At 56.8% G+C, this 67,657-nt stretch overlaps 3 protein-coding genes and 3 long non-coding RNA genes across 12 annotated transcripts; 1 reads left to right on the top strand and 5 right to left on the bottom strand.

Annotated features, from left to right (window-relative positions):
- Positions 1-7,510: 7,510 nt before the first annotated feature.
- ZNF444 (zinc finger protein 444) lies at positions 7,511-15,964 on the bottom strand. 3 transcript variants are annotated; one of them, XM_025269761.3, is made up of 5 exons: positions 15,804-15,957; positions 14,296-14,301; positions 11,191-11,527; positions 9,366-9,450; positions 7,511-8,549 (listed from the first exon to the last, which is right to left on the bottom strand). In XM_025269761.3, the coding sequence occupies exons 1-5, from the start codon at positions 15,851-15,853 to the stop codon at positions 7,978-7,980; spliced, it is 1,050 nt and encodes a 349-aa protein (XP_025125546.2). In that variant the 5' UTR covers positions 15,854-15,957; the 3' UTR covers positions 7,511-7,977. The 3 variants fall into 3 exon arrangements, with proteins under 3 accessions (XP_025125546.2, XP_044787004.1, XP_025125545.2); XM_044931069.2 differs by lacking the exon at positions 15,804-15,957 and adding an exon at positions 14,762-15,290; XM_025269760.3 differs by lacking the exon at positions 14,296-14,301 and having other exon boundaries at positions 15,804-15,964.
- An 8,696-nt stretch (positions 15,965-24,660) lies between these two features.
- Positions 24,661-25,882, bottom strand: LOC112580169. Of its 2 annotated transcripts, none has more exons than XR_006545937.2 (3): positions 25,815-25,882; positions 25,035-25,156; positions 24,661-24,716 (listed from the first exon to the last, which is right to left on the bottom strand). It is a non-coding gene; the product is annotated as an uncharacterized LOC112580169 (long non-coding RNA). The 2 variants fall into 2 exon arrangements; XR_003104427.3 differs by having other exon boundaries at positions 25,708-25,828.
- A 4,079-nt stretch (positions 25,883-29,961) lies between these two features.
- On the top strand, positions 29,962-45,913 carry ZNF787 (zinc finger protein 787). Of its 3 annotated transcripts, none has more exons than XM_025269758.3 (3): positions 29,962-30,115; positions 37,489-37,576; positions 44,226-45,913. In XM_025269758.3, the coding sequence occupies exons 2-3, from the start codon at positions 37,498-37,500 to the stop codon at positions 45,299-45,301; spliced, it is 1,155 nt and encodes a 384-aa protein (XP_025125543.1). In that variant the 5' UTR covers positions 29,962-30,115; positions 37,489-37,497; the 3' UTR covers positions 45,302-45,913. The 3 variants fall into 3 exon arrangements, with proteins under 3 accessions (XP_025125543.1, XP_025125542.1, XP_006041864.2); XM_006041802.3 differs by lacking the exon at positions 29,962-30,115 and adding an exon at positions 30,353-30,654; XM_025269757.3 differs by lacking the exon at positions 37,489-37,576 and having other exon boundaries at positions 29,979-30,115.
- LOC112580354 lies at positions 34,328-36,119 on the bottom strand. Its single transcript, XR_003104754.2, has 3 exons — positions 35,977-36,119; positions 35,483-35,615; positions 34,328-34,461 (listed from the first exon to the last, which is right to left on the bottom strand). It is a non-coding gene; the product is annotated as an uncharacterized LOC112580354 (long non-coding RNA).
- LOC123330189 lies at positions 41,469-42,131 on the bottom strand. The gene is made up of 2 exons (XR_006545936.1): positions 41,862-42,131; positions 41,469-41,608 (listed from the first exon to the last, which is right to left on the bottom strand). It is a non-coding gene; the product is annotated as an uncharacterized LOC123330189 (long non-coding RNA).
- A 3,669-nt stretch (positions 45,914-49,582) lies between the features above and the next one.
- On the bottom strand, positions 49,583-66,390 carry NLRP5 (NLR family pyrin domain containing 5). Of its 2 annotated transcripts, XM_045163363.1 has the most exons (12): positions 66,095-66,387; positions 64,281-64,636; positions 61,872-61,949; positions 59,322-60,930; positions 57,413-57,580; positions 56,062-56,229; positions 54,372-54,542; positions 53,809-53,979; positions 52,541-52,711; positions 52,189-52,356; positions 50,486-50,656; positions 49,583-49,962 (listed from the first exon to the last, which is right to left on the bottom strand). In XM_045163363.1, the coding sequence occupies exons 2-12, from the start codon at positions 64,567-64,569 to the stop codon at positions 49,830-49,832; spliced, it is 3,297 nt and encodes a 1,098-aa protein (XP_045019298.1). In that variant the 5' UTR covers positions 64,570-64,636; positions 66,095-66,387; the 3' UTR covers positions 49,583-49,829. The 2 variants fall into 2 exon arrangements, with proteins under 2 accessions (XP_045019298.1, XP_045019299.1); XM_045163364.1 differs by lacking the exon at positions 52,189-52,356 and having other exon boundaries at positions 49,822-49,962; positions 66,095-66,390.
- Positions 66,391-67,657: the final 1,267 nt, after the last annotated feature.

Below are 67,657 nucleotides of genomic sequence, written 5' to 3'. Positions count from 1 at the left end.
ACCTCCCGTTATGAGCTACGAAATCTAAAAAGAGAAGAAAAATATTACAATAGACCTACTTACAAAACCAGAAGTACACTCACAGATGTGGAACACAAAAGTACGGTTAGCAGGGGGCAGGGGAGGAGGGATAAGTTAGGAGACTGGGCCTGACATATACGCACTGCGATATATAACATAGGTTAACTAGTAAGGACCCGCTGTACAGCACGGGAAGCTCTGCTCAATACTCTGCAACGGCCTATATGGGAGAAGAGTCCTAAAAAACAGTGGCTATGTGTATATGCATGGGCTTCCCGGGTGGCTCAGAGGTAAAGAACACGCCTGCCAATGCAGGAGACACAGGTTCGATCCCTGGTCGGGAAGATGCCCTGGAGGAGGGAATGGCAACCACCCCAGTCTTCTTGTCTGGAGAATTCGCTGGGCAGAGGAGCCTGGCGGGCTACAGTCCACGGCGTCGCAGAGAGTCGGACACGACTGAGCGACTCAACAGCACCAATGTGTATATATATAACCGGCACACTTTGCTGCACGCCTGACACCAACACAGCGCTGTAAATCAACTCTACTCCAGTGAAATTAATTTTAACAAAAATAAAGAACTCTCTGCATGAGATCTCTCCTCTTGAAAAACCTTGAGGACTCCAGTCGGGGGTTCAGCAGACGTCTAGAACATCCTCATCTAGCGTCACTGAGTGCCTTCTCCCCCCGCGCGCGTGCGCGCGCTCACACACACACACACACACACACACACGGCATGCGTGAGAAATCAGCCAAGGGGGGAAACCGGGACGTTCACAAACACGTGGCGATTAGCCAGCCCACCGTGAACCACCACGGGGTCAAGGAAGAGGTGGTGGGTGAAGTCAGGAAACACCCTGAGTTAGGCTGGCTGACTCAGACCTCCGCCAAGGCTTCCTCAGAGATTACAGCTCCCTCCCCCACGGTCACAGTTAAATTTTCATGAGTCGGGTGGAGGGGGCTTACAATGCCAAGGCTGACGACAGCGACTGGCCCTCAGTGCTTTTATCCGGGGGGTGGCAGAGTATGCCAACCCCCTAAGGATGCCATGTTGGTATATTGATCACTCTGAGCCTAAGCACCTGGGGAAAAAACACAAAAACATCAGGGAGAGACTTCCTCCCCCCCCCCCCCCACCCTCCACACACACACACACACACTACACACACTTTTACTTCTGCTGGGAACACTTATGAACATCCAAAGGAACTGTTCATCTACTCCATTTGCTTTCTATCAAGTACTTGAAGAAGTGATATAGGAGGATTTAGTCTGCTCCCAACAAATAATATATTTAAGTGTCTACATTAGGATGAAGGTGTAAATTGAAAGACCGAGGAAAGAAAATCGCAGCAGGAGGAACTGCTGAATTTTCTGTCTGCCGTCTCCTACTTTAGCATACTGAGAGAACACAGGGAGGTGAAGATGGGGTGGACAGGGGTGGGTAGGTTGGTAGATGGATGGCTGATAGATGAGAGGTAATTGATAGATGATATATAGCTGAAAGAGATGACAGATAATTGACAGATAATAGACGAGGCTTCCCTGATGGCTCAGATGGTTAAGGACCCACCTCAATGCAAGAGACTCAGGAGACGTGGGTTTGATCCTTAGGTTGGGAAGATCCCCTGGAGGAGGGCATGGCAACCCACTCCAGTCTTCTTGCCTGGAGAATCCCATGGACAGAGGAGCCTGGTGGGCTACAGTCCATGGGGTCGGATCGCTAAGAGTCAGACATGACTTAGCGACTGAACAATAACTGCTACTTAGGGAGTACTCAAAGGAGATATAGCGGTTATATCTCATAGGAGATACGGCTAGGTAGCTACATAGCTAGATATCTGCACAGATGCATGGACGGAAGGAAAAAACACGTAGAAAGAGAGAAAGACACCAAGGGTCAGAGAGAATGTGTGTGTGAACGTGTGCTTAGCTGTTCAATCCTGCTGGACTCTTTGCAACCCCGTGGACTGTAGCCCGGCAAGCCCCTCTGTCCATGCCAGGCCCCTCTGTCCGTGGCGTTTTCCAGGCAAGAATACTGGAGCTGGTTGCCATCCCTTTCTGCAGGGGATCTTCCTGCCTGACCTAGGGATCGAACCTGGGTCTCCTGCATTGCAGGCAGATTCTTTGCCCACTGAGCCACCTGGGAAGCCTTTATTTGCTAATAACAGTTAAAGAAGAAGCAAGATTGTTTAGCTCTTGCAGGCCTCTTGTGTGCAAAGTCTGTTCACTCATTTCTGGTTTTGCTGCAGCTAGTTTCGCCATTAGTTATTCCCTCCGTATCAGTGGAGGAAGGGAAACAGGCATGGTTCTTGTCTGGCTGAAGACATAAACTTCAGTTTTGCCCCATTTGGCAAATATCAGCTGTCTGGGCCAGGGGCCCTTCTATCCCCTACTTCAACCACGTTCCCAGACCAGGGATCAAACCTGAGCCCTCTGTGTTGGAAGCTTGAAGTCTTAACCACTGGACCACCAGGGAAGTCTCCGTTCTGAGGTTCTTAGTATATATTTCCAAATTACCTTCTACGATAGGGTACCAGTCTGCCATACGGCCAGCACTATGAGAAGGTCCCCACTCCACCTGGGAGAGTCACCTATTTTGAGAGAAGTTTAGTGAGAAAGACGTGAACGTTGCTGGTGCCAAAGAAAGACCTGACTGAATTCTTGAATGGGAAGGGAGAGAATCGGTAGATTTTTAAAACAAGGATGGGTGGCTGAGGCTGACAATCGTGTTATCAGAAGGGGCAAGATGTCCGAGAGACAGCGGGAGAGGAACCCGTGGTCAGGAAGCATCATTTCCGAGCTGACCCCCCCACGCACATTTCTGTGAGAAGCTGGTGAGTCAGAATGCGGTGGAGTCCGGGAGGGGTCAGGATGTTGAGGGCAGCCTGTGCAAAGCATCGCTGGTGTTGATGGTGCCTTCACGCCAGGGCCTCAAGTGGAGTGACGTCAGGCGGGGGGTGGAGGGGGGTCATGCTGATCCATCCTGGAGCCTGCAAAGCTGGGCGCGTCCCGGGGTCCCGAAGCCGACAGCAGCCAGGACGCAGAGCTCAAGGGACAGCATGGCCTAGCCTTTAGTGGGTGAGTGGGCAAGAAGGTGTGGACATTTTTTCAGCCTTGTTTTCCGGAACTACAGTTGACTTACAATGCTGTGTTCATTTTGGCTGTACAGCAAAACGACTCAGTCACTCCCACCCGTACTGACATCGCTGTTGCTGCTCAGCCGCCACGTCGTGTCCGACTCTTTGCCACCCCACGAACTGCAGCACGCCAGGCCTCCCTGCCCATCACCAACTCCTGGAACTTGCTCAAACTCATGTCCATTGAGTTGGTGATGCCATCCAACCATCTCATCCTCTGTCGCCGCCTTCTCCTCCTACCCTCAATCTTACCCAGCATCAGGGTCTCTTCCAGTGAGTCAGTTCTTTGTGTGTATATATGCACAATGCTCTAGAAGCTCTCATCCATTATGGTTTATCTTAGGTTTATCATGGTTCCCTGCGCTATGCAGTAGGGCCTTGCTGTGTATCCATCCTATATATAAAAGCTTACGTCTGCTAATCCCAGCCTCCTACTTTAGCCCTCCCCCAGCCCCCTCTCCCCCGCAACCACCAGTTTGTTCTCTATGTCCATGAGTCTCTTTCTCTTTCAAAGATGGATTCCTTTGTGTCATATTTTAGATTTCACATATAAGTTATTTCATATGGATTTGGTATTTCTCTTCACCTGACTTAATCCACTCAGTTCTCTAGTTGCACCCATGTTGCTGCAAATGGCATGATTGCATTCTTTTTTTATGGCTGAGTAGTATTCCATAGTATGTATGGACCACATCTTCTTGACCCATTCCTCTGCTGGTGGACATTTAGGTTGCTTCCGTGTCTTGACTATAGTGAATACTGCTGCTATGAACACAGGGGGCCTGTAACTTTTCAAATCATACTCTTTACGTTTTCCCTCTTTTGAGTTGGGCAGTTTCTAAAATTCCATGTTCGTGTGATGTGTGGTCCAGCGACTTGGCATTCATCAAAGTCTGCTAAGATGTAAAATTTTAGAGCCATATTTGTCTTTTCAGTCTTATCAGAGAATTCTCTGCACATACACACAATAAAGGGCTTCCCAGGTGGCCCTAGTGGTAAAGAACCCACCTGCTGTAGGAGCCGTAGGGATGTGGGTTCGATCCCTGGTTTGATCCCTGGGTCAGGAAGATCCCCTGGAGAAGGAAACGGCCACCCACTCCAGTCTTCTTGCCTGGAGAATCCCATGGACAGAGGAGCCTGGTGGGCTACAGTCCTGGAATTGCAAAGAGTCGGACACGACGGAGTGCCTGCACAGCAACAACACATAGAGCAGCGAACAGGAGGTCCTCATGCAGTACACAGTCTCCCGGAAGCTTCCCTTCTCTTTCTGCCTTAGAAGGGAGGCGAGGAGAGACTTCCGGGGTGTGGGGCGGCAGGCAGCCTTCTTCCCTGGGGCTCAGCTTCGAGCAAACACCTCTGTCCACTGTGCTGAACACTCCAGCGTCTCCCTTGGTCCCTCCTTCCTCATCCCGGACCAAGATCCAGGGATCACAATAAAGCCTCTAAAGGACACAGGTGTGTGATTGTTGGGGTTGGGGATCTGGGTTGATTAACAACCCCTCTCCCTTTCCTGCCCAGAAATCACCCAGTGTGGGTCCAACACTCCCCACTTTCCCCCTCTCGCTTTCACCATCTCACACTGAGAAAAGAGGGCACTTGGGGGTCAGCATTCTGTTGTCGCCCTAACTCAGGGAGAGGCAGTTGGAGACATCCTCGTGTCTCACTGGCCGACTGTGTGATTGTGGGAAACTGCAGGTCTGCAGACTTTGTCTCCTCACTGATGACCTGGTTGTACCTGGGTTTTTTTTTGTTTTGTTTTGGTTTTTTTGCTTGTTTTAGTTCTTTTATGGACTCTTTCAAAATCTGCTGTGTCATTTTGTGAATGGAGTGGGGTCATACTATAGATCTGGTTACATTTCTATCTTTCTCCCAGCTGCCGGCTCCCCCCACCCACTCCTCATAGTGTTTTAAAGAGAAAGTCGTGATTCTGTGAGTACCTCTAGTTCATTGCCTCTGGCTTCAGGTAGTATTCAGTATAAAGCTATTGATTTTTTAAAATCTCATACAACTCATATTTAAATGCTTTCTTCTCTGTAATCAGCCTCTGTGTGTTTTCAGTCTTCTAGCTTCACTGAGGCTTTCAACGGCTAAGTCAAAGATCTCTCTTGGTAAATGTTACATTGCACTTGAAAATACATGGGTTATTCTTGAACATCTTTTGATATTGACTTCTAACATAATTCCACAGTGATGAGAACAGACTCTATGATTTCAATACCTTTAGATCATAAAATTTTTGCAACTTGATGTATATCCCTGGATATGTTCCAGTGTTTCCTAGTTTACACTCTTTGGGAATTTGAATAGAATTTGTATCCTGCTGTTGTGTGAAAACTATTTAAATCTTGATTATGTTGAATTGGTTCATAGTGCTTTTCAGGTCTACTATATCCTTCTACTTCTTTGTCTATTCATTCCATTAATTTTTGAGAGTTTGATATTGAAGCTCCATATGAAAATATTAATTTACCTAGTTAAAAAATAACAGTAATACACAGTGGAACTTTTTATTGAAAAAGACCCTGATGCTGAGAAAGATTGAAAGCAAAAGAAGAGGGCAACAGAGGATGAGATAGTTGGACGGCATCGCCATCTCCATGGACATGAGTTTGAGCAAACTCTGAGGAGGTGGTGAAGGACAGAGGAGCCTGGCGTGCTGCAGTCCATGGGGTCACAAAGAGTTGGACATGACTGAGCGACTGAACAAGTGGAACTCCAAGAAACCTTGTTCTGTATTTTCCAAGTCTCCTGTAAATGTGTTATCATACTTTCATAACTTAAAAAAATGTAAAAGAAAGAACACACACAAAACAAACAAAAAATCTCATACCAATAGATCTCAATGCGGGGTTGAGGATTTTCTGGGCTCCTTTACCACAGACCCCCAGGATGCAGAGCTTGTTGTAAGGATTGGAAAGACCAAGGCCATGCGGCTGGCAGAGCAGGGTGCTGAAGAAACGTGGCTGCTCACACCTGGTCCATGCTCCGCCCAGACGGTGGCCCTCCACACCTGGGTGCTCTCCTCCACCAGACAGAGTAAACGTGGCCCCACACCTAACTAGCTGTGCTCAGGTTAACCTCTAACTTGGCAGGAGTGGTGAACCAACCCCTCTCCGTAACAACTGTTGGCCCGACTCAGTTTCACTTGCAAGGAGTTAGAGGAGCCCGGGGTTGGATGTCTTGTTTTTCAACACTGCGGTATGATGTTATCAGGCTGCCCAGAGGAATCACTTTCCGGGGTTTGGACACCTTTTCCTGGACGGTGTGCAGGCGCCTCCCCCCTCCATTCCGAGCCCTCCGTAGTGGGCACCGCGCTACACAGGTCCTGCTGCGCGGGGCCGACACCGCAGTCCGCGTGGGTCCCCTAGAGGGCAGGATGCGAGCCCCCGGATGCTGCTGCCACACGGCGAACCTGGGGTCCTCCACCCGCCTGCACCCCCGGCCACCAGCTTCAGACCCCAACCGCGGCGTGGCCACACACCCCGCCGATGCCTCGGTTCCCCCATCTGTGCGGCGGGGTGACCACAGCGCTTGTCTCCTTGGGTTCTGACGATTAAAGCACTTGGTGGCTTTGAGTGCTTCAAAGGGGGGCCTGGGGGCTGGCACTCGGCACGCTATTGGCAGAGCCCCGTCCTCGGACCCCAGCTCCGGGGGAGACACCCCTATCTCCCCTCCTCTGGTCCCCTCGCCGGGTCTGGCTGCAGACATGGCCTCTCCAAGCCAACTTTCTCTGCCATGCATGGCCACACGGACCCCGGGCGTGGAAGGAGGCCCTGCCAGAGACCTTCCGCGAGGGTCACTGCTCTGCAGGCCGGAAGGGCAGGCCTCTGCCTTCATCTCCAGGGCCGGCCCCTTCCGAGAGCGTTATTAGCCCCGTCCCACAAGGTGGACGCTGAGGCCTGAGCGCTTGCCCGAGGAACCCTGGAGACCACTTGGAGCCCCCGCCTCCACCAGCTGTTAATGGTTTCAGAAGGTGGGGCCCGACTCCGGCTGTAAACGCCTGGGGGAGGGTCCAGCTAGTCGCTTTCCCAGACTCCCTCGCAGCCAGATGGCAGGGCCCCGTGGCCTGGGTCGTGCTGGTCCAGGGGCTGGCAGAGCGAAGCGAGGGCCGTGACCGAGGGGGGTTCCTCCAGCAGAAGCCGGGCCAGGCTCGGGCACTCGATGCGCGGGAGCCCAGGGCAACTCACCCCGTCACCTCTCAAGGGCTCATCGAGTCTCTAGACTCAAGGGCAAGGAACCGAGCCCTGGGCTGCGCCGACTCCCAGGGCCCTGCCAGCCGGGAGGGTCCCCGGTGGAGCCCACCATGCCCCTCCCCGGACGACAGCTTGGACAGAACGCAGGCGCCGGGGTCTGCACAACTCATCAGCAGCTTTATTAACAACCCTCTCCAGACGCTAGTCAGCGGCGGTCTCCGGCGCGCGTCCCGGGAGCCGGCGTCTGTCCACCTCGGGTCTGCCTGACAGGCCGGTCGCAGCGCGAGGACCCCAGAGATCGGATCCCCCTGCCGGAACCCGGCCCGTCCTGTCGAAGCCGTGCCGCGATCCACCCGTCCTGGGAGGGGCAAGGGGCAGTCTCCCCGGGCGGGACAAGACCCAGTCCCCTCCCTGCAGGCTCCTCCGGCCCGGGGCCCCGCCCCTGTCCAGGTCTTCGTCTAGGCTCCGGGCCCGGGAGGGTCGGGGTGGGGAGGACCGCAGAAGCTGCGAGGACGAGGGCGGGGCGGGGGCTGGCCCGCAGAGTGAGGTTCGGGGCATCACGCGACAGGGCTCGGGCACTGGGGTGCGAAACCGGGGCGGAGGCCCCGGGCGCGCGGCCGGAGCTACCCCAGGGGCCAGGGCGGGAAGGGCGCGGCGCCCTCGGGGCCCGGGGCCGCCCCGCCCGCGCGCCCGTGGGTGCGCTGGTGGCGGAGCACGTGCTCGCGGCGCCCGAAGCCCTTGCCGCACTGCCAGCATGCGAAGGGCCGGGCACCCGAGTGCGTCTTGCGGTGGCGCACCAAGTGCTCGCGCCAGTAGAAGGTCTTGCCGCACTCGCAGCAGGCGTGCGGCTTCTCGCGCGCAGGCAGCGGGCGCAAGGCCGGGCCCGGGCCGCCAGGGTGCGTGCCGCGGTGGCGTCGCAGGTGCTCCTTGCGCCGGAAGGCCTTGCCGCAGTCGGGGCAGGCGTGCGGCTTCTCGCCCGAGTGGCTCTGCCGGTGGCGCAGCAGGTGCGCAGGCTTCAGCGAGGCCTTGCCGCAGTCGGGGCAGGACGCGGTGCCCGGGGCCGCCAGGAAGGCCGGCAGGCTGGGCCCCGGCGGGTCTGGCGGCGCCGGCGGGGGGCTGCCCGGCTCCTGCTTGTAGGGGCGCGCGGCCTGGGCGTCCGCCGTCGCCGGTTCCTCAGGCCCGGGGGCTGCATCTCCTGCAGGCAGAGGCGCAGAATCAGGACGGCCATGGACTGGCTCATGGATGCCAGCGACAGGGTGGTTCACGGATGGAAGGTGAACCAACAGGTGCAGGGACGGGGGGCAGGGTGGTTCATGGGCACAGCCAGGATGGATGGACGGGGGGGATGAGTGGGCACTGGGGGTGCATAAGCTGGGTGGGTGGACGGACTGGTTGATGGGTGGGGCAGTGGAAAGACTGGTTCAAGGATGGGGGGACAGGATGCTCCATGGATGGGGGTGGACGGACTGGTTGATGGAGGGTGGACCAGCTGGCTCAGGGATGGCGGGGCTTGGGGTGGACAGACCGGTTCACGGATGGGGAGGTGGAAAGACTGGTTCATGGGTGGATGGGGGGCGGGTGGACGGACTGGTTGATGGATGGGGAGTGGGCTGGTTTATGGATGGGGGGCGGGCTGGGGGAAGGATGGATGGGCCGGCAGGTGGAGAAAGACAAGCTGTGGGGGGATGGACAGAGGCTGCCAAGGAGGCGCCTGGTGAGAACCAGGGTGCAGAGCCGGGGTCAGGCTGCCGGGACGCAGCCCTGGCTCAGCAGGCGCCCATCCCGAGTCGGTTAGTCTCTTCTGTGCCGGGGCTCTTGCTGCAGGGAAAGGCTGGTGACGCCGGGGTCTTGAGGCGGCCACGGGATGTCAGCACTGCGGGCGCTCTCGTCCTGACCCCTACCCCCGTGTGCCGGGCCCTCTGGAGTGGGGTCCGGCACGTGGGGGTTGGTCCATTGAACGCATGAGTGATGGACAAGCGGGGAGCGTGGTGCGGAAGGAGGGGCTGCTCACCTGAGGGCGTCGCCCCACCGGCTTCCTCTCTCACGCCGACCCCAGAGCCTCCGGTCGCATCCTGAGGCGCCCTCGTCGCTGGTCCCTGGAACCAGAGACCCCACGTGGCCAGCTGAGAAGCCGGAGCCCCGCCGCTCGCCCTCCAGGTCCTGCCGCAGGCTCTGAGGGCAGCGGACGCCGGGCTAGGGTCCTCCATGGACAGGCCCATGGAGAGGCCCACATGGCGAGGCCTGAGACCTCCCGCGGAGCACCTCGGCAGCGGGTCCTCCAGCCCCCCGCAGCCTCCTGAGGAGCCCAGGCGGGCGCCCCTCACTCCCAACTCATGGGGCCGGCGGAGACCATGACCCTTTACTGCTCTGAGCCACTGCGCTTCGGGCGGTTTGTTACCCAACAGACAGACCACTGATGGAGCCGCTTTAACCCTGCTTTTAGCCTCGATGCCCTGTGCCAGCTCCAAAACAAAACGCAGAAGGAAAATACAGACGCTACTTTCAACTCAGGACCAAATTAAGGAGCTTTTCGCAGTTGTCCCGTGGACGGCTCAGAACAGCGTGGCCCGGCCAGAAGTCCATGTCCAGAGAGACAACTTCAGACCCACAACTTCTGGCTCCTTTACGCTCTTGTCGCGGCTACTCGAGGAGTCTGTGTGGAGTCATTTCTCCTGGAAAAGCCTCATGGACCTTCTGGTGGAGTCACTGGACTGCCTTTACCAGGTGGCTCAGTGGTCAAGAATCTGCCCGCCAATGCAGGATACGTGGGTTCGATCACTGGGTCTGGAAGATCCTCAGGAGTAGGAAATGGCAACCCACTGCAGTATTTTTGCCTGGAGAATCCCACGGACAGCTCTGCCGCAGGGAGAAACTGGCCCCAGGCCAACTCAAAAGTGTGTGGGAGGCCCGTCACACTACAACCCGGAGGCCGCGGGGCTGACCCTCCAGGCGCAGCAGGACCCGGGCTGCCCCAGAGGCCTGCCCTCTGCCCCTGCCTGCTGGGCGGCAACCCTGGGCCGGCTGGTCCCGCCAGACTGGGTCCTGGGGCCATGCTGGGCGATATGAGGACCTAACTCATGGCAGCGGAGGCTCCGGGCCATGCGGGCACGCGGCTGCAGCCCCACCGCACCTCCGAGCGGGAAGCTTGGGAGCACTCCGGCTGGGGCTCCTCCGTGTGCCCCGCCACATGCTGTCGCCCGGGGCTGGCACTGACCCTGGGTCCCGGGAGCACTCTCCTGGCCTCTCCCCACTGCCTTTCCTCAGCAGTTAACCAGTGTCCTTCGGCCGGGACCAACCACAGCTGTGGGCAGGGCAGGGTCAGCCCTCCGGGTGGTCCATGGACCCTGAACTTGCATCCGTCGTCAGAAGGGTGGGCCCGTCAGAAGGGTGGGTCTGGGGCGGTGTTAGTCGTGTCTGGCTCTCTGCGACCCCTTGGCCTGCAGCCCGGTAGGCTACTCTGTCCTTGACTGTCTCCCGAAGTTTGCTCAAGATTGCCTGTGCACCCACCGTCCCTTACCGCCAAGGCAGGCCTGACCCTTCCCCCTGCCGCCACCACACCATGGACCTCAGGGTTCGTGGAGCCTGTTGGGGGTGTCTCCATGGGGAGCTGGGGGGGCTGGGGGCAGGAGGGCGAGCATGGGGGGAAGGGGAGGGGGAACCCGGGGGCAGGGGGTGAGCATGGGGGAGGGGAAGGAGGAGCAGGGGAGGAGGGACCCAGGGCGGAGGGGGGCAGGGGGTGGGCGAGGGGGAAGGAGAGAAGGGACGGGGAGGGTGGGGAGCGGGAGGAGGGGGACCCGGGGACCCGTGGGCAGGCGGAGGGCAGACCCCGGGCTCACCCACAGCTCCTCCAGCAGCGCCACGGCCTCCTCGCCGCTCTGTGGCCGGCGGCTGCACACCCAGGCCTGCACCTCGGTGGGCAGCGCGCTCAGAAACTGCTCAAGCACCAGCAGCTCCAGCATCTGCTCCTTGGTGCGCACCTCCGGCCGCAGCCAGGCCCGGCAGAGCGTACGCAGCAGCCCCAGCGCCTCGCGGGGCCCCGGGGCGTCGCCCAGGTGGAAGTGGCGGAAGCGGTGCCACGGCGAGTCGGCGGTCAGGCCCTCGGCGGCGCCTCGCTCCTGCTTCACGGGGCCCAGGCCCAGCGCCTCCATGGGGCCGGTGGCGGGGTCACGGTGCCTGCAGGGAGGGGCCGCAGTCAGGGCGCGCTCCGGAGGGGGCCCCACATGGGAGGGCTGGCCGCCCCATCCCGTGCCTCAGTTGCCCCCCCCACCCCCCGAGATGAAGGGCTCGCCCGCTGCGTGTGGGCCCCTGTCCCTACTCTCCCCCACTCCTGCGTCCTCCCTGCGAGGACCCAGCGAGGCTGCGCATGGAGGCCGCCGGTGCCCGGGCACCCGGGCCTTGTCATCAGTACCTCCGATGCCGATGGTTGCACCCCGATGCCACCGCACCCCGGAGGCAGAGGCTGCTAGCTCCCAAGTGCTCCCGCCCCGCCTCTCCCTCACTAACCAGGGTGGACACAAGTGTGTCCCCCTCCGCCCCTGGAGCTCATGTGGACTCTGGCCCCAACGTGACTGTACGCGGGGCCGGGGCTTTGAGGAGGACGTGGAGGAGCAGTGAGGTCGTCGCGGTGGGGCCCAGGGTGTGGCTGTCTTCACAGGACAGGGCAGCTCTGGCCCCGAGCTGGGGGGACACAGCGGGAAGGGAAGACAGGGTTCGCAGGCAGGGGAGAGGCCCTCGCCAAACCCCCGTCCACCTGCACGGATCGCGGCCGGATTCCCGCCTCCCCAGCCACAAGGAGCAAGTGTCTGTGGTTGAAGCCGCCTGTTCTGCGGTGGTCAGGCCTCGACACTCACAGGGCTCCCCAGTCCCAGTCTGGGAGCTGGGAGATGCTGGGGACTGACTGTAAAACCCTCCACCCTCTCAGTGGAGTCACTGGACTGTCTTCCCAGGCAGCTCAGTGGTCAAGAATCTGCCAGCCAATGCAGGAGACACAGGAGACCCGGGTACAATCCCTGGGTCAGGAAGAGCCCCTGGAGTAGGAAATGGCAACCCACTCCAGTGTTCCCACCCAGGGAACCCTCTGCCCTCCACTTCCTCATCCCCTTTCCAAAGCAGGGGACACAGACGGGCAGTGGCCTCAGTCCTGAGGACTGAAGACACAGAGCAGGGCTCCAGGGCGGGGCGATGTGGAATGGTCTGGGGACATTTCTGACATGGCACAGCCGGCATCTAGCCAGCGGAGGCGGGGACGCTGCTGGGGACCCTGCAGGGCCCAGAACGGACCCACCCCGACAGAGAAGGACGCAGCCCTCAAATAAACCCCGCCTGGAACCACGGTCCTCAAACGGCCCAGGGACCCTGGCGTTCCTCTGGGGCTACCTTGAGGTGAGAACACACTTCCTGAATCAAAGAAGTTACCAGCCCCTTTCCCTGCCTTCTCTCCCAAGCATGCGGTAGGCCTTCCAGGGGCCTCGCGGGGAGCAGTGGCGGCCGTGGAAACCCAGCTAGCTGTTCAGGTCACACTGAGATGTGCAAAGACAAGTGATGCCATGCTTCCAACTTTTCGTTTGGAAAACACGGTTTTTTTCATTTAAATACCATTATGGGGCGTGGGAAAAACTGGGAGACTGGGATTAACACATACACACTACCACATACAAAACAGAGAACTGATACGAAGCTAGTCAATAGCACGGGGAACCCTACTGGATACTCTGGAAGGACCTATATACGACTAGAATCTATAAGAGTGGATATGTGCATGTGTAACTAATTCACTTTGCTCTACAGCAGAAACACACTATTGTAAATCAGCCATTCATGGGTGCGTGTTAAGTTGCTTCAGTCGTGTCCGAGCCTTCGGGACCCCATGGACTGTAGCCCACCAGGCTCCTCTGTCCACGAATTTTCCAGCAAGAAGACTGGAGTGGGTTGCTAGTTCCGCCTCCTGGGGATCACCCCAGCCCAGGCACTGAAGCCACGGCTCTTAGGTCTCCTGTGTTGGCAGGTGGGTTCTTTACCACTAGTGCCACCTGGGGAGCTCCTTAAATCAACTATGAAAGTGAGTCATTCAGTCGTGTCCAACTCTTTGCCTCCACATGGACTATACAGTCCATGGAATTCTCCAGGCCAGAATACTGGAGTGGGCAGCTGTTCCCTTCTCCAGGGGATATTCCCAACCCAGGGATCGAACCCAGGTCTCCCTTATTGCAGGCAGATTCTTTACCAGCTGGGCCACCAGGGAAGCCCTAAATCAACTGCACTCCAATAACAAAAAGAAAAAAAAAATTGAGAAAAAAGTGCTATTTATGTTAACACAGAAAAGTCAACTACTGCTATTTCTAAATGCATTAATTACTATTATGAGATTTTCTCCGCCTTACTTTCTGAGATGACTCAGAGATGTAAACAAAAGTGCTTTGGGAAGCATCTTCAAAAATTGTTTAAAATATAAAGGGGTCCTGAGCTTAAAACCTTTGAGACCACTGGCCCACAGCCTGTTTTTAAATAAAAGTTTTACTGGTGCACAGCTGTGCGTATCTGCTGTGTAGAGAGGATCATCTCAGACTTAAGCTGGTTTGATCAGCCAGCTAATAAGTGGCAGGGACTGAACTACACTGGCCTTAAAGCGTGGCTGCAAGGGGAGGAGCAGAGGGACAGAGTGGGAGATTGGGATTAGCAGACACAAACTGTTATACACAGGACAGATAAACAAGGTTCTACTGCACAGCTCAGGATCCCAGTCCATCATGATATGGTTCATGATCAATCCTGCGATGAACCACCATGGAAAAGAGTAAGAAACAAGACCGCAGCAGTGTACAACTGAATCACTTTGCTGCACAGCAGAAATGTGAATCAACTAAACTTCCATAAATTAAGTTTAAAAAAAAAAATGCAAAAAAGGGGGAGGGAGGTTCCAGAGGCAGGGGACATATACATACCTACGGCTGATGCACGGTGATGAACGGCAGAAACCAACACAATATTATAAAGCAATTATGCTTCAATTTTAAAAAATTATTAAAAAAATAGACAATTAAACAATAACATAAATGTTAAAAAAAAAAAAAAAGACGGAAAAAATAAATGAGAAGGCTCTGGGTGGAGCGTGCCTGCCTGGCTACCACTTTTAACCCGGCCAATGTTTTGCAGCCTCTTTCACCCAGATGCCAGCAGTGTCTCCCCAATTGTGACAACCAAAAATGTGTCCCGGAAACTTCCACGAGTCCCCGGCGGCAGGGGCAAGGGCAAGTGGGCCCTGCTGGGGAGCCACCGGCCCACTGGACTAATATTTACTCAGACCAAAGGGCCACCTTCCCAGCGAGTCGTCCTAGGACAAGGCACGCCACCTTTTACGCTCTGAATCTTCCGTCCCCGGGGCTGCAAAATGGGGAAAGTCGGACCAACCTAGACGTCTCAGAAGTCAAGACGTACGGAAAACAAAGATGCTGCGGGGCGCGCGCGGGGGCGCCAAGCCAGCCTTCCACCAGCGTCCGCCCTGCCCACTCCCGTCACTCTGTGCGGTGCCGGGGACACCGCTTCCAACAAAAGCGCCGGCGCTGCACCCAAGCACCCGCGGGAGCAGGGGCTGAACGGGGAAATAGAAAGCGGGCGGCGGGGCCGCCGCGGACGGCCAGGAGAGCAAACACAGCCCTGCAGCGCGGCGCGCCCACCAGTCAGGCTGTCGGGGGGAGGGTGGGGGGCACGCGTCCCCAAGCAGGAGAGAAAGGAGGAGGGCAGCTGACCCCGGCCGGGGAAGGCGCAGCTCCGCCGAAGTGCCGCCGAACTTGCAGAGGCCCGCGCGCCGGAGGGCCGCCCGCACCCCGCCCGCGCAGGGCCCGCCCCCTCCCCGGAGCCCCTTTCCGCAAACCTCTCCGACCCGGTCAGTCCCCGCCGGCGCCCCCAGACTCCCAGACAGGGCCCAGCCCCCGCCCCAGCCAGTCCCCTCCCCCTCCCCCTCCGAACCTCCCCTACTCAGCCCCTCTCCGTCTCCAACTCTCCCTACCGCCCCCGGCGTTCTCCGACCCCGAGACCGCAACCCCCTCTCCTTTCCGACCCACCCCCACCCCTACCCCCTTCCGACCCTCCCCCTCCCCGCCGCCCCCCTCCGTCTCCAACTCTCCTCACCCCCGGGACTCGCACCCCCACCCCATTCCCTCCCCTCCCCCTCTCCCTCCGTCTCCAACTCTCCCCGCCCCGCCGTTCTCCGCCCCCCTCCCTCTTACTTCCCCTCCCCCTCCCCGCACCCCCGCCGTTCTCCGCCCCGGGACCCGCACCCCTCCTCCTTCCCGACGCCCCCACCCCCGTTCGCGCTCCCAGCCCCCGGCTCCCTTTTCATCCCCTCCTCCACCTCCGCCATTCCTCCCTCCCCGGGCCCCCGCCGGCCCCCTCCCCGAAGCTCTTCCCGCCGGGCCCCTCCGACGCCTCCCTCCTTGCCCCCCTCGCTCACCTCTCTCTCCCGGGCGAGGCCCCCCCAAGCCCCCTCGGCACCTCGCGCATGCGCACAGCGCTCACCAGGACTCCATGCCCCGGCAGGCTTTGCGCCAAACGCGCCTATCCCCCTCCCCCCAACCCTCCCAGACGCCCCGCGGCCGCTTCCCCCCTGCAACTACCCCGCCGCCCTCACCTAGAACAACATCTCCCAGGGAGCACCGCGGCAAAGGAGGCCTCTCATTGGCCCTCGCCTCGGCGACCCCCCCCCCCTTGCCTCACGCCCGTCCCCGGAAGGCGCCACAGGCGCCAGAACTACATTTCCCAAGATGCATCAAGGCGCCGCCAGGTTTTGGACTACATTTCCCACAACGCATACATACGGGTCTTCGCCCGGGCCCGCGCGCGGGCACCCCACCACCCGACCCTGGGAAGGCGCAGGCGCGCTGAAGGGGCCGTGGGAGGAGGAGCCAGGGCGGCGTTGCCGTGGAAACCGGAGCGGCCCGTCCGGAAACGAGGCCTCTGCAGCCCAGAAATCGGTCGGCGGGGAGGGGGGGCCCGAGCGGAGCTCCGCGCCAATCAGAGCTGGGCGCTGCGTCTCCTTGACAACGGGCCGCGCGTCATCCTCCCTCCCCGCCCCGTGCGGACGCAGCGGGGTTCGAGTTGGCCACGCGGCCGGGGCGGCGGGCCTCCGCGGGGGCGCCGTCCGGGGGCCGGCCGGGGCGCCGTGCTCGGCCGTGTGAGCCTGGTTCGCGGGTCCTAGACTCCGTTTGCCTCCCCGCCTTTGAGTCGGGGAGGGGGCTGTCTGCAAGGTCTCGACGGGCCTCCGGGGACCGGGCCGCAGTCTCCCCATCTCAGACCCGGGAAGGAGATGCACAGACGGGCACAAGACCGAGGCCGGCCCGGGAGCCGCACGGACCCCGGGCTCAGTCATCGCCCGGGGCCACACCTCGTGTCCTTGGGAAGGGTGAGGCAGACACGCCCCTCGCCCCCACCTCCGCCTCCGAGGCTGGTGCGCAGACGGGGTGAGACAGTGGCTGGCACGGAACCAGTGTTGACCAGACGGACACTTTCCCCCTGGTTTCACAAGTGGTCAGTGGCTGAGTCAGAACCTCCTGTCAGAGAGCGGGTGAAAACCATCCTCCTCACTGTGGCCTCACGGACCTTGGCCCACGCTCCCCTCTTGCCCACTGGTTTCCAGCCACACCGGAGTCTTTCCTGCTGACCTTTGTTCCCACTCACTTCCGATTGCCCACTCGACGTCTCCACTTGGATTTTTTTTAAAAGGTATTTCAGACCTTGAGGTGGACAGAGGAGAATGTTTCGCCCCTCCCCCCTAGCAAAGAAACTTGCTTTCGTCCCAGTTTTCTACGGTCTTAGGAAATGAGTCTAAAGGACTTCCCTAGCGGTCCAGTGGTTAAGACTCCACGCTTCCACTTCAGGGGCCTGGTTTCGATCCCCGATGGGGGAACTAAGATCCCACAAGCCACGCGGTACAGCAAAAAAAAAAAAATATATATATATATATACAGTTGGATGGCATTTAGGACATTCACATGGTGCAAACCATCACCACCGTCCATCTCTAAAACACTCCTTATCTTGCCAAACTGAGACCGGCCACACTCGACTCCCTCGTTCCCATGCCCCAGCCCCTGGCAGCCCCCATTCTACATTCTGCCTTATGAATGTGAATATTCTAGGCACTTCACGTAAATGAAATCATACAGTACTTGTCTCTTGTGACTGGTATATTTCACTTAGCATAATGTTTACCCTTGTTGTGGCACGTGTCACATTTTCCTTCCTTTTTTCTTTTAAGGCTGAGTAATATTCCATGGTATGAATAGACCACATTTTGTGTATCCATTCCGCAGAAGGCTCTTCCTAAAACTTAAACTTTTGGACTTCCTTGGTGGTCCTGTGGTTAAGACTCTGAGGTTCCACTGTAGGGGGTGTGAGTCCAATCCCTGCCTGGGGAACTAAGATCCTGCATACTGCATGGCAAGGCAAACAACAACAACTTAAACCATTGACTCTGGCCTGCAAGTTCCCACAAAATAGGACCCCTTCATAGACCCAGGATTCCTCCAGCTTTGGGGCAAATCAGGAGTGCCAGGGCTTGCCTAGCAGAGTAGGGAGTCAGTAGATAAACATTCATTCCCTAGTGGGCTTCCCTGGTGGCTCAGACGGTAATCTGCCCACAATGTGGGAGACCTGGGTTCGATCCCTGGGTTGGGAAGATCCCCTGGAGAAGGGCATGGCAACCCACTCCAGTATTCTTGCCTGGAGAATCCCCAAGGACAGAGGAGCCTTGCTGGCTACAGTCCATGGGGTTGCAAAGAGTCTGACATGACCAAGCGACTAAGCACAGCACAAATAAACATTAGCTAATTTTTCACTTTACCTATGGTTGAGTCAGTAACGAAAGCATGCCCAACCCAGACACAAAATTCACCCCACCCCACCCCCAGCCTGCTGCCATGTAATGAAATACCCTGTTTCACCACAGAATCTCCTCCGCTTATCCCTTGTCTGATTCCTGCTGCGCACTTGTATATTGTTATTAATATAAAGACAGATGCTGGGGCAGACTCAGGACATGGGCAGGGTTGAGGAGGAAGGACAAGGCAAACAGATTCCAGGTCCATCTGGAGCTTCAGCGTTGCACAATGGGTGTGTCAAGGTTCAGAATCCCCTCCAGCACCATCTCTCACACACACACACACACACACACACACACCCCATGCCGTCCTCCCTAGCTACAACACGTCAGCATTTTCATCTGAATTGTAGGTGACCTAGCACGCAGATATATTCCCAGGTGGTACTAGTGGTAAAGAATCTACTTGCAATGCAGGAGACACAAAAGACATGGGTTCGATCCTCAGGTTGGGAAGACGCCCTGGAGGAGGAAATGGCAACCCACCCCAGTAGTCTTGCCTGGAGAATACCATGGACAGAGGAGCCTGGTGGGCTACAGTCCATGGGGTGGTAAAGAGTCTGTCAGGACCGAGGGACTGAGCACACAGACCACCTTCAAATTCTTTATATGTATCTATATATATCATTATTATTATTTGGCTGCTTTGGGTCTTAGTTGTGGCATGCAGGGTCTTTGGTTGCGGTGCGCAGGCTCTCTAGCTGTTGCATGCGGGCTCTAGAGCATACCATTCTATAGTTGCCATGCAGGGCTTAGCTTTCCATGGCATGTGGGATCTTAGTTCCTCAACCAGGGATCAAACCCGTGTCCCCTACATTGCAAGGTGGATTCTTAACCAATGGACCACAGGAAAAGTCCCATCTTCAAATTATCTTTGTGTGTGTGTGTGGGGGGGGGGGGTGTAAATTGAGGTATTTTAATGTTAAAAAATGAACACCAGTGATATTAAAGAATATCACTTCAAGTATATTTCAGGTGCCCTTTGAGATAAGAAAATATTGTGAATATCTGCATTTGAAGTTGACTTTGGCAGATGCTAGACCCATCTTCAAATTCTTAATGCTTTTTTTTTTTTTTTAACATGGGGCTCTGCATTGTCACTGTTCACTGGGCCCAGAAATTAAGTAACATAACATCGCCTTGATGAGTTATGCAATACCCACACAAGGCGGCCGTTTCTCCAGCGCTCACGTGTACCGTCGTTATGGGTGAGGAATAGAATAAAAGGACTCTCTGGATGTCTTTCCTCCATTTCTTCACCCAGTATGATCGTACCTACTGATCAGTGATCAAGTCACATGTCACCTCCTCCAAGAAGCCCTCCCAGACCATGCCCACTGCAATAAACCTGGAGGAAGGGCCTCATCTGACCCTCCACAGTGTCCCTTCTCTCTCCATCTCTGTGGGTGTGTGGCTGCCCCGCCCACCCTCTGGTGAGGAACTCATCAACACAGATCCAGTGGTTGCCAGCTCCTCGCTTGGGGCCTGATCTGGAAAAGAGTAAATAAGCAGGGGAGGAAAGAAATTCTTACCCTGCTTCCCAGGCCTGAGGGCGAGAATTCCTTTGGCAGCAAACCTAGCCGTACCCCACCAAAGCTCCCCGGCTTCTTTGTAGCACAATATAATTATTACTCAAAATAATAATTAACGCTTTCTTTCTGTCTGGTCTTTAAAGTAAGGAGATCCAGCAGGGTGGTGAGGGCGTTGAGCTCTCCTCTGGGTCTCTGGCCCTGCCCTGAGCGGCCGGGAGGCTCAGGTAACCTTCCTGCATAAACAGGTGATAGACGAGCCCCTGCACAAGGGAGGGGACAAGTCCTGGGATGAACGGGGCAGTCTGCACCCCACCGCAAGGGCTCCGGGGCAGGGAGTGGGGGCTGAATTTGAGAGTGAGTCATCTTCCCCTTAGGAAACACTCAGGATAAATAAGGAAATTAGGAATGAATTGCTTAATGATGGGATTACACTGCCCCCATTATGTTATTTCACCGGCACACTCACCCAGGGGAGAAGGCAGAGCAGGTCAAAGCATTGAGCCCATTTTACAGTCAGGAGAAGTTAGGCCCTGCGAGGTGAGTAGGCTTGGCCCAAGTGACACAGTGGGAGAGAGGCAGGGGTGGGGCTCGACCCAGGCTTTAGGACCTGCAGTGGAGGGTGGGGTGCAGGTTCTTCGCTGGCTGGAATACATGCCACCCCCCATCCCTCCTTCCATGGGTGTAGGGACAGTGAGCAGGGCCTACAGCAGGAGGGAGACAAAGAGAGGTTTAATTTTTCACCATTCTGGAGGCTGGAAGTCCAAGATCACGGTGTTGTGGAGCCCTGTACCAAGGTCACAGAACTAAAATCCCTGGAACTGACCACGCCCCATAGCAACTGTTTCGACGAGTCTATAGGTCTAAACCGGCCAATTCCCTGACCCCGGGTTGTTCAGTCACTAAGTCATTTCCATCTCTTTGCGACACCATGGACTGCAGCTTGCCAGACTCTTCTGTCCTCCACTATCTCCTGGAGTTTGATCAAACTCATGTCCATTGAGTTGGTGATGCCATCCAACCATCTCATCTTCTGTCATCCCCTTCTTCTCCTGCCCTCAATCTTTCCCAGCATCAGGGTCTTTCCAGTGAGGCGGGTCTTTGTATCAGGTGGCCAAAGTATTGGAGCTTCAACTTCAGCATCAGTCCTTTCAATGAATATTCAGGGTTGATTTCCTTTAGGATTGACTGGTTTGATGTCCTTGCTGTCCAAGGGCCTCTGAACAGTCTTCTCTAGCACCACAGTTTGAAAACATCAATTCTTTGGGGGTCAGCCTTCTTTAGGGTCCAACTCTCACATCTATACCTAATTACTGGAAAAACCATAGCTTTGACTAGACAGACCTTTGTTGGCAAAGTGATGTCTCTGCTCTTTTATCGTTGTCTAGGTTTGTCATGGCTTTTCTTCCAATTTTCCTGATCCAATATCAGATAAAATACCCACCCTATTACTCACCCTGTAGCATCCTAGATCAGATCAGATCAGATCAGTCGCTCAGTCCTGTCCGACTCTGCGACCCCATGAATCACAGCACGCCAGGCCTCCCTGTCCATCACCAACTCCCGGAGTTCACTGAGACTCACATCTGTCGAGTCAGTGATGCCATCCAGCCATCTCATCCTCTGTCATCCCCTTCTCCTCCTGCCCCCAATCCCTCCCAGCATCAGAGTCTTTTCCAATGAGTCAACTCTTCGCATGAGGTGGCCAAACTACTGGAGTTTCAGCTTTAGCATCATTCCTTCCAAAGAAATCCCAGGGCTGATCTCCTTCAGAATGGACTGGTTGGATCTCCTTGCAGTCCAAGGGACTCTCAAGAGTCTTCTCCAACACCACAGTTCAAAAGCATCAATTCTTCGGCGCTCAGCCTTCTTCACAGTCCAACTCTCACATCCATACATGACCACAGGAAAAACCATATCCTTGACTAGACGAACCTTTGTTGGCAAAGTAATGTTTCTGCTTTTGAATATGCTATCTATTGGTCATAACTTTCCAAGTTGGTCATAACTTTCCTTCCAAGGAGTAAGCGTCTTTTGATTTCATGGCTGCAGTCACCATCTGCAGTGATTTTGGAGCCCAGAAAAATAAAGTCTGACACTGTTTCCACTGTTTCCCCATCTATTTCCCATGAAGTGATGGAACCAGATGCCATGATCTTCATTTTCTGAATGTTGAGCTTTAAGCCAACTTTTTCACTCTCCACTTTCACTTTTGTCAAGAGGCTTTTTAATTTAAAAATTTTTTTTTTAATTTTTTTTAGTTCCTCTTCACTTTCTGCCATAAGGGTGGTGTCATCTGCAGATCTGAGGTTCTTGATATTTCTCCCGGCAATCTTGATTCCAGTTTGTGCTTCTTCCAGCCCAGCGTTTCTCATGATGTACTCTGCATATAAGTTAAATAAACAGGGTAACAATATACAGCCTTGACGTACTCCTTTTCCTATTTGGAACCAGTCTGTTGTTCCATGTCCAGTTCTAACTGTTGCTTCCTGACCTGCATACACATTTCTCAAGAGGCAGATCAGGTGGTCTGGTATTCCCATCTCTTTCAGAATTTTCCACAGTTTATTGTGATCCACACAGTCAAAGGCTTTGGCATAGTCAATAAAGCAGAAATAGATGTTTTTCTGAAACTCTCTTGCTTTTTCCATGATCCAGCGGATGTTGGCAATTTGATCTCTGGTTCCTCTGCCCTTTCTAAAACCAGCTTGAACATTAGGAAGTTCACGGTTCACATATTGTTGAAGCCTGGCTTGGAGAATTTTGAGCATTACTTTACTAGCGTGTGAGATGAGTGCAATTGTGCAGTAGTTTGAGCATTCTTTGGCATTGCCTTTCTTTGGGATTGGAATGAAAACTGACCTTTTCCAGTCCTGTGGCCACTGCTGAGTTTTCCAAAGTTGCTGGCATATTGAGTGCAGCACTTTCACAGCATCATCTTTCAGGATTTGGAATAGCATCCTAACCGATCACCTAATGCCACCCTTCCAGTCTACAAACATCAACTACTAGCTCATGAGAGAGGTTAGCTCTCCCTTGAGCCGGTCCACTCTTCTAACAGTGTCGCCCGCTCTCATAAACTTTATCCTTCTCTCATTCTGCCTCATGTCTGGAAATTCTCTTCCAACCCGCGCACAGACCAGGACAGGTGTCGTCAGAGTTGGTTTCTTGCAAGTCCTGATTTTGAGTATTTGTTGGGCATAAACCCATTTACTTAGTAGGAGAGTTCAAAGGTATGGAATTCACATACAAGGAGGATCGACTACTTTTTTTGGTTTTTAACTGGAGTAGTTGCTTTACATGTTGTGTTAGTTTGCTAACAGCAAAGTGAATCAGCTCTATGTATACATATGTGCCCGCCCTCTTGAGCCTCCCCCCACCCTTCTAGGTCATCAGAGCACAAGCTCTGTGCTACAGAGCATCTTCCTGCTGACTATCTACTTGACACACAGTCGTGTATGTACCTCAGTGTTGCTATCTCATTCTCCCCCTCCCCCTTCCCGAGTCCACAGGATGGACTACTTTTTAAGAAAATAATAATAGTTTTTAGTTTCGTTGGTCAAGAGAGAATCCCAGCCAAACCCAGAAATAACATTCTTGTAAATACGAGATACGGGTCCCTGTGGGAAGTGGCCATTCCCCAGAACCACTTATTCTGGGATGCTGAGGCCCTCGTGTGCTGTTCATTGTCATTCCACAGAGTCCCCACACACACACACACACACACACACATATGCACAATGCAGCCTGGAGAGAGGCGCTGAGAATGACCACCTGGGAGATCTTAGTTCCCTGCCTAGGAATCGAACCTGGGTAACCTGGCATTCCTGGTGCCTCAGTGATAAAGGACCCGCCTGCCGACACAGGAGATGCAGGTTGGACCCCTAGGTCCAGAAGATCCCCTGCAGAAGGAAATGGCAACCCACTCCAGTATTCTTGCCTGGAGAATCCCATGGGCAGAGGAACCTGGTGGGCTACAGTCTTCGGGGTGGCAAAAGGAATCGGACATGACTGAGCAGCAGAACCAAAACAAGTCTGAGTCCAGGGTCCCTCACCTTCACAAAGGCAGCCCCTGCCTGTTCAGTGCTCCCTCTGGGGAGTCAGGGAGACAGTAGTGGGATCAGATGCAGAGCCAGCAGCCCCAAATTTATCTTCTGTCCTGTGATAATGTCGGGAAAAACTGCCAGACATAAATAAACGTTTATTTTTAAACGAACTCCTCCGGCAACAAGAGAGTGTTCCCTTTTAAACCTCACAACCATTTGGAATTTACGCTGAACTTTTTATAGCTCTGGGAACAACCCGCCAGCCTAAGAGGAAAGTTTAATGGGTTTTATAGTTTGTTTACACCAACCAACGCCTGCCCCTGCCCCCACCTCTAGTTAACTTTCTCCTGACGTTTTTGTAATTGCCAAACCACATCTCGCTGGAAATGAACTGAGATCTAGAGGATCTTAATGCACTTTGCTTCTTCAGTAATAAGGATCCTACTTTATTTTGTAATGAAATGTATTAAAAGCTGGTTGGATTAATAGTTAAGGAGGTCTTTGGGGGTTTTACTGTGTCTTATTTCTCTGGTCCATCTTTTCCCCCCTTGAGTGTCAAGAGTGTTAGGAAGAGCAGTGAATAACCAATTCAGTCTCACTCGGAGATTCTTACTCTTTTACAGATGGAGTTAGAAAAGCCTCTTAAGGAGACACACATTTCATTCTTTTTTTGAGAACCTATTTATTTATTCGCCTGTGCTGGGTCGTCTTTACCGCGTGAGGGCTTTTCTTTATTGTGGCGTGTGGGCTTCTCATTCCGGTGGCTTCTCTTGTTGGGGAGCACAGGTTCTACGGCGCATGGGCTTCTGTGGTGGTGGCATGTGCCCTCAGTAGTTGGGGCACACGGGCTTAGTTGCCCTGAGACCTGTGGGGTCTTCGTTCCCAGACCAGGGATCAACCACATGTCCCCTGCTCTGGAAGGCAGATTCTTAACCACTGAAGCATCAGGGAAGTCCCCATGTTTCCTTTAGAAAGGGAGTTGCCATGATCTGAATATTCACGTCTCCCCAGCATTTCTGTTGAAATCCTAATGTGGCTGGATGCCTTGATGTGTGTGTGTGGGAGGTCTCTGAGAGGTGATTAGGTCATGAGGGAGGTGCCCTCAGGTACCAGAATTAGCGCTTGTATAAAAGGGACCCCAGAGAGCTTGCTAGACCCTTACACCATGTGAGGCCACATCGAGAAGGTGCTGGCTGTGAGCCAGGAAGGTGGTGGTGGGGGGGGATCCTTACCAGAAGGCAACCGCGCTGCAGCCTTGACCTTGGACGTCTAGCTTCCAGAGCTGTGAACAATGAATTTCCATTGTGGAGAAGTCACCCAGTCTGCGATGTTCCGTGATAGCAGCCTGAATGTACTGTAACAAGAGTATACATTAATGTGTATGTGTGTGCATCCGTATTGTCCTCTATCTTCCACATCTGTGTGTTCTCAGTTGCTCAGTTGTGTCTGACTCTTTGTGACCCCAGGGACTATAACCTGCCAGGCTCCTCTGTCCGTGGAATTCTCCAGGCAAGAATACTGGAGTGGGTTGCCGTTCCTGTCTCCAGGGTATGTTTACAACCCAGAGATCAAACCCAGGTCTCCTGCATTGCAGGCGGATTATTTATCATCTGAGCCATCAGGGAAGCCGAAGAATACTGGAGTGGGTAGCCTATCCCTTCTCCAGGGGGATAACCGAGGGATCAATCCCAGGTCTCTTGTGTTGGCAGGCAGATTCTTTACTATCTGAGCCACCAGGGGATCAAGGGACTTGTTTCATGGGATTGTTGTGAGGAGTAGTTGAGATCAGGTAAGTGAAGAGCCCAGCAGTGTCCCCATGGACACACTTTAGCTGATGTTGTTAATTCCTTGCACAATGATGAAGATAAGGTGAGGAAACGCCTGTGAAGCACCCAGCACGCCCACCTGTCACCAGCCTGGACCCTTCCTTGAAACCTTCACTATCCTCCCAGTATCCATTCCCTTGTCTCCAGTAACTGCACCCAGTTTTCCTGGGGAGCCGAATGGGTCACCTTTTCCCGACTCCTCTTCTACCTGGTTTTGGGGAAGCTGGCTCCATAGGAGTGATCCTGTGACTCAGGACTGGCCAATCAGAACAGCACACCCCCCTCCCCAGGCCACTGTGATTGGTTCAGGCCACCCAATCAGATTTAACCAAATAGAACTGGGCCGTTTGCCAGGACAAGTGAGAGAAAGGCACGCACCAACTTTCCCACCTAATTTTTAGAGGTAAGCATAGTTTGGAAACTGCTGGAGGCCATCTTGCCACCATATGCATGCCTAGAATGAAACAAAATGGAGGCTAGCAGAGCCCAAAAATACGTGGCAAGAGACCAGTACTTGGTGACATTCTTTGAGCTCCTGGATCAAATCACACCTGAAGGTGTTGATACGTGTGGAAATTTTGGGATGTTATATAAGCCAACACAATGTTATTGCCCTCCCCCCTTTTTGTTTTTGGCCTTACACCTTTTTGAACTGTGGTTCTGTTTCATGCAAGCTGAGCCCTAACTGTTCAAGTCTTAGTTTGTGATCAGATTTCTGGGGATTGGAATCTTTGAAATCTGCATGCAGCAGCCACACACTTGGATCATAGAGCTCCAAAGCCTTAGGGCCGCAAGGGGCTTTTGAGGAAACCCCAAGCAGTGACCAGAGTTTCAGAGCCCGATAGGTGTGGGATCGAATCTCTGCCCTGTCCTTGCTCACTGTGGGTTCTGGACAAAAAGGGGTTGTCATTATAATGGGAATGGTACAGGGAGATGGAGGATGGGGGAGGTACCCAACCTGGTTGAGTCAGGAAGGATGAGTAGGAATTACTGAGGCAAAATGAGAGAGAGCAACAGAGCTTAAGGGACCAGTGAAAGAAAATGCCCAGAAGTGGGGAGATGGCAGCACAGCTGGGAAAATTTCCAGTAGCTTCTGTGGCCATGGTCTAGCGTCACTCTGGGGGCCGGGGCGGCTCTGAGAGCCTAGACCCATGGGCCAGAGCCACACACTGGCAGGTCTCGGGGCTCAGTCAGCTGTGGCTTCCTCCTGAGGGTGATGGTGAGCCACTGGAGGGCTTCAGACAGTCATGTCAGGGTGTTAGACACAGTCATATAAGAGCGACAGACACAGCCGTATCAGGGTGACAGACACAGCCGTATCAGGGTGTTAGATACAGTTGTATCAGGATGACAGCCATATCAGGGTGACAGCAAGTCATATCAGGGTGACAGACACAGTCATATCAGGATGACAGACTCAGTCGTATCAGGGTGTTAGATACAGTTGTATCAGGGTGACAGACAGCCATATCACGGTGACAGACAAGTCATATCAGGGTGACAGACAGTCATGTCAGAGTGTTAGACACAATCATATCAGGGTGACAGACACAGTCATATCAGGTTGACAGCCAGCCATGTCACGGTGTTAGACAGTCATATCAGGGTGATAGACACAGTCATGTCAGGGTGTTAGACACAGTGATATCAGGGTGACAGACCATCATGTCAGGGTGATAGACAATCATGTCAGGGTGTTAGACAGTCATATCAGGGTGACAGACAGGCATATCTGAGTGTGTATGAAAGCTCTTTCTGAGCCTGAAATGAGGCGAGACTGGAGCAGAGGAGACAGGACAGTCGGGAGTGAACCATCCCCTCCGTCCCCTGCGGCCCTCAGCGCCTGGGACGCACAGAGGAGGTGTGGAAATCTGGGGACATCAGTGATGTAGAGGGTGGACAGATGTTATAGGAGCACCTGCAGTGTCCCCTTGGGAAGCACTGATGCTGAAGCTGAAGCTGCAGTATTTTGGTCACCTGATGCGAAGAGATGACTCACTGGAAGAGACCCTGATGCTGGGAAAGATTGAGGGCAAGAGGAGAAGGGACGACAGAGGATGAGGTGGTTGGATGGCATCACAGACTCAATGGACATAGGTTTGGGTGAACTCTGGGAGTTGGTGGTGGACAGGGAAGCCTGGCGTGCTGCAGTCCGTGGGGTCACAAAGAGTCGGACACGACTCAGCAGCTGAACATGGAAGTCCAAGTTCCATGGAATGGAAGTCCAAGAGTAAGGTACTGGCAAGGTTGTGTTCTGGTGAAAGCCTTCTTCAGGGCAGCAGACGGCCGGTTTCTTGCTGTGTCCTCACATGGTGTAAGGGAAGTCTCCGGGTCTCCTTTTTAAATTTTGTTTATTTATTTATATATATTTTTTGGTCGCACTGCACGGCATGTGGGATCTTAGTTCCCCGACCAGGGATTGGACACTCGGAGTCTCTTTTTTTGATACCAAATTCATTCAAATTTATTAACAGACATTTAAAATATGAAACTATCAAAATAATAGACAAAAACATAGAAAATCTACATGATCTTGGGTTTGGCCTGTGGATCATGGACTTTGAATTTTAACACACAACACAAAAAGCCAGCCCACAAAAGAAAAAGGTAGTATTGTGGAATTTATAGGGTTAAAGATTTCTACTCTGAAACACCGTATTCAGAAAATCAAAAGACAAGCCACAAATCGAGAGGAAAATATTTGTAAAACTTGTACCTGATAAAGGATTTGGACTCAAAATACAGAAAGACCTCTAAAACAACTCCATCAAAAACGGAAAAGGATCTGAACAGACACCCAGCCAAAAAACATTTACAGATAGTAAAAATCATACGAAAATACGCCCAGCATCATAAGCCTCTGTTGTTTTTGCTATGTTGTGCCCAACTCTTTGTGACCCCATGGACTGTAGCCTGCCAGGCTCCTCTGTCCGTGGGATTATCCAGGCAAGAATACTGGAGTGGGGCGCCATGCCCTCCTCTAGGAAGCTCAGAGCATCACCTCAGGGACTAGGTTTCAACATAGGGATTTTGTGGGTACACATGCAGACCATAACACCATACATTACAACAGTAAACCACAAGTTTGTTTCTCTTTAAACTTTTAATTATTGTAAATACACATAACTTACCATCTAAACCATTTTAAAGCGCACAGTTCAATGTCACTAAGTACATTCACATTGTTGTATAACCATTCCCACCGTCCATCTCCAAAGCTGCTTTCATCTTGCAAATAAACTCTGTCCCCATTAAACTCCCCATTCCTCCTCCCCACCAGGCTCCTCTGTCCATGGGATTTCCCAGGCAAGACCAGTGGGTTGCCATTTCCCTCTCCAGGCATCTTCCTGACCCAGGGATCAAATCTTCCTCTGTTACACCACCTGTTACGCTCAGGTGGCAGCCAGCCAACTGTAGACCCAGAAAGGGATCAGAGGGACTCAGCCCGCGAGGACACTGTGGTGTAAGTTATTTAAAAAGCATGTATTTATTAACAGAAACAGGTAAGCTCACAAAGCGCCCTCCTCTCCAGAGAGAAGGAAATGAATCCCTGGACGTTACGATCAACCTTCAGTGACAGGAGGCAGTTTGCAAAGGCACTGCTCAATGCAGGAATTGGGAGCCAGATTCCACGAGTTCGAGCCCAGGACCCGCATCCTCGGTGTGTGGCTTTGGCCAGGTGCCTTGACCTCTCTATTCCTCGTTATCTGCAAAACGGTACTGGATTATCCACAAACTACTTAATGTACCTAAAGCCCCTGGAGGCAGGCGCACAATGTGTTACTGTCGCTCTAGAAGGGAGGACACCGGCTCAAGCGGGCGCTGGGAGGAGCCTGAAGCGATCAGTCCAGTAAAGAAGGGACCAGGGTGGCAGACGAGCCCTCCGGGCGCGCGGGCTCCGGCCGCCGCGGGCGGCGCCGGCACGGAACGGGTTACAACGATAGAGACGACCGGCGGACCCAGGGTAGCTGAGCGGCCCCGGCCGCCACCCTCGACGCCTACCGCGCGACCGCGCAGGCGCAAGAGCCCGGCGCGGGGGCGGGGGGCACCTCCCTGGGCACCCGGAAGTCTCCGCCTAACGGGCCGAGCCCGCGCCTCCTGGCCTGGAAGGGGGCGGGGCGCGAAGCCCCTCGTCGTGCAGCGCCATAGAGCGTGGCCGGAGGACCCGTGTCCTAGACGCGTCCGGAAGTGCCACCCTGGGGCGCCCGCTCCGCATCATAGAGCTGGGGGGGGGGGTGGCCCGCGGCAGCTGGGGGGGGTCGCCGGACTCGCCTTCCTAGAGCGGCGAGGACGGGGTGGAGGCTGGAAGGGGGGTAGGGAGAGGAGGGGGGGAGCGGCGCGGGCGGAAGCGGCCAGGAAGGTCACTTCCGGCCTGGGCGCCCGTCCCCCTGACCCCAGGGTCTGAGTCGCCGCTGCCGCCGCTGCCACCATCCGCGAGGGAGGAGAGAGGAGGAGGAGTGCGGCGCGGCGGCCCCGGGACCGAGGAGGTGAGGGGAGGGCGCGGGGGCGGGGGCCGTGCGCCCGGGGCCGGGTGGGCGCGCGCCTCAGGGCGCCGGGCTGCGGCCGGGGGGGCGGGCGGGGAGGCGGGCGGCGAGCGCGACTGGGCGGGCGAGTGCGCGTGCGCGCCGCGGGGGGCGGGGGCGTGAGTGAGCGCGCTGCCGCTGACGCGGGGCGGGGCGCGCGCGCGCCGGGACGGGAGCTCGCATCACACCCGGGGGCGCGCCCGAGGCGGGCGCGCGCAGCGCGGGCTCGCCCGGGGGCTCGCCCGTGGGGCCGCCGTGTCGCCCCCACCCCCACCCCAGCCTTCCCGGCCGCTCGTGGCCGGAAGTGGTGGCGACTCCCGGGGGAAGTTGAGGCCCCGGTGGGCGAGGCGGCGCGCGCGGGCCCAGCAGGCCTGACCGGAAACGGTGGCCCCCGGGGGGCCGGTGGCGGCCCCTGGCCTGCCCGCTCCGCTCTCCCCCGTTTTCAAAGGAGCCAGATCCCGTTGCCGCCCCGGGCGCGCTGCGTGCGGCCTTTGATCCGGCCGGTAATTACGGGCATTCCGGCCGGCGGGAGGCTCATTCATTCGCCCGGGCGCGGGCGGCGGGCAGGAAGCGCGTGCGCTGGAGGGGAAATGTTAGGCCAAGGTCAGGCACCGCGTGGCCCGCGGGGCAGGGCGAGGCCGACGGCCGGGCCCGATGGCCACCCCGAGGCCTCCCGGGCGCCGCACAGCGCCCTTGAGCCCCTGTTTGCGGCCCGGCCATAAAGGGGAGCACCCCAGTTCGTGGAAACGGGTGCCCCTGGGGCACAGGCCAGCCGGGGATGGCGTGATCAGACGGAAAAGTGAGCCACGGCGAGTGTGGACAGAGACTCTTGCGGGCCCATTGGTTGGCACGAGGACAGGGAGATGAAGCAGGCTCGCTGTGTGCACGGAAGAGCTGGACCGGGCCCATGCGCCTCCTCACCTCCACACTCCTGTCCTCACCCAGGGGACCAGGGAGGGCACCCTAGCCCCAGTCCAGAGGGGCACTGTAGGAAGGGACTGACTTAGTCTGTGTGCTCTGCGTGGTTCCTGGTGCCTGGACCTGCCTTAGGGATCCAGGGTTAGAATCCAGCTGGGGGTTGGGTCTGCCCTTGCTCCCGGAGAAACCCGGTTACGGTGGCTTATCTCTTCCCTAAGAACATAAGCCTCTTTGGCTCAGCTGGCATTCACCCTCCACCTCTGCAGGCAGGCCCTCCGGCCTGAGTCCCAGAACATTCAGATCTGATTCCTTCTTGTGTTGTCTCTTGTCTTAGCCCCTTGCTCCTGGAGGTCTTGGAGTCTAACCCCCGCAGGTGGAGCTAGAGAACTGGAAGGATTCGGCCCAGGGTGGCCCCGGGCGTCAGGCGGCACTGCTGTGTGGTAGCCCCGGGCTCTGGGGTCAGACAGACTGGTTTCAGGTCCCAGCTCCACGTTCATCACCTTTCTGACCTCACAGCACAAGGAATTTCTCAGTTTCTACTAGTGCAAAAGAGGGGCTGTACTAACGGCGCTGACCTTGGTAGGAAGGCTCCCAGTGCTCTCCTTTGGGAGCCAGCGCACAGCTCTCAGAAGTGGGTGTGAAGCGGCTGCACAGGCCTCAGGCCGCCCGGCATTCCCGGCTCCGTCTCTTCCAGCCCCGTGACCTTGGACCTGCCGCTTCCCCTTTCCCAGGCTCAGTTCCTCCTCAGGCCCCTATGACCCAGAGCACAGTCCACCATCCCTGGGTGAGCCTCGTCCATTGAGGCTGCTGCCAGCCCCGCCTGATGCTGGGCCTGGGACACAGTGGTCCTGGCGCGGTGCTCCGCTGGGGGTGGGGCAGGACGGTGCAGTAGTGGAGAGGCTCGGACGCCCCAGGCAGGGGCTGGGGGTTGCCAGGCTAGCCGGGAGCTGGAGGAGCCTGGGGGAGACACCTCGAGTCTCACAGGACAGAGGAGCTGGCCGAGAGGACCCGGGGACCTGAGGGGGGCCTGAGTCCCGGGCTGGTGGCGGCGGTCTTGGTCTTGACCTCCAGTCTCTGCCTGGCTGCCCTGGGTCTCGGGTGGTCCCTTCTGGGCACTCCTGGGCTCAGACGCCCCCAGCCCTGACCCTGGACATGTGTCCTGCAGCGCCCCCAGCTGGCCGAGGCTGTGCCTGGGACCCCGCTGTGGCCCTGGCCGCCTTGTGGAGGCAGACTGCAGCCAGGGGCCTGGCTCACACCCCAGAGGCCCCAGGGTGGGGGTGGTCGCCCCACTCGAGGGGGGGGCTGAGCCCCCGCACTGGTGCAGGGTTGGCGGGAGTCCAGAGCCTGGCCTTTACCAGAGCTGCCGCCTCCTCTGGCTTCTTTTGGCCAGGCTTGGGGTGTGGGGAGATGGAGGCTGTTCTGGAGGTCTCTGGGGTGTCCGTTGGTTTGGGGTTATTAGGGGACTTGGGTACCCCCCATGGGGTGGGGCCGATGACTGGCTCGGAGACTCAGAGCTGGCGCCTGTTTTCAGGTGTGACTCTCGGTCCGTGTGTTAGGAGGCCTCCCTGCCCCAGTTGCGGGGGGTTGCTCGTCTCTCCAGCGGGGCCAGCAGCCCTGTCCTGGTGGCAGAGAGGGCGCCTCTCACCACTGCGCTGCCCCCCGGCTGAGCCGGCTGCTCCTGGGGTCCACCTTGGTGTGGGGGTCTCCTTGCTCTGCCTGCCTGACTGTTGGGCCCACAGAACACTGGCCTCTCTTTGCCAAATGGGGGGTCCTGTGCGGGCTGCCTCATCACGAGTGATGCTGGGGACCCACATGTGGCCCAGCCTGGAGGCGCAGGGTCAGGCCGGCCAGGACATCCTGACTCCCTGGGCTGGAGGAACTTGCCGTCTGCTGGGGTGTGTGTGGACACACAGGGTGGAGGAAGTCAGGGAGAGCCTCCAAGGGATGTGGGCTTGGCTGTAATCGGGAGTAAGGGGACCCAGTACTGGTGTTCTTGGCGGAAGGGAGGACGGGCCCTGGAGGCTGGGCCGTGGGTGTGTCCCAAGGCCTGTCCACGTCCCCTGGGCGCCCAGCTCCTAGTGGAGCGCAGCCGTTCCTCTCGTGATCTGGATGCCAAGCCCTTGAAGACGAGGCGCAGGGTGGAGCACCCGCCCCGGATGGTGTGGCTGGGGGTGAGGCCGACTCCACCCTGGCCGCCCACCTACCAGCCCAGCGAGGGCAGCCTCCCATCCCCTTAGTGGCTGTGGGGATCAGGCGGTGCCCACGCTGTGTCCAGTCCTCGGTGTTGTTGTTTGCTCTTGTGTGGGGAGAAGGGACAGTGGAGCTGAGGGAAGGGAGGAGTCTGGGAAGGCTTCCTGGGGGAGGTGCTGTGTTCTCTGGGCTCTGGCGTCAGATCTCCAGGGAACAGACGGGCGGGGCGAGGAGGAAAGAAGTACCCTGCAGATACCAGCCAGGACAGCCCAGCGCCCCCAGAGGGAGCGGAGTCTGGCCCATCGCCCGGTCAAGGGGTGACAACCAGCGATGGCCCACATGTGCAGCTGTGTTTTTCTGTCCTGAAGAGTATTTTGTTGTTTTAAGGAATCTTCACTTATCTACCAGCATTTAAGGGCAGATGTGTGGGAAGCTCTAGGAAGGCCAGGCACTGGAGAGCAGACCCCTGGAAGGCCAGAAGGTGCCCGGCAGGTGTGATGCGGGACAGCGCTCCCAGGAGGAAGTGCGTCTGCAGGGCTGACCTGGCAGACACCGCCCGGGTCTGGAGTTTGGACCTAGTGCAAGGGCCACGTGTGGGGGTAGTTCAGGTAGGGGGGTGGTGGGACCGAGCTGCCCTTAATAAAACAGACAGCAGCTCCCCTGTGAGGTCGTTGCCGTGCAGACAGGTCACCCTCTACAGCTCACGGTGGCCACGTGCACAGGGACGTGCCCCCGGGGACCACAGGCCCGCGTCCTGTCTGGGTCTGCCCGTCCTGACTTCTCGAGCAAGCGGAGTCACCGCGGTCTCCCCTCCGAGACCAGTGCTTCCTCTTCCTGCTCCTCCAGCTGCCACAGGCTGCACGCGCGTCCATCACCGGTGACAGCCGTTTGGGCTGTCTCCACGCGCGGCTCTTATGACTTGTGCTTCCGTAAACACACGTGTGTAAACTGTCGTGTGGACGTGTTTTCACTTCTCTTGGGTTCGTGGCTTGAAGGCCCCGCTTCTCCGCATGCGTGCGCGTGCTTTCTGTGGTCATCATGTCCGGCCGGCGCGCCTGCTCTGGGGTCTGTCTGTGGTCTTGACGCCACGCCGAGCATGTATCTCTTCGTGTGCTTGCCAGTTCCTTGCGTGTCGTTTTGGAGAAGTGTCTCTTTCCATCTTCTGCCCCCTTTCAGTCGACTGATTTGTTTGAACCTAGTGCCTGGAAAAGATGAACCGGTCCGTGGTGTGGGGAGCGGATTTGGAGAGGGCTTGGAGCGTGCAGGCCCCAGGGGTGGGAGTTGGGAGAGGGCGGTGAGGGTGGGTGCAGGGCCCTCCCAGGGTGGAGGCTGAGAGGTAGCCACCGGGCTTTGGTGGCCTTGAGGCTGGGACGGGGGCTGGGGAAGAATGGCTGGGGGTCCCAGCTAAGGCCTGACTGCAGCCCAGGAACAGAGAGGCGCGGGGGGTGGGCGGGGGGAGGGTGGGGCGGAGAAGCGAGGGGACAGCCGGGGCAGCTGTCTCCGGCAGCGGGAGCCCTGGGCAGGCGCCGGAGCAGCGCCGGCCGGAGGAGGCAGCGAGATTGGCAGCGGAAGAAAGAGCCGGCGGGTAATTGGTGGGCAGGCATCCAGTGCAGGTGGGTGGGTCTAATAACAACAATAATAATAATTTGTCTCGCAGGCCCTGCCGGCTCCCAGGCTAATTGGATCGCTGTAGGGCCCCGCGGGGGTGGGCCTTCATCTCTGTGGAGTGGGTGGGGGTCAGAGTGGGGCGGCCGGGCCTGACAGGTGTGCCGGGCCGTGGAGCGTCTGGGGGGCCGGGAGGGCAGGACCCACTACCTTCAGCTTCTGGAGTCATCAGGTTCCACAGTCGGGCTGGCGCGGGAATCACCCCACTTCCCCCAGGGAGCCGCCGGGTCAGGGGCTGCCCCAGCCCCCAGCTCTGGGTGGGAGGGCTGTGGCTTCCCCCTCCCCCCAGGTCCCAGGGTTGGACCCCAAGGCCCTGGGGCTCGGGGCAACACAGGAGCCCGAGTGGCCGCAGTGGAGGAGCACACAAGTGGCCAGGGGTGACTCTCCAGTGCACGCCCTTGGCCCTTCACAGGGATCCAGGGAGTCTCCCAGGGCGCGCTCCGGCTCCTCCCCACCCCCAACCCCAGGCTCCTGGGGTCCCTGCTGTGCGAGGCCTCGGTGGGGGCACAGGGCGCGGCCCCCACGAGAGGCCCAGCAGGTGGATGCCAGGGTGTTTACCTGGTGGCTGGCTTTAAGTCTCCCTTCCCGGGGGTGGGGTCACCGCCCTCTGCTCAGGGCCCAAACCAGAATGCAGAGCAGACTGTCCCGGGTCCTGGGTGTGCCCCGCGCCAGGTGGGAGAGCCTGTGGGCCCTAGAAGTCAGCCAGAGAAGCTGCCATTTGTGGAGTGTAATCGGGGCTTCCTGCCAGGTCCGAGGTCCCGTCCGACCGCCCCCGCCCCCTCCACTGCGGGCTCTGCCTTGGGCTCCTCCAGGCGTTTCCCAGGGTGCCCGCGTGGCCGGCGCTTCCCCGAATCGTGGCGACCCTGTGCCCTGGCCTCCGGGTCTCAGACTCTGTGACCTGCCGCTGGTCGGCCTCGCTGAGGGTCTGTGTGGACACCTCGATCCCACTTAGATCCAGTGAAAAGCGCCCTTCGTTGGACGGCAGCTCCCAGGAGGATCATCGAGTGTGCACCCCCGCCCCTGCTCTGCTCCAGTCTGTCGAGGGGCCTTACCCTGCCCTCCTCTGCCCTCCTGGGGCTTCCAGCTGGACTGACTGAGGCGATCAGCAGGAGAGCAGATGGAATCTGTTAAGCGCCAGCTCGGGAAAACCGAGTGACAGGGCGGGGCGCCAGCGGGGGTCTGCGTGCTGGGGGGTAGCCTGGGCTGCGGTGGGGGAGACAAAGGAAGGTCATGCCTCCAGGTTCCCCGCCCTCTGGGGCGTTGTTCCCTCCTGATGCAGGACCCTCTATAGCGGGGGACTTGCCTCCTCTTCTCGGGGAGTCGTGGGTTCAGAGGAGCTCCTTGCACCAGGAGCTGGGTGTGGGCAGGGGTCCTGCAGTTCGAGGCCCGCCCCGCTCCCCACCCGCCATGGGAATCAGGTGGTGTCTCCCTCACTCCCTGAGCTGCCCCGTCTGGGGGTGTGGGGACCTCTGGCCTTGGGGCAAGCTGCCCAACACCTCCCTGTCCTGTGTCCCCTCCCCTGGAGCCTGTGGATGCCCTGGGGAGGATGGAGGGCCCCTGCCTTCTCAGTGCAGGAAGTGGGCGGAGGTGGACGCCCGCCGGGAAGGTCCTGCTTGCTTGACTTGGATGCAGTTGTTCCGGCCCCACAGGTGGCCGCCCAGCAGATAGGTATGGATCGGAAGGCTCGCCGAGTGGCCCCTCCTGCCCCTGCCGCTCCTATTTCTCTTTTACTCGTTTCTGACATGGACGGTGCTTGAGTCAGGGCCTGCACACACATCTCAGTCTGTTTACAGATTCACTGGGGCATAAGCCACCCTCGTGAAAGGGACAGTCCACTGGATGTTACTCACAGAATTCGGCAGCCACTGCCACCGTCTCGTCCCAGAACATTTCATCACTCAGAGAAGCCCCGTGCCCACACGTGGGCGCTCCCCCCACCCTCGGCCTGGCAGCCTGGCCTCAGCTGGATCTTCCATGGCCTGCTCCGCTCCCCTCGCTGCCTCTGAGCGGCGCTGCTGTGAAGGCAGCCTCGGAGCGGGATTCTGGGGCCACGTGGGCTGAGCCCCTGTGGTCGGCCTGCTAGGCTGTTCTCACGGCGGCCGTCCCGGTTGGCATGCCCGACCGCCCTGTACCCGGACTGTGGAGTGGTACCCGCTCAGCTCCGGCCGTCTGTCCTGTGTGGTCTGGGGTGGAAGGGCCTGGGGGCCCGTGTGTCGGCGTTCGGCGGGCTGCCTTCCGGGCCTGGAGCCTCCACGCTGCTCGGGCAGTTCATGGGCGTTGCCCACCGTCAGCAGCACCTGCTGTGTCTGGGGCTGTCGTGGGCCCGGGGGTCTCGGGGTGGCGCGTCCTGGGGCCACCAGCTTCCTGGGAACCCCGTGGCCCCCACGCCCCCGCCCCTCCACTTGGGGCAGTCGCCGTGGGAAGGCAGCTGGGGTCCCCAGCTCGGGCTGAGCGCCGCCCACATCTGTCTTGTGGCCGTCCAGCCGGGGGGCGGAGGGTGCAGCTCGGGCCCCCGCGTGCGCTCTGGCGTCCTGTGAACCCTCTCCTTGTCTCCCCTCTGACAGGGCCCAGACATGGAGCTGCGGGAAGAGGCCTGGTCTCCGGGGCCGTTGGACTCCGAGGACCAGCAGATGGCCAGTCACGAGAACCCAGGTGAGGGGCCCTGGGCTTCTCCCGGCTGACCTCGCGCCCTGCCCGCCTCCTGGAGGCTCGGGGTCCTACCCCGCCTCCCGGGCCCAGCCAGCTGCCTCCCGGGCCTGGTGGGGTCTCCGCGGCCCCCCAGCTGGGAGCCTTTGGGGGCAGCCCCCTTGGCTGCCGCGGGTGGGGGCTCCTCAGCCCGGGGAGGGCCCGGGGGCCGGGGGCCAGGAGGACACAGGGCATCCGGGTGGGCCTGGGTCCTCCCGGGTGTTCATCTCATTTAAGGCATGGGCAGCCTGCCTTATGTAAGATTTAAGGCATGGGCAGCCTGCCTTATGTAAGATTTAAGGCATGGGCAGCCTGCCTCATGTAATATTTAAGGCATGGGCAGCCTGCCTTATGTAACATTTAAGGCATGGGCAGCCTGTCTTATGTAATAAAGCGTTACCTGGCTTGAGTAACCCCCTCTGTGAGCCCCCGCGGATGAGGCTTCGCCTGCTGAGGCCGGGCCACAGCCTCGCCAGCTCCCGCCCTTGCGGGGAGCCGTGGCCCGTCTCCCCGGGCCCCGGGCTTCCGTGCAGGGCGCCTGTGAAATAAAGTGTGAAGCGCTCTGTGCTGCTGTCGATGCGTCTTCGTGCGTCCCGGCCGTGTCCACGACCTCTCACTGTGAGGGCTCCAGGCCTGGGGGAACAGACCCCGCCCTACAGGGAGGGCCCAGGCCCTCCTTCACCACGGCGCCCCCGTTCCGTTTTTTACCGCTTTAAAGTAAGATTAACCTTACAGTCGGTTTCCTTCTGGAAACTTCCAGCCCGACAGTGTGGTGGCCGCACGTCGCGCTGCCTGGCCCCAGCAGTGAACCACGCTGGGCGGAACTACGCTGCCTGTGCCTGTTTCCTGGAGGATTTCAAAAAGCATCCCCAGGTGTCGCAGCGGCTCACCCATAAATTCTCTGCGAGCAGCAAACGCTCGTCTCGGTTGACGGACTCAGCATTTCCCCTGACTGTCCTCTGCCCCCAGCCGCCTCCGGAAGGCGGTTTACCTCGGAGCCCGGAGTTCTGACCGTCCACGCTGTCCACTCAGGCACTCTCCTGGGCAGACCTTGAAGGGCAGGTGGGCTCTCACCTGTGTTCTGCCCAGCAGTCTGCTCGGGCCCCGACCTTGTGACCCCCTGCTCCTAAGCCATGGGACCTGCGAGCTTCCCAGCTGCTCTGCTCCCCCTTGTGGGCACCCCTGTGGGCCCCTCCCTTGAGGGGCAGTGTGGGACCCCTGCCCTGAGACCCCTGGTGCTGTCTGGTGCAGTGGGGAGGGCCGAGGGGCCCCGGGGGCAGGGCTGTGAGCCTGGGGCACAGGATGGCGGGGCCACCAGGAGCCAGGGCTGGGGCTGGGGCTGGGCTGAACTGTCTGCAGGCTGCAGCCAGGTCTGTGCTGACTGACTCATGGGCGCACTGACCCCCCCCCCCCACCCCGACCCAGGCCTGCAGACCCCGGGGGAGGGGGGGAGCCAGCAGGGGTGGTGTGAGAGCTGGCCAGGTCTTCCACGTGGGCGCTCAGAGAGAGGTCCTCTGAACACGGATGGTAGGTGAAGAGACGGCCTGACTGAGGCGGGGAGGAGTCTTCAGCCAGTGGGTTGGAGATAACCCTCCAGGGCCAGGGTCCCGGCCTCACACGGTCAGGCCCGCCTCTCCTATCTCAGTGCCATAGCATCGCCCTGCAGAGTGCCCTGAAATGCTCTGCCTGAGCTGGGGCGACAGCAGACCCCGCGTGCAAAGACAGCAACCTCACCCGGGCAACACCCACGTGCCCTGGCACAGCCCTGAGCACAGGGGGATGGGGGCGAGCTGACGGCCCGTGTGCTGTTAGGGGGCGGGGAGCTGGCCACCAGGCCGCCCTCAGGGGTCACTGGGCAGCAGCTGCAGCGGGTGTTCCATGCAGAGCAGCAGTGGGGTGCGCAGGCTGCCTGGGCCCGCGGCTTTCTGACTGTTCAGGGAAAGCACCCAACACGGAGGCCCCAGGCAGGGCAGGGCCTGCACGGAGGGGCTTCAGGGTCCAGTGGGGACTGCAGTGGGGAGGAGAAGGTACTGACCAAATGGGGTGGCGGCAGAGCAGAGGTCCCTGGGAGAGCAGGTCACACACACGGCAGAGGACCCCCGAGGAGCTGGAAACACTGCCCAGAATGTAGCCGCCTGCGAATTCAGGGAAGTGGACGTCCAGAGATGGGCAGACAGGGAACTAAAGTTCCGTTCTGCTGACTCCACCCCGCAGGAGCTACTAGAATAAGAGAAAGGGGCCGAGAAGGGTGTCCTCAGATGGGGAGGCTGCGGTGTCAGAGGTGCACTCCCAGACAGCCGGGACTGTGCGGAGGGGCTTGGAAGAACAAGACCAGGACCGCGCGGCCCAGGGGCAGAGCTCAGCAGACAGCCAGAAACACAGACAAAGCCATTTCAAGACAAAGATGGAGCAGCTCAAGACCGAGTAAAAGTAGTGAGTGCATCGTTCCCTGAGAAAACCTGAAGGTGAAAAGGAGGAACGTTGTAAAATCAAAAAGAAATAAAGATTACAGCAGGGTTTAAAAAAACAAAAGGTACTGAAGTTAGTTAAAGAAAGCCCCAAGAAGACAAAATCCTGTATAAGGAAGAGAACAGTGAAACCTACGCGTCTAGAAAACATTCCTGAAATGGAAAAGTTGGGTGTCGAAAGAGCAAGTCAAAACTCTGAGAACATCTGCTCGGATGGATGGTCTTTGAATCAAGTCGCTGGGCTCGAAGAAGCAGATCCCCCCGGGTACCTGGGGAAAGAGCGAATGGCCCCAGGCAGAGGAGATGGCCCCAGGCAGAGGAGACGGCATCGCACTCAGCCAGTCAGCGGTGCCTTCTGCCAGGGCAAAGTGGAGGGCTCCTGTTTCTGATTGTTGGGGGAAGGAAAGGGAGGCCGCGGGTCACATCATATGGAAAAGCGACCTGCACGTTGGAAGGGCGGAGCCAAGTAGACCGGCTCCGCGTGGGCCCTTCCTGGGGATCTGCGGGCCAGGGATCCACGGGCAGGGAGCGGGGCCAGGCTGGCTGTGAGGTGGGCTCCCGAGTCCTGAGGAACCGCGCTTGGCCGTGCCGGTGTGCGCACCGCCATCCCGATGCTGGTGCTGTGGTGTCAGCAGCCTGGCACAGACGGCGCCTCTGGGTTCTCTCCTCGCCTTGTGAGGACCGGGGATGCGGGCGTCTAAGGAAGACCGCAGAGAAGCCTACTGGCCTGGATCTGTATGAAAAGTGTCAGTTAGGGCTTACAGGAATTTTACCTTAAAAAAAAGAAAAAGCAGTGATCACTTCCAGATTTAGAGCTTGAAATTGTTTCCTGCTCAGAGAAACCAGAGTGCCCTTGTAGATTGGCCGGCTGCAGGTCTGGGGAAGAAAGTGTGGGTGAGCCTGTGGTGGCAGAGACGCTGTCAAAGGACCCCCTAGGTCCCATCCAGAGGACTCGGAGCCCCCTCAAGGCTCCCACGCGCCGCAGCTGGCGGGGTGACAGGCGAGGGGTGCAGCCCACCAGATGTGTGTAAATCCGTGGGCTCAGAGTGCAGTGAGGAAAGGGAAGGTTACTTGGTCACGCTGGAGGACAACGGAAGACCGGGCAGATGAGGGAAAATGAGGTTCATCCCGCTGTAAACCCGTGAAATTGACCACTGGGTCCCAACCAGCGGGCGAGGGAGCGTCTCAAAACTACTCCACCTACTAAACGGAATGTGGAGCTGACCACAATCAATGCAGGACAAATGCCCTGTCACGACGGGGGCGGGGCCCCTCTGTGCCCGCTGCATGCAGGGGCCGCGCCGTGCATCCCTCCATGGTTCCGTAGATGTCTGAGTTCCTGCGTGTCAGTGGCCCTTGATGTCACAGAAACAATACGCCATCACACGAGAGACGATAATCCATGCCTTTAGTGAGAGGACGGGATCGCACCTTCAGAATGACCGACCACAGGGCCGGCGGGGCTGGGCCCCCAGCTGCAGCCCACGAGGAGGAGCTGGCAGCCCGCGAGGGTCCAGAGGGCCACAGGGCTCTGCGAAAAGAAGATTGTCAGCAAAAGTAAGAGACCGGCGAAGCTGTGTATTACACAGGACCTAAAAGACTTAGCTGAAGTCAAAAGTAAAGGGACCGAACTCATGTCTGGGGATGTGCACTTGGGTGACGGCGTGCAGGAACGCGAGGGGGCGGCTCTTGCACGGCTCTTTGGGCTTGGGGTCGGGGAGAGTGCGTGGGACCGGGCACGGAGGGGCTCCGGTAGGGAGGGCGGACCGGGGGCAGCCGCTGACCATCTTCCTGACGTGGACGGGGTGCAGAGTCGGACTCGGCGGTGCACGAGAGCGTGGGGCCCTGCACCCACTGCAGGAGACCAGAGGTCCGCTGGTTGAGGGGCAGGCCCGCCTCCTGGAGTGAGTAGACACTCCTCCACTGGGCCGTTTAACACCTGCTCGAAAAGGAGTGCCTGCGGTGAAGGCGGCAGCAGCGCCGCTCCCGGCTCAGCCCCCCTCTCAGCCCAGCCCTGCGGGCCGCTCCCCCCCGCCCCCCCCCCCACCGAGCTTTCTCTCCTGTTTCCGGACCGGCGCTCCGCCCCTCGCCCCCCACCCGCATCCAGGACTAATGGTTGAGTCCCAGGGGTCTCACGGGTTCAGGTGGGCCATGTTATGTCCGGGTCCTCGTGATGGCAAATGCGCGTCATCGCCGAGTCACGTGTCTGTTGTTAAACTTTAGGGACAACTTGGAAAGCAGAGCGTGTACTTCGGCCTTACGCCAATAGCAAGCCTACTTCCCACCCCCTCCCTTCCCCACGCCTCGGGACGTCGTGTGCTTATGCCTGTTTCTCCTTCTTATCTCCCTTGGCCGCGCTGCGTGGCTTGCTGGATCGCAGGGCCCCGATCAGGGTGGGACTGGGGCCCGCGAGGCAGTGGAGTCCTAACGGCGGCCGCCCCGAGTTCCCGATTTATGTTGACGTCAAAGTGGAGTGGGCCCCAGGCCATCTCTTCGGAAGCGCCTCCCACCCCGCCCAGGCTTCCTACCGAAGTGATGTCCTGTCCCAGCTCGGGCCCTGTTCCGGTACTCCTCGCGTGGAGCCCTGGTTCTCAAAGCGTCGGTGCTCAGTCACCGGGGGTGGCGCGTGGGGCATCATCTCCCAGAGCTGCCGGAGCTCAGGGCGGCCACCTGGGATCCGGACTGCGGGCCCCTGGTGCTTCTCCGCCCCCAGGCCGTGTCGCCGCGGGAGGCGGCTCATCTGGCTGGCCCCTCGGTGTCCTCGCTGCGAAGGACCGAGTCCCCAGCGCCCACCTCGCGGGTCTTAACGCACAGATGCTTACCGAGTGCACGAGGACGTTATCTCGAGGACTGTGTTGGGGCACTTTGTCCCCGGCCGGGTGCTGGAACACGGTCCGACCGCTGGCCCTGTGGGCCTGCAGGCTAGTGAGAGAGGGCGGGAAAACAGAGCTAGGTAGGTTATGGTGGGGTTCACCTTTGAGCGACGCCTTCGCGTAGCACCTAGGAGCGGGGCCGGAGGCTGGTGGGCGGGGCTATTTCCGGGGCGGAACCGAAGCCTGGTGGGCGGAGCTGTGTCCGCGGCCCTGGCCGGAGGCTGGTGGGCGGGGCTGTGCCGGGGCGAGGCTGGGTCCGGGTGTGGGCGGGGCTGTGCCCAGGGGTGGAGCCGGAGACTGGTGGGCGGGGCCGTGTGGGTGAGGCCACGCCCAGGGGTGGAGCCGGAGGGTGGTGGGCGGGGCTGGGCCCGAGCTCGGGCCCCCGGCAGCTGTCTGAGCTGGAGCCCCCTAAATCCGTCTCCATTTTGTAGCTCAGGCCCGAGTCGCACAGGGAAGGCAGATGTCGCCGAGGGTGCACCCAGATCTCGTAGAACCGCTCATCTCTCCCGGGAGGCCGCCCGGGCAAGGGGCGGTGCAAATGTATTAAGGCTTTGTCGGGCAGTCGGCCCGCGGAGGTGTCCGAGGTGGTGTCCTCGGTTCGCAGGCGCCGGAAACGAGGCCCCGCACTCCTTTCTTGTCTCCACTGGGCACACAGGCCCACAGAACCAGGGCCCAGGCTGAGGACGTCTGTGATAGAGGCTGCGGGGTGTGGGGTTGCACCCCCAGTTAGTTGGGGAGGGGCGTAGTCAGGGCTCTCCTGCTGTGATCTCATTAGCCAATCCGACCCCCGCAGCCAGGGTCGTCTTCCCAGAACCCAAATGTGACACCGTCCTTTCCCGGGCCGAGATGAGAGCCGCCTGGTGCGAGGGTCTCCTGCCTCAGGGGTCATTCTGTACTAGGGCCTTCCCTAGCCCTCCACGCGCAGCCCCGTTCGATTCTGTTGATTCCTTTAGCAGACATTTCTGGAATCCCCACCAAGTCCCGGGCATTGTTCTGGGTGTGGGGGAAACGGCTGTGAAGGAAGGCGAAGCCCTAGGGGATGGTTACGGAGTGTTTGGTAAAACGCAGGAAACTGGGGGGTGTGGGGATGGGGATTGAGCAAGCACGTCTGCCCGGGGCAGGCCTGGCAGCAGCAGGCCCGGTTCTCGGCGCTCCGAGGTGCCGCCCCCGGCCTGGTGGAGGGGAGCCGGTTCCCGAGGCCTCGCAGCGCGGCGGGGAAGCAGCCCCAGCCGCCCTCCGCGGGCTCTCTGACGCCCTCTCCCCGCTTCCTTGCAGTGGACATCCTCATCATGGATGACGACGACGTCCCCAGCTGGCCCCCGACCAAGCTGTCCCCTTCCCCATCGGCGCCCCCCGCCGGCGCTCCGCCCCGGCCGCGGCCGCCCGCGCCCTACATCTGCAACGAGTGCGGCAAGAGCTTCAGCCACTGGTCCAAGCTGACGCGGCACCAGCGCACGCACACTGGCGAGCGGCCCAACGCCTGCGCCGACTGCGGCAAGACCTTCTCGCAGAGCTCGCACCTGGTGCAGCACCGGCGCATCCACACGGGCGAGAAGCCCTACGCCTGCTCCGAGTGCGGCAAGCGCTTCAGCTGGAGCTCCAACCTCATGCAGCACCAGCGCATCCACACGGGCGAGAAGCCCTACGCCTGCCCCGATTGCGGCCGCAGCTTCACGCAGAGCAAGAGCCTGGCCAAGCACCGGCGCTCGCACAGCGGCCTCAAGCCCTTCGTGTGCCCGCGCTGTGGCCGCGGCTTCAGCCAGCCCAAGAGCCTGGCGCGCCACCTGCGGCTGCACCCCGAGCTGTCGGGGCCGGGCGTGGCGGCCAAGGTGCTAGCGGCCAGCGTGCGCCGGGCCAAGGCGCCCGAGGAGGCGGCGGCGGCGGACGGCGAGATTGCCATCCCGGTGGGCGACGGCGAGGGCATCATCGTGGTGGGCGCGCCGGGCGAGGGGGCGGCGGCGGCTGCAGCCATGGCGAGCACGGGGGCCAGGGCGCCGGGACCCCGCTCGCGGCGCGCCCCGGCCCCCAAGCCGTACGTGTGCGTGGAGTGCGGGAAGGGCTTCGGGCACGGGGCCGGGCTGCTGGCCCACCAGCGCGCCCAGCACGGGGACGGGCTGGGGGCGGCGGGGGGTGAGGAGCCGGCGCACATCTGCGTGGAGTGCGGCGAGGGCTTCGTGCAGGGCGCGGCGCTGCGCCGGCACAAGAAGGTGCACGCCGTGGGCGCTCCCTCGGTCTGCAGCCACTGCGGACAGAACTACTACCGGGCAGGCGGGGACGACGACGACGAGGACGACGACGAGGAGGCGGCGGGCGGGCGGTGCAGCGAGTGCCGCGGCGGGGAGGGCCGGTAGGGGCGGCGGCCCGGGGGGGCGGGGCCCCTCGGGCTGGGCGGGAACGACGGCGCGGGACCCAGAGGCTGGGGCGAAACGGACAGAGGGGCGCCCCGGCGGTGCGGCGGGCCTGGGGCGGGGCGCGCGGAGCGCCCACCAGGCCGCCCGGCCCCTCCCCGCGCCCGCCGTTCGGCCTGGCTTGGCCCCGTCGGTTCTCGGCCGAGCCCGAATCGAGACGTTGGGTGGGAACTAGAGAGACCAAGACGCGACGAAACCCATGAGCGGAAGACCATTCGCCCTCTTTCCTTTCCCTCGCCGACCGGGCTGCTGCGAGAACGGCGAGCCGTGCACCCTTTACCCTCGGAGGGGCCCCAGCAGGAAGGGAGAGAGGGTCCTTTTACCCTTTAGAATTTTCTTTTAATCACACTGCCTCCTGCCCCCGCCCGCCTGTTATTTTCTTCCCCTTCGCGGTCCCAGCCTTTCTCCTCTCCCTATCCTCCCCCACCCCGCCGGGTCTGGGGTCGCGGAGGCGTGCGGAGCAGAGCGCCCGCGGACAGCGGGTCTCGGCTCATCCCAGGCCTGGGCGCGGCGGGAAGAGGGCTCGGGGGCAATAAATCGCACTATCCGATCGTCCCTCCTGTGCGTGGTTCTTGAGTCCGGGGAAAAGGAGGGCCCCGCACCCGGGCAACTGCTGCTGGGTGCGTGGGTGGGGGGCACCGGCCAGGCCGGAGGAGAGAGGCCGACATCGCCCCAGGCCGCGCGCGTGCCCGGGTGCGCCCTGGAGACTGTCCTGGGAGAGTGACCGGCCGGCTCCGGCAGCGGGCTCTGGGTCCCCGCGTGAGCGGCGTCCTCAATCCGGGAGGACGGGCAGGCCAGTGAGGACCTGGGGCGGGTGTTCCGAGCGAGGCCCGCCCACCGCTGCTTTTAAAAGGACTCCGGCGGCCGGGGGGCGGGGCGGGGCGGGGCGGGGCGGGGCTGAACAGGCCGTGCCTCTCCTTGCGGTGGCGGGCAGCTCTCCCCCGCGCTGCCAAGTACCCCAGGCTCCCGTCTCCACCAGCCCGGTGGCCCCGCCTGCGTCCAGCGTCTTGGAAGACTTGTCCTGCACCTTGTAGCTGTGTCCTGTCCTCAGATCCACTGAGGGAGCAGGGGACAGCCACGGCGTCACAGGTCACCGCAGAGAAGTGCCTGTCTCGACTTCCCAGCGACAGAATTACTGCCTCTAGGAAGAAGCTGGACTCTGGTGGGTGGGCGGGTATCTGCCTACACACCGCCCCCCGCCTCCCAGGAGCCAGCGGGGCCCGGGGGAAGACAAGGGTGGGCAGTGGCTTGCTGCTGCTGCTGGGCCACGTGCCAGACCCACAGGTCGGCCCGGGTGGGGGCGGTGCCTGATACCACCCCAGCATCCCGGGACCCTCCGCTGGAGGCCAGGGGACCGTGGGGTCTTGGGAGGCTGCAGTGGGTGACCCCGGGGAGGTAGGGTCCTCCCAGGGCGTGTTTCCAGCCTGGCCAAACGGTTCCTCTGGGTTCCTCTGGGTTCGTCTGACCTCCGCGGAGCACGGAGCTGACCAACCAGCCGGGGGAGCTGAAGGAGGAAGCAGGGGTTGGGGGGTGTGTCCTCTCAGGCCTGAGTCTCCCCTGGCCTCTGCTGTCCCTGAGCAGGCCCCAGGCCACAGCCCCTTGGGGCCTCGGGTTCGGAAGCCAAAGTCACGGCCGGCCACCCGTGGGCAGGGACGTGTAGCCCAGGAGGCTTCATTAGAACACCTTGTTCTCAAGTGGCCGTGGCCTCGCTTGGAAATGGTGGACCTGGGTCGGTTTCTTCTGAGGTCTCGGACCCCTGTACGGGAGGGAGGGGGAAAGCTGCTGTTTGTCCAGCGAGGCCGGGGAAACAAAGGCTGAGGAGACGTTGCCGGTGCCCGCAGGTCCCTTCTCCGTCGGCCAGCGCTGACCTTGGGCCCTTCCGGAGGCGGGGAGGACGTGGGGGAGTGCTGCCTGCTGGGGGCGGGGGTGTTCCCTGTCCCCTGGGGAGGAGTAAGCATTGGGTTGAGTCGTCCTGTCCCCACCTCCGCGGGCAGAGGCAGCACCTGACACCCGGGCCAGATTCTGGGCCACAGAGAGAGGCTGTGTGACCCTGGGCAAGTGAACTAACCCCTCTGACCCTCCGCTGCCTCCTCTATGCAAAGAAAAACTTGCCTGTCACAACTGTTTGAAGGGACCCCTGGGGTGTCTCTAAGTGCCTGGTCTCCTCCGGTCACTGACCTCAATTCCTGTCCTGGGAGGAGCCTAGTGCAGGACTTAGGAGCCAGGCACACTGCTCTGCCAGCCGGTGCCACCCACCTTCTCCAGTCCTCAGTTCACTTCTCGTCACAATGTGCCATTCAGTGAGCTCGAGGGGCTTCCCAGGTGGCTCGGTGGTCAAGAATCCACCTGCCAACGCAGGAGATGCGAGGAAGAGCCCCTGGAGCAGGGTATGGCACTCCACTCCCGAATTCTTGCCTGGATAATCCCATGGACAGAGGAGCCTGGTGGGCTGCAGTCCACCGGCTCACACAGGCATGACTGAGCGCGCGTGCAGTGAGCCAGCAGGGGCACGTACTTCGTTTATTGATCCCGTCTCCTCCTGCTCCCAAGCTCTGGTGGCTGTGACTCACGCAGCTGCACCTTTGGGTCTAGGAAACAGCCCTCCTCCTCCGCGGGGAGCAGGCAGTGACAACCCCCTAACATGTCAGGAGGACGCGGGCCTGTGTGGAGGGCACTTTCGTCCCGTGGGGCGTGGACGTGTGGCCAGGAGAGGGTTTTCTGTCTCAAGTGAAGCGGCAGTTCTCAGCTGAGGCGACTGTGCCCTGGGGTCATCTCTAATTCCCAGGGCAGAGGAGGAGGGGTGTGTGGGTGCACCTGGCATCTAGTGGGGGAAAGGCCAGGGATGCTGCTGACGTCCTGCCATGCTCGGGGGGGCTCCCGCCCCCAAAGGGTTATCCTGCCCGGAGGCCGGCGGGGCTGGGGAGACACTGGCCCCAGGGACCCCTCCATCCTTCCTGCTCCTGCGCGTGTAAAGGGAAAGGCGACTTTCTGCCGCCACCTCGTGGGCACCAGGGGGAGCGCAGGGAGGTGGGCTGGGCGCCTGCTCCTGGGGCCGCGGGATTAACTGAACTGGACGCATCCACCCATCGACTTGTCCCCCAGTGAACGGGGAGGTTCTACACAGCGACCCCAGGCCAGGCATTCGGGAACTTGTGGCTTAGAGGACCAGCTGACATGGCTTCACACCAGACACACACACACACACACACACACACACACAGCCCCCCGACTTTATCCACCTGGAGAAAATGACAAGGGGCGAGCCCACAGTCATCCAGGACGCAGTACAGATGCCCCCACCCCAGGTCACCACCCCCCCATGGCCAGACGTACTTGGTTGGTCAGGGCGATGCCCCTGGATTTGCCAAGGGTCACCGTCCAGGGCTTCCCTGGTGCTCAGTGCTAATCCCCTGGCAGAGGAAATAGCAACCCCCTCCATATTCTTGCCTGGAGACTCCCATGGACAGAGGGGCCTGGTGAGCTACAGTCCACGGGGTGGCAAAGAGTCGGACATGACTGAGCGACTGAACGGTAGGGATGGACCCCTCCGGGAGTGGGTCCCTGCCCTCTTGCCCTGCCTTTCCCTGGTGCAGATATAGAAGTAAATGTGCACATAACTGTGCTTCGAATATTAGATTCCACGTGGAGTGACAGCCACGTGGCATTTGCTTTCTCTTCCTGACTTACTGTGATCATCCTGGGTCCACCCACGTTGCTGCAAATGGCAAGCGTTCGCTCTTTTTACGGCCAAGTAGTACTCCCTTGTGCATACCCATTCATCTATCATGGCCACTTAGGTTGTCTCCATGTCTTTGGTTATTGTAAATAGTGCTCCTATGAATATTGGGCTGCAGATTTTTTTTTTTTCAAATCAGAGTTTTCTCAGGATGACTAAATGACTTTTTGTGACACCAGGCCAATGTCAACATCCATCGGCCTTTGTTTCCTTTTCTGTAAAAACAGGAAAAATATTACCTGCCTCGTGGTTGCTTTGAGGAGGAGACTCTGGCAGACCAGTTCTTTACTACACTAAGCGATACATTCAACATTGTGTTTATACCTCTGATGCTCAGTGATAGTCACATCCTCCTTTGAAATTCAGATATGCACTTAAAAATCTTTTGTTTAAAAAACATCAACAGAGTTGTGACTTTTTTAAAGACCCAAGGCCTCCCTCGTCTACTCCGGAGTCACACCCGCATCGATCAAGAAGGCACTGGATGCTTCTTCCAAATGCTCAGTGTTTATTCAGTCCTCCCTGTGTGTTCAGGTAGGACAGACGCTTCACAGATAACTGAAGTCCCAGGACGTGAAGGGCACACGCCTTCGTCAGAGGCAGACACCGACAACCGAGCTAGAGTGGATACTCAGGAGCCACCACCAGGGAGGCTTTGTGAGGATCAGGAATCGTCATCCGTCTCCTGAAGGGTCCCGCATCAGAGCGGGGGTGGGCGGGGCGGTTCTCCCGACTTCAGATTCTCCACCAGCGCCCGTCCTCCTCCTCCTCCGAGTACCAGGCGTCACTGATGACCACGTGGGGCTTCAGTCTCTGCACCTGCTCCAGCAGCCTTCTTACTCGGGCCGGATATTGCTCTTTCCACAGCCTGGGAAGGGGGCCAGAAAGGGGCCTCCTTACTCTGGGAATTTGCTTCTGATGCCTCTCCCTTCCCCAGCACTCCCAGACACCCCGCCCAAGGGTCTGAAATCTCTAATTGCACTGTTGCAGACAGACAGCGCCTTCTTCCTTGAATAAAACTCAGCCCCCCACCCTTTTTAAAAAATCAAATTCTGTATCTTTTAGGGCTTCCAAGGTGGCTCAGATAGTAAAGAATCTGCCTGCAACATAGGAGACCCGAGTTCCATCCCTGGGTCTGGAAGATCCCCTGGAGAAGGAAATAACAACCCACTCCAGTGTTCTTGCCTGGAGAATCCCCATGGACAGAGGAGCCTGGCGGGCTACAGTCCAGGGGGCTCACAATAGAGTCAGACACGACTTAGCGACCAAACTACCACTAAAACCACAAGTGGTTTGGCTGGACCCTGCGGTAATTCTCCTTGTGGTTTTTTGGAAGATACAAACATTTTGTTTGTCTGTTTGCATTTCAGAAGCCATCTCTGGGGGCTCACCCGATGGTCTGTAGATTAGAGGCGGGATGCATGAAGGCGGAACACAGCGTCGCCATTCCTCTGGGGCCGAGGTCGTTGCGCATCAGGTTCAGGCTGGCCAGGTGGCGGCTGCAGGTGAGGGCGGCGGACAGGGCCTTGCAGCCTTCGGAGGTCAGTCCACACGCCTCCAGCCTGCAGGGTCAGCACAACCAAGAAAGACCCCGCCATCTAGGAGCCTCCCTCCAACCTGTATTTGACTTCCACTACAGTCTTATTTATTTTAGATAGCTGTCTCTTTTATTTATTATCATTATTTGGGCTCCCCTGGTGTGCTCAGATGGTAAAGAACCTGCTTGCTAATGCAGGATACCCTGGTTCGATCCCTGGGTCGTGAAGATCCCCTGGAGAAGGGAATGGTAACCCACTCTGGTATTCTTGCATGTACAACATTTTTAAAAATTTTATTTTAAGGAGATATCTCTTATTATCATCGTTATTTGGCTGTGCCACATGGCATGCGGGATCTTAGTTCTCCAACCAGAGTTCGAGCCCATGGCCCCTGCATTGGAAGCGCAGGGTCCGAACCACTGAACCCCTAGGGAACTGCCCTACTGCAATTTTAAAAGTACAGTGGAATACTATTCAGCCATAAAAAGAACAAAAATCTTGCCATTTGCAACAACATGACTGGACCTGGAGGGTATTATGTGTGGTAAAGGAAGCTAGAGAAAGACAAACACTGTATGTTTTCACTTAAATATGGAATCTAAAAAATGAAATGAATGAAGAAAGTGGAAAGAGAGTCACGGATACTGAGAACAAACCAGTGGTTGCCAGTGGAGTGGTCTTCTTTGTTAAAAACTTTTGTGAGAGTGTAGTTGATTTATAATGTATTACTTTCAGGTGTGCATCAAAGTGATTCAGTGACACCATACATAAATCCACCGTTTTTCAGATTCTTTGCCCATGTAGGTTATTACAGAATGTTGAGTAGAGTTCCCTGTGCTCTACGGTAGGTCCTCGTTGATTATTTTCATACACAGTATTTTGTGTATGTTAGTTCCAACCTCCTAGTTTACCCCTCTCCCACCACCCCTTTCCCCTTTGGTAACCCTCAGTTTGTTTTCTATCTGTGTCTGTGAGTCTGTCTGTTTCATAGGTAAGTTCATTTGTATCATTTCTTAAGATCCCACACTTAAGTGATGTCATACGATATTTGTCCTTCTCTGCCCAACTTACTTCACTCAGTGTGGTCATCTCTAGGTCCATCCCTGTTGCTGCAAATGGCTTTAGTCCTTCCCCTTTCAGGGCTGCATAGCAGTCCACCGTATGTACTGGCACAGTGTTCTAAGAGGCCTCCGGGGTGATTCTGGTGCTTTCGAGAGTTTGAGCTCCACCCATGTCATCATCTGCTTTTTGATCCATCCTTCTCACTAGACCGGCAATGCCAGGGTCTGTATACCTCCACCGTTTGGCACTGTGTCCAGCAAACGCTTATCTACTTAGTTCTCACCACCTCTAGACCATGTTCTCCAGCATTTGCTATTTCATTCATCCATATACAGGTGCGCAGTCGGACTGGATGCCTCGGTCTGCTCCCCTGCCGAGGCTGGGCTCCATTTGATGGGATGGTGAACAGACCCTGCTCTTTGTGGGAGCGACGTCGTGTCTGCGTTCCCCTTCCCCTGCGCCCAGCCCTCTGGGAGGTGGTCCCATGACCCTACCCAAGTCTCGTCAGGGTGTTCTTCTGCTTCAGTCCCTCGCACAGCGCCGCAATCCCCTCATCACCCAGGGCGTTGGCAGCCAGATCCAGGCTTCTCAGGCGCGGACTCCTCGCGATCACGTTGGACAGACTCTTGCAGCACAAGGCGGTGAGGCGGCAGTTCACCAAACTGCGCGAGGTGGGAGGTGGGAGGGGTCGGAGAGCGAGGGAGAGCTGGAGGTGGGGGAGAGAGCGAGCCAGACGGGGACGCGGAGACGGCCCCTACAACTAACTCCTGGTCCCTCTCTTTCGGCCGGCTAGAACCTCAGGCCCCCATGTGGTAGACCTGATCTCCGACAAGCGGGGAAACTTACTCCAGGTCCCGGAGGGGACAGGATGGCTCCATCATGACCTCGCACAGAAGGTTCATCCCGGGATCTTCCAGGGGGTTCATGCTGAGGCTCAGGTGCGTCAGATGCCCGTTGCCCATGAGTGCAAAGGCGAGGAAGCCACAGCCAGCCACACCCAGGCTGCATGCGTTTAGTCTGCGGGGCACACACAGAGAAGAGGAAGCTCAAGTGTGCTCCTCAGAGTGACCTCGGCCTTTCAGATGGCCCCCAGGGACAGCCTGAGGCTACGGAGGCTGGAAGGCGCCTTAGAGAAAACGGGCGTGTTCCACAAGCTTCCTGCGGGCGCGGGTACAGCGCTGTTGGCTGCGAGCTCCACGTTTGGTGTTGAGTCGCTCAGTCGTGTCCGACTCTCGCGACCGCCTAGACCGTAGCCCGCCAGGCTCCTCTGTCCATGGGATTCTCCAGGCAAGAATACTGGAGTGGGTTGCTATGTCCTCCTCCAGGGGATCTTCCCCTCCCAGGGAGGAATCCCCTGCATTGGCAGGCAGATTCTTTACCACTGAGCCCCCAGGGAAGCCCGAGTTCAATGTTAATGATTCAATAATATGTATTACATAAGGTGTCTGTAAACAGAAACACATAAAACAAGGTTAGGTATTGATCGGTTGGAGAAAATAACGCCACAGATGAACTTTTGTCTTAAACAGAAACAGACTCACAGACTGGTGGTGGCCAAGGGGCAAGGGTGTCGGGCGGGGGAAGGATGGGGAGTCTGGGTCAGCAGAAGTGAGCTCCTACAGACAGGATGGGTAAACATCAGGGTCCTACTGCGGAGCACAGGAAGCGCATTCAACATCCTGTGGCGAGCCACAATGGAAAAGCGTTTTGAAAAAGAGTTGAGTCACCTGTGCAATGAGCAGAAATTAACACAACATGCTAAATCAACCATACTTCAATAAAAGAAATTTTAAGAAAACGCTGTGACCAGAGGTGCCCAGGAACCGTGGGAGTCTTTCCCTGGAGAGTCACTCATCCTGCGTCCACCTGTCCCGTACTCATAGCAAATTTACAGAACAGGACTGCCAGGAGTAATGAGACGTGGCTGTATGTGGGTGAATGAGGACTTCCGGCTCGAAACACAGAGGCAGAGGTGGGATCTTCCAGGGTAGAAGCTATCAGGAGCGGGCAGGACGCGGCACTTCCGAGGTCCCTGCGTCCTGACCATTTCCCCACTGCTCTGCGCTCGCTGTAATAGAGCTACGGATGCTCTGGGGGCCTTGGGGTGGACTCACGCCAGCTTCTGCAGACCGCAGCTGGGGAGCTTCACGGCCCGACACAGCAGGCTCATCCCTTCGTTCCCCAGTTCGTCGCCCAACAGGGACAGGTGTGTCAAGCCCTGGTTGTCGATGAGAGCAGAGGCCAGGTCTTGGCAGGTGGCGGCTGTGAGCCCGCAGCTCCCCAGGCTGCAAGGAGAGAGGCCAGAAAGGAGATGACGGCTCAGCCGGTGAAGAACCCGCCTGCCAGCGCAGGAGACACCGCAGACGCAGGTTCCATCCCTGGGTCAGGAGGAATTTACTGGAGGAGAGCACGGCAACCCCCTCCAGTATCCTTCCCTGGAGAATTCCATGGAGAGAGGAGCCTGGCGGGCTACCATCTATGGGGTCACAAAAGAGTGAGACAGGACTTAGCGACTAAACAGAAATAAACTTCCACAAAGGGCTCCCTGCAGGAGGCCCTCCCTCCCCGTTCTAACCCTCAGCTTATGCATCAGCCAGTTCCCCTCCCTTTCCTCCACCCGCTGTGACATGGACGATCACAAGGGAAGATAGGGCTCATGACCAGGAGTACCGCTCACATTAGCTTCTGCAGGGTGCAGGGTGTGACCTTCAAGGCGTCACAGAGAGACTTCACGCCCTGGTCCGCCACCTTATTTCCCGTGAGGCTGAGGGATTTCAGGCTGACGGATGTAGCAAGCACTTGGGAGATGGCCCGACAAGAGGCTGGGGTTAATCCACAGCAATCCAACCTGCAGAGACAGGCAACGTGGAGCACGTCCTCAGCTCTCCCCAGCAGGAGCCCACCTTACCCCCATCAGCTGCCCTGTCCCTTTGGCTGGCTCCTGGGCGTTCTCTACTCTGGCCTGAGGGTCCCAGCACTTGCTGTGCCTGTTCGCAGCCTCAGATCTTTTTGTGGTTCAGTTTTCCGTTCACCCTCTGGGATGCCACCTCGTCTGAGTGAGTCGGTCTCACCACCTTGCCAACCACGCCTGCCCGCCCTCCTCTGCCCCGTCTTCTCGTCCCCGTATTACTTTGTTCATAGCAATGATCACCAGCTGACTGCCTCAGTAGCATTAGCTAACATCTCTGTCACGTCACACAGTAGCATTTTTTTTTTTTTGGTAGGAATCATTAAAATGTATTCTTTCAGCAATTTTGATGTTTATAATACAGGATTGAGGTATGTTAGTCAATAAAGCTGAACAGACCTCATGTTTATCTCTCAAAATACAGCCAAAGCACCCAGTAGTCCTGGTGTTTAGTCCCAGCAAATCTAAATGGCAAAACACAGCCCCAGGAAATCACAAACTGGCAGCGACTGAGATGTCCCTGGAATGGAGAATGACCACACTAACTGCACATGCCTGTATCACCAAATGGGGTGTGTGTGTGTGTGTGTGTGTGTGTGTGGGTGTGGGTGCGTGTGCGTGTGTGTGGGTGTGTGGGTGTGTGTGCGTGTGTGTGCGTGTGTGTGTGTGTGTGTGGGTGTGGGTGTGTGTGGGTGTGTGTGCGTGTGTGTGTGTGGGTGTGCGTGGCTCAATCAGTCCGACTGCCCCAAACCCCACTCCTGTCCAGGCTACCCCAGAACCCTGAGCAGAGTTCCGTGTGCTGTACGCGCACTGGGTTTTTAGTGGCGGCTCGCGGGGTCTGGTTCCCTGGCCAGGGATCGAACCTGGGTGCCCTGCATTTTGAGCACAGAGTCAGCTGCGGCACCACCAGGGGAGTCCCCAGAAGTTACGCTCTATTGTGACGTACACGTGACACAAAGTACCATCTTCACCCTTTCTCGGTGTCCGGTTTGGTGGCGATTTCTTTGGAAGGAATGATGCTAAAGCTGAAACTCCAGTATTTTGGCCACCTCATGCGAAGAGTTGACTCATTAGAAAAGACTCTGATGCTGGGAGGGGTTGGGGGCAGGAGGAGAAGGGGACGACAGAGGATGAGATGGCTGGATGGCATCACTGACTTGATGGATGTGAGTCTCAGTGAACTCCAGGAGTTCGTGATGGACAGGGAGGCCTGGCATGCTGCGATTCATGGGGTCGCAAAGAGTTGGACACGACTGAGCGACTGATCTGATCTGATCTGATTACATACACACGGTTGGCATACACACGGTTGGCACTCATCCTGGCCAACCAGCCCCAGACTCCCAAACCTTTGTACGACCTCAGCAGCTTTCTGCGAAAGCTTATTTCAAAATAAAAAGTAAAAACAGTGACGCCCTGAAATCCAAGAAGCAGAAAGCATCCCCATCATGTGACTCGCCTCAGAGATTCCAGCACACAGTGTGGGTGCCTGAGGGCCTCGCACGCCATCAGCACGTCCTCCTCTCTCAGGCGGGAGCCTGTCAGGTCCAGGTGCGTGATGTTCCGGTTGGTAATCAGAGTCATCCAGAGGTGACGGAGACCAGGGTTAACACAGGCCCCTTTAAATCTACAGATGAGAAAAGGGAACGTGAGTTAGGACGTCCAGGAGAGGTTTCGTTGTACCCTCATCTTTCCTTCTCACTCTGTTCCCATTTCGACTCTGATCTTTCATTATTTGCAATTACAGTTGCTCCTCAAACAACACGGGGTTAAACTATACAAGTTCTTGTGTATGTGGGGTTTTTTTCAATAAATATAAACACACACATGTAGACCATCGTATGCAAAACTGGTATTGATGTGGATCGCCTATCCCTACACAGGAATGAGGTGAGTGGTATTCAGTATAAAATCAATCATGTGTTTTGTTTTCTTACTATTTTAGAACTTTGCTTTCAAAGAATTACATTACTGTACAGAATGCTCTTCTCTCTTATAACCAGAGAAACAGCCTGTCAGCCAATCATTAAAGGTAAGTGTTTTTCTTAAATATAGCAATGCTTCCAATATTGTATTATGATTATGACCGTAATGTGGACGCCGTAAGAAGCTTGTAATGATTCATTCATCAGTGTCCAGGCAGGGCTACCGCGTTGTTGCTGTGGCTTAGTCGCAAAGTCGTGTCTGACTCTGTGACTCTATGGACTGTAGCCCGCCAGGCTCCTCTGTGCATGGGATTCTCCAGGCAGGAATACTGGAGTGGGTTGCCATTTCCTTCTCCAGGGGATCTCTCCTACCCAGGAATCCATAAAGCAACCTTATTGATGCTTCTTCATTATCAATGTCTGAATCACTATATGTATAAATACATGTATGATTTTCTTTTTTACATTGTATTTTCATTTTTGATGTCCAGTGTTACACGTATGTATAGACACATACGTAGGTTATACATATGACATCCGAAGTGTTTTGTATCATAGCATTGATGAGGTACTGACACATGATTCATCAGATAGACAATGTAAATTTATGGTATCAATGAATACAGTACTGAAATGAACCTTCCTCACTCCCCCACCCCAACTAACCAACTCCTATTCATCCTTCAAAACCCTGAGTGAATGAACCCACCTTAGTAATCCTTTCACAAGATCCTTAGTCATTCCCCACCTCTACTTTTGGGAACTTGGTTCCTACACCTTCCACAGCCCTTATTCCCTGCAAATACATTCTATAGATCAGTAGGTAGGAGAGGAGAGCCATGACACAGCCACACAAAGGGATGTACGGGGTCTGGGAAGCCTCACATCAGATTCTGTATTTTACAGGCTGGCTGCCGCAGCTTGACACACAGGGTCTTCATGGCCTCCTTGCTCAAGACGCTGCCACTCAGGTCGAGCTTTCGTAGGTTTGGGTGCGTGGTGAGCACAGAGCAGAGGTCTTCCCAGTGCTCACTGAGGGTCTTGATCTTCAGCCTATTGCGGAGAAGGAAACAAACATTTGTTCACACAGGATGGATTCTGACATGAGCAACTGCCCCATCCATGCCCGAGGAGAGAAGTCAGGCTGTTAGGATGGGGAGGGTCTCAGAGGCTCTGAGTGGATCTGATCTCACGGTCTGGAGGACTGTTGTTATAACCAACTGCCTCCAGAACACTTCTGTACCCACAGGGCACACCGCCAGCTCTAAGTAAGATTTGTGCTTGAATTCTAGGTCCTTCTTGAACGTCAAAGTGTAGCCACTGTGGAAAACGGTATGGAACGTCCCCCCCAAAATTAAAAATAGAACTACCATTTGTTGTTGCTCAGTCGCCAAGTCATGTCCGACTCTTTGTGACTCTATGGACTGGAGCATGCCAGCCTTCCCTGTCTTGCACTATTTCCCAGAGTTTGCCCAAGTTCATGTCCACTGAGTCAGTGATGCCATCCAGCCATTTCATCCTCTACCATATGATCCAGAAATCCCACTTTTGGGAATGTGTCCAGGAGAATTGGAATCAGGGTCCCAGAGAGGCATTTGTCCATTATTCACAACAGTCAAGATACAGAAACAACCTAAGTGTCCATCAGTGGATAAAGAAACTGTGGTGTGTGTGCCCCAGCGTCCACTGCAGCGCTGTTTACAACAGCCAGGACATGGGAGCAACCTAGATGTCCACCGATAGCGGAATGGATGAAGAAGTTGTGTTTCATATATACTCAGTGGAATATTACTCAGCCATAAAAAGGAAGGAAACTGAGTCAGTTCTAATGACATAGATGAACCTAGAGCCTATTATATACAGAATGAAGTAAGTCAGAAAGATAAAAATAAATTTTGCATATTAACACATATATATGGAATCTAGAAAGATGGTACTGATGCATCTACTTGCAGGGCAGGAATAGAGACACAGACCTAGAGAACCGACTTGTGGACACAGCGGGGGATGGAGAGGCTGGGATCAGTCGAGAGAGTAGCCCTGAGACATGTACATTATCGTGTAAAACAGACAGCTGATGGGAATTTGCCATATGACAAAGGGAGCCCAGCTCGGTGCTATGATGACCTAGAGTGCTGGGATGGGGTGGCAGGGAGGGAGGTTCAAGAGCGGGGGACACATCTATACCTGTGGCTGCTTCACGTGGATGTGTGGCAGAGACCAACACAACACTATGAAGCAATATATCCTCCAACTACAAATAAATACATACAAAGAGAAAATGTGGTGTACACACACACAATGGAATATTATCCAGCCTTGAAAAAGAAGGAAACACTGCCATATGGCCACAACAGTGGTCAGCTAGAGGACACTGTGCCAAGTGAAATAAGCCAGTCACGGAGAGACGTGCCTGGTCTCACTTAGATTCTAAAGCAGTCAAATTCACGGAAGCCGGGCGTGGAGTGGTGGTTGCCTGGGCCTTGGGGTGGGGAGCTGGGAGATGTTGGCCAAAGGGTACAAAGTTGCAACTATCAGGATGAGTGCATTCTGGAGCTCTACTGTGTTAACACAATGATGCAGACCCAGGGGGATAGTCTTTAGGTGTTTTCACACACAAAGAAAATGGTAACTATATGAGGCCATGGGTGTGCTGACTAGCCTGACGGTGATTATTTCAGGTACATCAAAATACCAAGTCATACACCTTACATACGTGCAATTTTGCTCAGTTATACCTCTCTTGTGTTGGAAAGAAACACAAGAACGGGAACGGCAGAGGTGGGGCACTCACCCTTGGGGAGCCCCAGGCCATGCCTCAGCAAACTCATCCTTTGGGGTCTCTCTGACATCCAGTCGAACTTTCCGTAAATGCTGGCAACGCCGGAGACAGAAGGAGGACACCGTTAAATCCATTGGCCGGTTCAACTGCAGCCACACTTCATGGAAGCCGTTCAAGGCCGAGCGAACAAACTCGTCATCCTGTGTCTCGAAGAGGCAGTAGAAGGCCTCGAGCAAGTCTGGGGAGGCGGCGGCAGCAGGGTCCTGACCCAGCAGGCAGATCCAGTGCAGAAGTTGCTGCTTAGCCACGGGGGCGACGGGACAGCCTAGGAGGGTTTCCAGGGCCCGAGTCGCCTCCTTGCTCACAAGGCCAAACAGGAACCTCTTCATCTGGACCAGCTGGACGTTGAGGTCGACATGCCTGAGCTCCGTCAGACTCTTTGTGCTCTGGGGGAACAGCGGGTAGCCCTCTCCGTCTCCCTCGACGCCTCGCAGGACGTAGAACAAGGCCGCAAAGAACTCCTGGAGGCTGAGGTGGGAGAATGCGTGGCCCCTTCTGCAGTGGCCGTCAGGGAGAAGGATGCTCGCCTGCTGCAGGGCGGAGAGCTCGGGCCCCTGCAGCCCGTGGACGCCCAGGTCGTCACCGTCAAACACGAACTTCGCGTTCCACACGCCGTCCGCTGCCAGCCGGCACAAGCCCTTCAGGGCTCTGCGTTCCTCCCCGCTCAGCGCACGCCGGCCTGCATCTTTGGGAGCCAGCCGCCGGAACACGAAGATGGCGTACAAGCCCGTGAGGGTGTGGCTGGGGACGGGAAGGCCTTTCCCCGGCTCCCCCTGCAGCTCGAGGGCCTCACGGACCAGGGCGCACACCACGGGCACCTGACACTTGTCAAGCACCTCCTGGTGGTCTGCCCCCGCGTGCCAGGTGCATGTCTTACGACGGCCGTGCTTCCCACCGCCGAGGAGCAACCGCATCCTGTTTTCCACTGAGAGGCCCCCGACCCATAGGTAACGGGGAGACCGGAGCAGGGCTTGGAGCCTCTGCAATCCCGCATCCCGGACGGTGAGGAGGAGGGCGCACTCGGGGAGCAGGACTTTCTTCAGCAGGCTGTGCGCCAGGACGGCTGCGGGCTGCCTCTCCGCCCAGTCGGCCGGGAGGCTGGAGTCCTGGTCTCTGAAGGTGAGCTCCAGCTCTTCGAGTCCATCCACCACGATCAAGAGCCTTTCGGGCTGGGACAGGACCTTCTCCACCGGGACCGGGGCGTCCGGCCACTCCCTGGAGATGAGCTCCGCGAAGCTGGTCTCCCTGGACCCCTGGAGGTCTCTGGCGCGGAGAAGGAAGACGTAGGAGAACAAGCCCTTGTACAGGTCGCCTTGCGCCCAGAACAGCAAGAGCCTCCAGGCCAGCGTGGACTTCCCAACCCCTGGGGGTCCGTGCAGAACCACCGTGAGAGGCCGGAAGCCCCCCGAGGGGTCTGGGTTAAATGCCCCTGATAGCGCGTGCGCGTCCGGACACTCGGAGGCAAATTCTTCAAAGCGCTGGGGTGTGTCCAGCCTGGTGGAGAATGTCATCATCACGTGGATCCTGTAGTCCCGCGAGTCCTGTGGGTCCTCTCTGGGGCCTGCATGGGACAGAAGAGAGAGGAAGAATGGGACTGGGTGTGAAGAGAGTCCCAGTTTTAGCGAGAAAAAAGCAAAGACGCAAAACAAAGACCACAGACTTAGTCGCTGCAAAGACAGCCAGCCTGCCTCTGGGGCGCTTTCGTTTCTTCCTAGCAATGTGCGTATAAGGATCTCTGTCCCTAAGATCACTGCCTCAGAGCGGATGGATGTCCTGGGAAATAGAGCTGTGTCCCTTTAACTGGACCTCTTTCCTGCACGTCACAGCTGACGCTTTACATGTTTGTCTGTCTCCCCACCGTAGGCTGTGCCAGAGACTTTGCTGCTTGCTATTGTATATTTGTGGTAAAGAATCTGCCTACAATGCAGAAGATGCAGGAGATGAGGTTCAATCTCTGGGTCGGGAAGATCCCCTGGGGGAGGGAATGACAAGCCACTCCAGTATTCTTGCCTAGAGAATCCCCATGGACTGAGGAGCCTGGCAGGCTACAGTCCCTGTTGCCATTTCCTCCTTCAGGGGATCTTCCTGATCCCGGGATCAAACCTGGGTTTCCTGCATTGCCAGGTAGATTCTTTACTACTGAGCCACCTGGGAAGCCCCAGTAATATCTTAGATATCATACCAGGACTTCCCAGGTGGTGCAGTGGTCAAGACTTCACCTTCTAATTCAGGGGTTGTGGGTTCAACCCCTGGTCAAAGACCTAAAATCTCACATACCTCAGGGCCAAAAAAAACCAAACAAACAAACAAAAAAAAAAACAACAACAAAATATAAAGCAGAAACAATATTGCAACAAATTCAATACAGACTTTAAAAATGGTCCATATCAAAAAAAATTTTTTTCCCATGATCACATCCTTGTATATAAATGTTAAGAGCAGCATAATTCACACACATCCATGTTTCCACCACTTCTTCCCTCCCTGCGATCCCCAACTAACCTGGCACTTCTTTCATGCTTGGACCTTGGTCCGTCTTTGTTGGTGCAGAATCTTCTGATATTTCAGCCAGTAGATACTCTGCAATCAAGAACAGGTGAGACGGTGTCTCAATAACGTCATGGCAGCTACCCTCATCAGGGATGAAAACATCTCCAGCTCAAAATACTGAAGGGAACCCACACTCATCTCAGCATCTCACAGTTTATTCCCCAATTCGTCTGCAGCAAGGAAAATGGAGATGCAGGGCCCGTGACAGTCTCAACACGGTGGCTCGGCGGGGGGTACCGATCAGTAAACATCCACTCTTATTTTGATTTTATAACCCTCATTTCCTACAGTGACAGATTTTATTATCCTGGGCTCCAAAATCACTGCAGACAGTGACTACAGCCATGAAATTCAAAGACCCTTGCTCCTTGGAAGGAAAGCTATGACAAACCTAGACAATGTATTAAAAAGCAGAGATTTCACTTTGCTGGCAAAGGTCCTTACAGTCAGAGCTATGGTTTTTCCAGAAGTCATGTATGGATGTGAGATCTGGACTATAAAGAGAGCTGAGTGCTGAAGAACTGATGCTTTTGAACTGTGGTGTTGGAGAAGACACTCGAGAGGCCCTTGGACTGCAAGGAGATCCAACCAGTCAATCGTAAAGGAAATCAACCCTGACTAGTCATTAGAATGACTGATGCTGAAGCTCCAATACTTTGGCCACCTGATGCAAAGAGCTGACTCACTGGAAAAGACCCTGATGCTGGGAAAGATTGAAGGCAGGAGAAGAAGGGGATGACAGAGGATGAGAAGGTTGGATGGCATCACTGGCTCAGTGGACATGAGTTTGAGTAAGCTCCAGGAGTTGGTGATAGACAGGGAGGCCTGGCATGCTGCAGTCCATGGGGTCACAAAGTCAGACGTGACTGAGCGACTGAACAACAACAATTTCCTATGAATAATACTAATATGTTTTCCATCCAGGGATTTTTTTTTGATTCTCAGAAGGAAGAGCTTCTGTTCAAGCCCTTTACGGACACAACAGATGAGCAACATCTGGGCGTGTACTACCTGTAAGTCTTCAGAGCCAATCTGGCTGCTCACACTTGGGACTTTAAGTTTTTGTCCACAGTTGAAGGAGAGAATTCCTCCTGATAAAGGAGAGCTATTATTTTTTTTCTACTACCTTTCTCCTAAATACCTTAAGATAACCACAGAACTTGATGTAAGTACATTGCTAGAATATGGGTACCAACATTCTGAAGGAGGGCAATCCTTAGAGAAGTTCCTTGAACCTTAGTCTCTAAATCTAAAGCAAGAAATAAGGGAGACACCCGTTCTACAGCTGTTACTGTTCTTAAAACAAAAAACAAACAAACCCAAATGCCTCAGACCTAGGGACACACACAGACTGAAAGTAAAGGGCTGGAAAAAGATATTCCATGCAAACGGAAGTCAAAAGAAGCAGGAGTAGCAATACTCATATTAGATAAAATAGACTTTAAAATAAGGAGATGGTGATGGACAGGGAGGCCTGGTGTGCTGCGATTCATGGGATCGCAAAGAGTCGGACACGACTGAGCGACTGAACTGAACTGAACTGAAGGCACTTCCCAGGTGGCGCTAGTGGTAAAGAATCCACCTGCCAATGCAAGAGACATGAAAGACTTGGCTTTGATCCCTGGGTCAGGAAGAGCCCCTGGAGGAGGAAATGGTGGAACATTCCAGGAAGATAGACAGAGGAACCTGGCAGGCTACAGTCCATGGGTTGCAAAGAGTCAGACAGGACCAAGCACATTCACAAGAGACAAGGAAGGCCACTACATAATGACTGAGGGATCTATCCAAGAAGATGATGTAACAATTACAAAGATACATGCACCCAACATAGCAGCACCTCAGTGCATGAGGCAGATGCTAGCCACTGTTAAAGGGGAATTGACGGCAACAAGAGAGTAGTGGGGGACTTTAGGACCCCACTCACACCGAAGGACAGATCTTCCGGACAGAAAATTAATAAGGAAAAACAAGATGAAGATTCACTTTCTTATTGAACCTTGGCAACAGCACGTCGTTGCAGCACAAATACTGTCCCCCAGATATAGAGAAGGAGAGACTTCGCCAGAAGTCACACATGTGGGGGCACCAGAGCTCTGGCTTGGCACTTTTGATTCCATGTCCCGTCTGCTACCTTCAACCCACCAGGCAGACCTGTCTTCTCCTTCATTGTTTCACGGGCTGGAGAGGACTTGGATTTCCAGCGAGGCAGGTTGAGCAGTGAGTGAGTAAGTTCTCCTAGTTCAGAGTCCCACTGTAGAGATGGACACCCTCCCACCCGCAACGGTACCTTCCCCATCCCCTGGGAACTTGAGGTCACCCCCTGTTTCCCCTACCCCCGAGGTCTGCCCCAATCTCACTCACTTTTCATCTTGTCCCTTGCCATCTCAGACAGTGCCGACAGGCTCATCTTTTCAAAGATGTCAATGGATGTCTTCCAGGCGAGAGATGCTCTGCAATGCTCATGCAGGAGGGAAGCGAGGGACTCCGCATCAGCCCTGTCCACCTGGATCAGCGGGAAGGAGCATGCTGCCGGTTCTGACGCGTGCTCCTTCAGGAGGGCCTTAAACGTCTGGAACTCCTCTTTGCCCAGCTGCTCGAAACACCACTGCAGTCCGTAATTGGAGAAGGGGGCTATTTTGGCTTCTCTCATCTTGACGCAAGGCTGAGGGCTCAGGTGGAATGGAAAAGTAGTCTTTGGTAAATGAAGCCAATGGGACCTGTTAGAAGAGTGAAGAGTTAGTTGCTCAGTGGTGTCTGACTCTTTGTGACCCCAAGGACTGTAGCCCACTAGGCTCCTCTGTGCGTGGGATTCTCCAGGCAAGAATACTGGAGTGGGTTGCCATGCCCTCCTCCAGGGCATCTTTCTGACCCAGAGATCGAACCTGGGTCTCCTGCATTGCAGGCAGATTCTTTACCTGCTGAGCCCTGGGGGACGTCATAGAGGAAGATTGAAAACACTTGCCAGTGAGTGATCCTGGCTAACAGGCTAGGCTCAACGGAATTGGCCAATGGGTTCCCATCACTTAGTGAAAATCAGTCACAGGGTTTTCAGATGAGTTGTTTCCTGTTGCGCTTGTTAACGTAACCTCCAGTTACACATACACAGTGAAGACTTTTGGTATAAAGGTATTCCGAAGACTTCCCTGGGAATACAGTGGCTAAGAGTCTTCCTGCCAATGCTGGGGACATGGGTTTAATCCCGGGAGGGTCCCCCATGCCGAGGGCAGCTGAGCCCATGCGGCAGAGCTCCAGGGCCCGGGAGCCTCAGCTCCTGATGCTCGAGTGCCCTGAGCCTCTGCTCTGCAGCGAGAGACTAGCTTCCACTCAGAGCCCTCGGGTAGCAACTGGAGAAACTGTTTTCTATGTCCATGCGTTCGTTTCATAGATAAGTTCATTTGCTGCACGGGGGTCTTGAGTGATCCTACAGAAGCTGTTAGGGTTACAGGGCCTGAAATCAGACCCCGTTTGAATATCGAGTCTTGGTGCCCCAGGCAAAGGCGTTTCACTAAGTAACTCAGTTTCCTCCTGCGACAAAGAGCACCCTCAGGACTGTAGGGTGTCGTAGAGCGCTTTGATGACCGTAAGCCATGGTGAATAACACCCCCAGACTCCTTTAAGACACAGACACACATCAGCTGGTCCTGACCTTCAAGTCAGAGTACCCCAAGTTCATCCTCTACTTTAGACCAAGGGGCTTGCCAAGTGGCGCAGTGGTAAAGAATCCGCCTGCCAATGCAGGAGACCCAGGTTCGATCCCTGGATCAGGAAGATCCCCTGGAAGAGGAAACACAACCCACTCCAGTAGTCTTATCTGGAGAATCCCATGGACAGAGGAGCCTGGTGGGCTACAGTCCATGGGGTTTGCAAAGAGATACAACTCAGCAGCTAAACAACGACTTCAGACCTAGAGGTTGGGAAGAGCTGAGAGATGTACCCAAATACGCCAAACAGATGTGTTTTGTGGGTGGACTTTTTCATCAAAGCAGAGCAATGGGACACACCTCCTTCTCTCTGAGGGTTTCTTTGGTCCCTGGGCTCTGACGAGTCCAACTGGAGAGACTGGGAGCAGAGAATAGGGCTCAGCGAGTAGGTTCCAACCAGGAAGGGAGAAAAACAGGGAGAGAAAGATTCCAGGGAGAAGGCAGGAGGAAACGCCCACCACCCTGGCTCCTCACCTCCAGGACGGGATCCCAACTGGCAAGCAGTGATGACGGGCCTTTGGGGGGATCTGTGTGGTGACGTTCTTGCCGTCTATTGGCTGCTACGTTCCGCGTGGGCACACCCAGGGTAGACGGGGAGCAGCGGCTCTCTGCACCTGCTTGCCCCGCCCCTTCCCACCTGTCAGGTGAGGATGCTCTGTTGGCCTTAGTTCACCTGTGCTGAAGACCTGAGGGTCAATACAGCCCTCACCTGGCTGGCCCAGAGCAATGGGGTGTGTGTGTGTGTGTGTGTGTGTGTGTGTGTGTGTGCGCGCACGCTAGCCCAGAGCAATGGGGTGTGTGTGTGTGTGTGTGTACCTGGCTGGCCCAGAGCAACGGGGTGTGTGTGTGTCTGTGTGTGTGTACCTGGTTGGCCCAGAGCAACGGTGTGTGTGTGTGTGTGTGTGTGTGTACCTGGCTGACCCAGAGCAATGGGGTGTGTGTGTGTGTGTGTGTACCTGGCTGGCCCAGAGCAATGGGGTGTGTGTGTGTACACCTGGCTGGCCCAGAGCAACAGTGTGTGTGTGTGTGTGTGTGTGTGTGTGTACCTGGTTGGCCCAGAGCAACGGTGAGTGTGTGTGTGTGTGTGTGTTGGCACTTGCTGACCACTCTCTAAGGATGCTGCTGTTGCTTATTCAGTTGACTTTCTCCGTAACACCCTCTTATCTGGATTCCTGTGAATTCATAGTATTTATGTGCTCTGTCCCTCAGTCGTGTCTCACTCTTTGCGAGCCCATGGACTGTAGCCTGCCAGGCTCCTCTGTCCATGGGATTCTCCAGGCAAGAACTCTAGAGTGGGTTGCTAGGCCCTCCCCCAGGGGATCCTCCCAACCCAAGGATCAAACCCACGTCTCCTGCGTTTCCTGCATTGGCAGGCGGGTTCTTTACCACTAGCACCACTTGGGAAGCCCCATGGTATATGCACCTGTTTGTTATCAAACAAATCTTCTCCAGTGTTCTAAAGTGCACCTGTGTTCAACATCGCTAATAAAGGAGATGCAAATCAGAACCACAGTGAGATCTCACCTGACACCTGTCACAATAGCGATCATCAACAAGAACACAAATACGCAATGTTGGCTAGGACTGTAATTTGATGTAATTTGAATGTAAATTGGTGCAGTCACTGGGGCAGGCATTATGGAGGTTTCTCTAAAAACTCCTTTGACATTGAAACTTCAAAAATATTAATGTATCTACTTAAACATAATTGTAATGTATAGTGGAACTCTATGCAACTCTGTTCTATTTTTCCCCAGTCTCCTGTAAATATGTTATCATACTTTAAAAAATGAGCAAGAGAAAAAAAGAACAAGTACATAAAAATAAAACTACCATATGACCCAACAAGTCCACTCTTGGGTATATATCTGGATAACCACAGAAGCTCTCATTTGGAAAGATACATGCACCTCTATGGTCATAGCGGCAGCATCCGCAATAGCCAAGGTATGGTAACAACCTCCATGTCCACCAACAGACGAGTGGATAAAGATGTGGTGCGTTTATACAATGGAGAATTACTCAGGCAGAAAAAAG

Source organism: Bubalus bubalis, chromosome 18, assembly GCF_019923935.1.
Source record: "Bubalus bubalis isolate 160015118507 breed Murrah chromosome 18, NDDB_SH_1, whole genome shotgun sequence".
Lineage (NCBI taxonomy): Eukaryota > Metazoa > Chordata > Mammalia > Artiodactyla > Bovidae > Bubalus > Bubalus bubalis.
Note: the sequence above shows the minus strand (reverse complement) of the source record. Positions and strands in the feature narration are given on the sequence as shown.

Bases quoted from the DNA above. Each gene is read 5' to 3' on its own strand.
- ZNF444 (XM_025269761.3), bottom strand. From the start codon at position 15,853: ATGCGCGAGGTGCCGAGGGGGCTTGGGGGGGCCTCGCCCGGGAGAGAG. The intron at 9,451-11,190 runs GTGAGCCCGGGG...CTCTGGTTCCAG, and splicing joins CGCTGCTGGAGGAGCTGTGG to GGACCAGCGACGAGGGCGCC. The intron at 8,550-9,365 runs GTGAGCAGCCCC...CTCTGCCTGCAG, and splicing joins CGGTGGGGCGACGCCCTCAG to GAGATGCAGCCCCCGGGCCT.
- ZNF787 (XM_025269758.3), top strand. From the start codon at position 37,498: ATGGAGCTGCGGGAAGAGGCCTGGTCTCCGGGGCCGTTGGACTCCGAG. The intron at 37,577-44,225 runs GTGAGGGGCCCT...GCTTCCTTGCAG, and splicing joins GGCCAGTCACGAGAACCCAG to TGGACATCCTCATCATGGAT.
- NLRP5 (XM_045163363.1), bottom strand. From the start codon at position 64,569: ATGAGAGAAGCCAAAATAGCCCCCTTCTCCAATTACGGACTGCAGTGG. The intron at 57,581-59,321 runs GTGAGTGCCCCA...TCTCCGCAATAG, and splicing joins TGGCCTGGGGCTCCCCAAGG to GCTGAAGATCAAGACCCTCA. The intron at 56,230-57,412 runs GTGAGGCTTCCC...TCTCATCTGTAG, and splicing joins TGTAAAATACAGAATCTGAT to ATTTAAAGGGGCCTGTGTTA.